The 72089-nt window shown below is 36.6% G+C and overlaps 1 protein-coding gene across 1 annotated transcript; it reads left to right on the top strand.

Moving 5' to 3' along the window:
* Nucleotides 1-13728: 13728 nt before the first annotated feature.
* Nucleotides 13729-50230, top strand: LYPLAL1 (lysophospholipase like 1). The gene is made up of 5 exons (XM_072814980.1): nucleotides 13729-13864; nucleotides 19617-19716; nucleotides 35952-36121; nucleotides 48967-49082; nucleotides 49878-50230. The coding sequence occupies exons 1-5, from the start codon at nucleotides 13771-13773 to the stop codon at nucleotides 50106-50108; spliced, it is 711 nt and encodes a 236-aa protein (XP_072671081.1). The 5' UTR covers nucleotides 13729-13770; the 3' UTR covers nucleotides 50109-50230.
* The last annotated feature ends 21859 nt before the right edge of the window (nucleotides 50231-72089 follow it).

Here is a 72089-nt window from a genome sequence, read left to right as displayed (position 1 = left end):
TTGAGAAAACCAAAAAGCATTACTAACATTTGGGAAACATACCATCTGAGTAGTCCAAATTGTATGCTTATTAGTAAATAATAGGATGAAGTGAGGGAATTCTGATCACAGCTTTTAAAATGTGTAATTATATGAAGAAGCCACTGAAAAGTGACCTTCAAATTCCCAAAAATATTTGAGTATATTTTATAGGATAAGTTGAGACTTACAATTACATGAGCTGAGTCATTTTACCATTTTTATGTTCCATAATTTAATAAAATGCATCACTGGTGTATTTCCCTCTCCAACAAATCCAAATTCTGCAAATGGCAGATGGCTTTCAAGAATGAATCTATTCTCCTGTCATTGCTACTACTGGGTTACCACTCAGTTTACAACTACATACATCAAAATGGTAAGAACAAGAAGGATTTTGGTGAATTGTAATAGGTTCTAACTATTAGGTAGATGGCTATAACATCTATCTGTTTTCTCATCATCCTGCTGCAATACACTCTGAGCCACACAAAGGAAAACAGAAGGTCTTTAAGAATACAGACTTGTCGATCTATCAGTGCTATTAACATTTTACCTAATTTGGCTAAGTTTAATAAAAAGTTTCTACTACCAATACTTGGGTAATAGTTACTAAAGTTTTGATATCTGGTTGAACTTTGAGGATGACTGCAATTGTGACGGTAGTTCACTATATCTCCACATCATATCTAGGACAGTAGCACTGATTTCTGATTTCATGCTAGAAGAGAGGATTATTACAGCTTTCTTCTTAAAGATTTGGTTGGACTCTTCAAATTTGGAAAGTGGTGAATATTGGACAACTTTACATTTACATGAGACGTCTGGATATGTGAGTAATCACCAATTTGGTATCACTTACAATGAGTTTTTTTCATCCACTTGAATTCTAATGATGGTCATCACAATACAACTTTCACAGGGCTAGACACAAAATACTCAAAAGGCTTAGGTGAGCTTAAAGTAAATCAACCACAAACAGCAGGGCCTGACAGAAACACTCTTATTAGAGAGGCAATACAGCACTTCTTCAAACAATGTGGGAGGTGGGCAAGAAACTTCAGCAGAAAAACTTGGAATGTAGAAGTGTGGAATGTGGTGACATCTTTCGAGGAAATGATTTAGTCAACCACAGGTCAAAAAAAGACAATAATTATAAACAATGACAACCTCTAAGAACAGCAGTCATAGCCACAAATTAAAGTTTTTTCTTCAAAGCGCTTCATTTTGAGCTTCAGATACCAAAATAATTTCTATAATTAGCATAACCTTTGAATGTAAAGAATGCTCTTTTCTTCTAATGTTATACGATCTAAAAGAAAAAAAAATTTGGTTCTTTACAGTATTCTGTGTTGTTTGGGGGGGGTTGTTATTTTTTGAGGGGGGAGGTCATATGAATCTTTTAAATGAAGTCCTCAGAGAAGTTTCTTGGATTGACTCTATTGGAAATATCTCAGAGATCTGCAGAACACATTTAAGAAGTTTCAATATCACATTCTGTATTTTCCTTCTCCTTCTTTTTTCCTTACTCAAAAATGAACAAGTCCCCTTTTCTTTTTTTTTAATTTAATTTTTCATGAGAGACACAGAGAGAGAGGCAGAGGCAGAGACATAGGCAGAGGGAGAAGCAGGCTGCACAGGGATCTCAAGGCGGGATTCGATCCTGGCACTGCGGGATTATACCCTGAGCCAAAGGCAGATGCTCAACCACTAAGCCACCCAGGCATCCCTCCCTTTTTCTTTAAAGATTTCAGGGGTGGAGGGTGGGGGGCAGCAGACTTTCCACTAAGCAGGGAACCTGATGTCCATGGGGCTCCAGCCCAGGACTGGATCCTGATCTGGGCAGAAGGCTGGTGCTTAACTGACTGAGCCACTGAGATGTCCCTGAACAAATCCCCTAAATAATTTTATAAGAGAAACACGGTGCTTTACACAGAGCACAACTCGATAAAAATGCATGGACCCTGTGTTTATGGCCAGGGCCATGGGTCAAATCAAAATCATGTCCTGCATGAACTGAAACAATCAAAAGATTTCATTTGCTGTACATTTTTATGTTTTCTGGAAGTTTGCTTTAAGATGAAGAACATATTTATTGATAGTTCTGTCTTCACGTTGATCAATTGAATGGCTTAAGACAATAATAAGATTAGAGTCTATGTATGTGAATCAAAGGAAACATGGGATTTGCCTTCTCTACTTCCATTCGGTATGCCTTCTCTGAATAAGCAACAAATTGGTGGTAGCTATTACCCAGAGTGGCTTCCAGATGTTAACCACGTGACTAAACAGACCTCCTCTCTGATGAGACTGGCAAGAGAGGGAAACTTAGTGTGTGCAATGATTTTACTAACTACAAAATGTACCTTTTTGTCTATCAGCTCCACCTGCACTATGTAAAAAACCTACATAAATAGGATATGTTTTTGTGGGGAAGAGGAAGATTTGAATCTGTATAGCATAAGTGAATCCATTCTTTTTTTAAAAAAAGAATAGCTAACTAAATAAAAGCTGATTATTTATTTTTTAATGCTTTACCTTTTTTTAGATTTTAAGTCTTACATCCACACTTTATAGAAAGAGATATACATGCTTACAGTCTATGTTAAGATATAGCAAGCACTTTTAATGTTTTACATAGTCTAGGTAAAAATTTGCTGTTAAATGGTTTTCAGCTAAAGTTGAACATTGATGCATTTTATATTTCTTTTGTGTGAAGAAAAATAAATAATTCACACTTTTGCAAGTGAAGTATGTACTTTTCCTGGCTTTCTTGAAATTATATTATTATTAGAAGCAAGTGCCAGCAGGCTTCATGGGTGGCATTTCTTACTGAGAAGCAAGACATGAATCAATATTTTTATTAGAGTCAACCCACTTGTCTTCATAAACAAAATATTATTAATGTTTCTCCATTTAGACTTCAATGCTAGTAAGAAGAACATACAAATCGTTGGAAGAGAGAAATAAACGACTCTGATAAACAGTTTTTCAAAGACTATCATTGGTGCAAATTGACACAAGAAGTTGAGATTGTCAGTTAAAAAGTTTCAAAAGCTGATGTTTAATGTGTTTTTTTCTAATGTATTGAGTAGACTGTTTATTCATCTCATACTTTTGCTACTGACACAGCTGTAGTTAATGAGACTTTTGAACATCCTTTGTCTATTATGCATTCTCTAATGACCATGTAAATATAAATTAGTGGAGAATATGGGGAAAAATTAAGTGAAAATTCTTTCTTTCACACACACACACAACCCCACACAGAGTGCCTTCAGTGAAGAATAATTGCAAAGGACATAGCCTAGTGGCAACATTAAATGAAAGCTCTTTTTGTTAATACTACTTTTTAGGGCCACAGTGTGGGAGTGGGAAGTGAAAAAGAAAGTAAATGGTCTGATGTGGACATGCTAGGTTGGAGGTGGCTGAGCTTATATAGGTGCAGCTATAGAGGGCATTTGGGCTCAATGAAGACTGATCCAAGGAAGAGAAGATAGACTTAAGTTTTGAAGGATGGGACAGGGGAAAGCTACTCCTGGACAATAGGTCAGAATGGGTAAAGGCACGGGGCAAGAGGCAGCACAGCATATCTGAAGAATTCTTAGAGTTCAACCTGATAAGAAAGTAGAACAGAACTAATGAACAATCAAAGAGACAAACAAAAAACCAGACTCTTAAATACAGAGGGTGATGGGTGAAGTAGAGGGGATTGAGAATGTACTTGTCCTGATAAGCACTGAAAAACATATGGAATTATTGAATTATTATATTGTATACCTGAAACTAATATAACATTGTACCTTTATTATACTTCAATAAAAAAGGACAACATCATATGTTTTCACTCATACATGCAATATAAGAAATAGTGAAAGGGATTATAAGGGAAAGGAGGGGAACTGAGTGGGAAAAAATAGAGAGGGAGACAAACCATGAGAGAGACTCCTAACTCTGGGAAACAAAGGGTTGTTGAAGGGGAGGTAGGGGGGATGGGGTGACTGAGTGATGGGCACTGAGGAGGGCACTTGATATGATGAGCATTGGGTATTATACCATATGCTGGCAAATGGAATTTAAATTTTAAAAAAATGAAAAAAGAAAAAAAGAAAAAAGTTTAAAACGCCAAGAAAAAAAAAAAAAGAATAGAATAGGAGATTGGCTGTCTTTGGAAATAAACAGGGAACTGAACAGTTTTTTGAAAACTGATTTTGTAAAATCAAACCTTATATTAGATATTTTACAAAACTTAAAAACCAATTTTGTGAAGAATCCTTTTATATAGTCTAGGTATTTAGAATATAAATATAAAAAAATCCAGTTTGCCTTCAAGAAGGTCAAAGAAATAGACACTCACTGAAATATAAATTATACTATATTTAACCTATCTTGTAAATTTAGACTTTGACATGCATATCATACTTTCTTAAAATGAGGCATTACTATAAAAATAACCCCATCTGCTAGTTGTTCCCACACATGGATTTTCAAGAATCATCTTAAAATTTGGCATTTTCTAGACAGGGTAACTTTACCTCACCAGTGTACAAGACAAGACAATCCTTTGGAATGTGGAAAGAAAATATTAAAACTTCTTGATATCTTATTTTATCCTATGTTTTAAATTTCTACTTTGGTTTATGTATTGTATATACATAATACATCACTCAATAGTGCCTTCATATGGGATCCCTGGGTGGCGCAGCGGTTTGGCGCCTGCCTTTGGCCCAGTGCGTGATCCTGGAGACCTGGGATTGAATCCCACGTCAGGCTCCCGGTGCATGGAGCCTGCTTCTCCCTCTGCCTATGTCTCTGCCTCTCTCTCTCTCTCTCTCTCTCTCTGTGTGACTATCATAAATAAAAAAAATTTAAAAAAAAATAGTGCCTTCATATAATTTATAAATAAATAAATATGCACATATAAGAAATGTGATAAAAATGTTTTACTAGTGAAACATATAATAGAAAAATTTTGGAGACAATCACTACAGAACTTAATTATTTTTCTCCTACCAAATAAACTGGATGACATACTAGCTAGACCAGGTAAATAGCATTGCTTTGGTTTAGTTAAGACTTTAAGGCAAAAGGACCGCTAAAAACCTTGTTTGTTAGGAGTTGGAATGAACTTGTGGCCAGTAATCCTATGTGTTGTTGCTTTCAAAAATATATAAGCATGAAATAGGGTCATGCCTAAGAACCAGACATTTCTAGGGAGTCCTTTGGTGGGTTCACAATACTTTTTTTTTTTTTAATTTTTATTTATTTATGATAGTCACAGAGAGAAAGAGAGAGGCAGAGACATAGGCAGAGGGAGAAGCAGGCTCCATGCACTGGGAGCCCGATGTGGGATTCGATCCCAGGTCTCCAGGATCGCGCCCTGGGCCAAAGGCAGGCGCCAAACCGCTGCGCCACCCAGGGATCCCCATGGGTTCACAATACTTTTAAAGTACATTCAAAATTGTGTGTGTGTGTTTGTGTGTGTGTGTGTGACTGTGTATTGGTGTCTGTTCCTTTCTTTTAAGATGGTCCGTAAGTGTAAGCTGAATCTTAAAGGACACCGTGAACATGCCTCACCACTCTCCCTACCGTCTAATTAAGAGACCTGCCACAGGACAACATTCTCTCTTCATAGGCTGGCTGACTTCAGTGCTCAAATCACATATGTCACATTTTAAACAAGTGGCCTTCCTGGATTATGGCTCTTTCTTTTCCTTGTCCTTTATGACCTAGTTCTTCTTTTCACTCAGCATCATGTCCTAATTTTGTCGGATTCCTACCACAAGATTTCTTGACAACGGGCTTTGTGTTTTTCAAAGAATTCTGCTTCCCAAGTTAAGGTGGAAACCAGTCCTAATATTGTGATCCTAACTCTGGCCTTGTCTGGTTTTCTCCAAGTCTTGGCCGGTCTACCTCTAGCTACTGCCAATATGACCAATGACAAGCAGGTGCCCGAATGAGTGTAGAGTTTCACTCTTCATTTTCTCTTTTTCTTCAAAATATAACTCAATCAAAATGTAACTTAATTCAAGAAAGTAATATTTATAATTCTGTTGTAGGTATTTCAAAAGAATACAAAGATAAATAAAATATTTCTGGCTCTTAAGAAAGTACAACTTACTAGATCACAAGGCTCACAGGATAAGTATTCACATTTAAGTTTCCTACCTCAAATCTACTGAACCTTTCACCACAGAACACTGACAATTTTGTCTATAATAAGTTTGGTATTGTTTGTGGGATTTCAGACTTTCAACACAGTTTAATAAAGATCTCTATTTTCACTTATTTTTTTAAAAGATTTTATTTATTTATTCACTAGAAACACACAGAGAGGCAGAGGGAGAAGCAGGCTCCTCGCAGGGAGCCAGAAGCAGGACTCAGTCCCTGGACCAGGATCATGCCCTGAGCCAAAGGCAGACGCTCAACCATGGAGTCACCCAGACATCTCTATTTTCACTTCTATTCTTTTACTTTGTTGACCTCTGTGAAAGCAAATGAAAATAATGTATACAAATAAAACTGTATAAGAAATGCTAAATTAACATCTGCCACTGCTTGAAACTCCTATTATTTTGTCACTTGCATCCATTTATCTACTGGGATAGAAGGCATATAACACAGAATTTACCATCTTAACCATTTGTAAGTGTACCATTCAGCAGTGTTAAGTACAGTCACATTGTTGTAAGACAGATGTCCAGAACATTTTCATCTTTCAAATATGAAATTCTATCTGAAACTGTACCCATTATGTAATTCTTTCCACTTCCTCTGGTAGTCATCCTTCTACTTTTCTCTTTCTATAATTTTGACTACTCTAGATACCTCATACAAGCAGAGTCATACAATATTTGTTCTTTTATAACTGGCTTATTTTGCTTGGCATAATGTTCTAAAGGTTCATTCATATTTAGCACGTGACAAAATTTACTTGCTGTTTAAAGCTGAATAATATTTCATTGTATATATGGATAGATGCTAACACTCATATCATTTTGGACATTTGGGTTGCTTCTATCACTTGGCTATTTATTATAAATAGCACCGCTATAAACATGGATGTGCAAATATCTCCAAGACCCTGCTTTCCCCTATGACCCAGCAATTGCACTGCTGGGGACTTACCCCAAAGATGCAGATGCAGTGAAACGCCGGGACACCTGCACCCCGATGTTTCTAGCAGCAATATCCACAATAGCCAAACTGTGGAAAGAGCCTCGGTGTCCATCGAAAGATGAATGGATAAAGAAGATGTGGTCTATGTATACAATGGAATATTACTCAGCCGTTAGAAACGACAAATACCCACCATTGCTTCAACATGGATGGAACTGGAGGGTATTATGCTGAGTGAAATGAGTCAATTGGAGAAGGACAAACATTATATGGTCTCATTCATTTGGGGAATATAAAAATAGTGAAAGGGAATAAAGGGGAAAGGAGAAAAAATGAGTGGGAAATATCAGAAAGGGAGACAGAACACGAGAGACTCCTAACTCTGGGAAATGAACTAGGGGTGGTGGAAGGGGAGGTGGGTGGAGGGTGGGGGTGACTGGGTGGCGGGCACTGAGGGGGGCACTTGATGGGATGAGCACTGGGTGTTATTCTATATGTTGGCAAATTGAACACCAATAAAAATGTATTTATAAAAAGAAAAGAAACCTAGATTACATGTAAAAATAAAAAGACCCTGCTTTCAATTATTTTGTATATATACACTTGCGTCCATTTTTAACCTATATAAATACATTTTGCTCTTAAAGACTGACATTTTGCCAGCATTTTATAAGAAACTAAATTCTCTGAAAGTATAATAATACAAAGGAACATTTGCCTTTACAATGTAAATTAAGGAGAATTTTACAGAGCTCCTTCATTTTAATACAGATAGGACAATAGAAAATCCATAGTCATTTTATATGAAGTCATACTTCATATAAAATATTTTCCATTGGTCAATGATACAGATAAATAGATAGATATACACACACATGCATACACATATATATCTCCTGAAAGTAGTCCACTTTGGAATAAATTGTGTTTATTTTTTAAACTGCAATGGCTGATTTTGTACTATGTGGTTATCTTTTCTTTTATAAAGATTTTATTTATTTATTCATGATAGATAGAGAGAGAGAGAGAGAGAGAGAGAGAAGCAGAGACACAGTGAGAGGGAGAAGCAGGCTCCATGCAGGGAGCCCGATGCGGGACTCGATCCCGGGACTCCAGGATCACGCCCTGGGCAAAAGGCAGGCACTAAACCGCCGAGCCACCCAGGGATCCCCCTATCTGGTTATCTTTTTTAAAAATTCTTTTAACTCTTTTATTAACCAACAGGAAAAAGGTAAGAAGAGAGAAGAAGGGCACTAAAGTCAGTCACAGCAGGAAGAAGGACAATCATTATTGCTGATTTTTCTGATACTACTAAGTAGGAGTTTGTGCAATACAATTAAGAGTACTGGGCCATAATTTTACAAGCAGAATTAAGTATCAGAGCTACATTTATAAAAATACCAAGTGTTCCATATTTAGACTTTCATGATACTAGAATCCTAGAACTTGTAAGCTTATCAAGCCCTACTCCCTTATTTCACAGTTGGAGAAATGCGCTCAAGAGACTAATGGCCTGGGGATCCCTGGGTGGCTCAGTGGTTTGGCACCTGCCTCCAGCCCAGGGTGTGATCCTGGAGTCCTGGGATCGAGTCTCACATTGGGCTCCCTGCATGGGGCCTGCTTCTCCCTCTGCCTGTGTCTCTGCCCCCCTCTCTCTCTCTCTCTCTGTGTCTCTCACGAATAAATAAATAAAATCTTTAAAAAAAGAGAGACTAATGGCCTGTCTAATATCAGCTTATAATTCTTGAAGCTGGAACAGGAACTCCTCAGTATGATTTCAAAATTCTTCTTACTCTATACTATTATGATTACATGTATATTTCATCTTCCTTTAACTGAATGTAGCAGGATATAGATGTTCAGATTGTATTGACAGGGAAATATCTCTTTTTGCTTTTCTTCCTTTTATTTATAATAGATGTACGGGATGCCACAAAGTCCCCTCAGCAAATAGGAGGGTTTGAAGATTTAACCTTCACTGCCCTTAAGGAAACACGATCTGGTTAGGAGTTGCTAATAGTTATTGCTCTGAATTTGAAGAGCTATCAAGGTCTGCTGTAGGAGAGCAAAGAATGGATTCTAGAATCCACAGGCTGTATGAAGATCAATGGAGGAACTCCAACACTACCAGGAGGACTTAGAGAAAGTAGAATAAGAGGTGTTTCCAGAAAGTAGCTTGGGAATATGAGAACTGGTCATGGGAGGCGCTCAAAAGGGAGACAATCCCTTTCCTAAAGAAGAGTCATGTGACAAGGCGAAGCACACGTACAGATGCCCAGGTATTTACATTGACCACTCAGTCTATGTTCAATGGAGGAACTTCCAGAGTCTTTACCCAAGGGCCTGCACACTGTTTTGGCGAGAATCACTTTGTGAACAGTGCAGCAGAGTGATAAATACCCATTCTCCCAAACTGTATTTGGCTTATATCTGAGAGACCCATGTGTCCACCTCCCCAGTGCTGCCTCAGCCTAGCTCACAATGCCCCAGGTGATCCTTCTGTTCTAAACAGACCCCATCAGAACCATGTATATCTAGTAGAAGTAGGGGGACTCCTCTCAGCTGTACCTAGAAGGGCTATGTCTAGCATAACAAATGCAAGTGTAAGCTCCCTAGAACTGAAGTAATGGCTATACTAAAGTTTAAAAACGTAGACAACTATTCCCTTGTAATGAGTTTAGTTTTAGTCTTTTATAAGAATTCAGGACCTTTAAAAAAAAAGAATTCAGGACCTTTAAGTTTTTTCTAGTTTTTCTTTCATAAATGGATAAAGGCTTGAAGATATAAAGGACCTCACTTTATTAATTTATAAAATTTTTAAAATTACCTAATTCTGAGACATTTTGTCTAATGTGTATGTATTATTTACATACATATGTTTCTCTTTCCTTTCAAATAATTTAACAGATATAAACTAAACAATGGAGAGGATGCAACTTGATGCTCGGGAAAACAAGATGCATAACTGCGTATTGTTTGTATGACTAACGTGACTTCACTTAACTGTAATCATTTAAAAGTACCAAACATACTACTCTGAATGACTAGTCCTTCAATCATTTTTTTACAGCCAACAAGTTGTCTTCAAGGGTTCTAAACACACAGCAAACTAGATTCTGACTTTGCCTTTATATCTTTAGATTTCCAGAAATATTAAAACCCTACAAAAAGGAAGATTTTTTTTTTTTGGCTTTTATTTTGTTTACTAGCTTTTCTTAGTTTAGACATCAAAATTACCAAAGCGGAGTACATCAGCAATGGGCTTATAGACTGTCTAAAAGCAAATGAGTCACAACAAAAAAATTAAGAGATATACAAAGAGTAAAAGAATGCATGAATAAAAATCCGCCAGGGAATATTTTCCCCCCAGTTCAATAGGGCAAAAGATCTACCATAAAAGAAGCAAACAACCATCCTGAAACTTAATTACATTTCAAAGTAATGTAGTTACATGAAAGGAACAAAACATTTTTGTTCAATAGTTTGCCTACCAGATGGCACTTCTAAATATAGTCATCTAAAACCTTCTGTTTGTTCTATAAATAAAGATGAAAGGAATAGCAATAATAGCTAAGCATTTAAATCACTGGAAATAAAAGAGCACTTTGATTAGGTTTGGAAAAATCTGGTTTATTCTAACAAGGATCTTAAATCTGGGAAGACACAAGTTTGAGGTGAAGCTCAGAATCTCAAGCTTCCGGGACTGCTCTTGTATCTGCTCAAAATGGTTTTCATTCAGGTAGAGGAACAAACCAGGAACTAATCCCAGGATACGTGGGGAAATCTGAAGTAACATAAGAACTCCTAATCAGTAAAGACTCCAAAGGGCTACAGTCCAAATCCCAGAAGTATTTGAGGGTTTGGGTTTTTTGTTTTGTTCTGTTTTTGAAATGAAATAGTTGGGACATGCCCTGTCTTATTTTTGTGAGCTAAAGTGCAAATGTGTAACAGTTAAGGACCGGGACTTTGGAGTCAGGCCCAATATGTGAGCCCAGGCTCTACAAATGGCTGGCAGTATGCTCTTGAGCCAAGTTCCTTACCGTTTTGAGCTCCACTGGCAAAACAGATAGCAATAGGACAGAGTTTTATGGGAATGTACTAATGACAGCGCTTGGCACCTACTAAGTCCCAATGAATTTCAGCTATGTAGTATCACTATTAGTATATATGATCTACATTACATCAGCATATTATTAGGCTTCTGATTTTCTGCTGTCTCAGAGCATGGCGTGATGTGCAGCCAGGTTCTCTGGCAATAATGGAGTTTTAACAGTAGAAGTCAAAGCCTTACCTGGCATTATCTCCAAGTGGTTTCTCCTAGTATAACACTGCCCTCTTCTCACCTGGCTCTTGAAAGTTATCGAGAGTTCGTATGTGGAGGGCAGACCTAAAGATAAAAGTACTTCTTAAGAATTGGTTGTCAGAGGTCAGTCCACCCCAGTCCGTCCATCCTCTAGAATGACTTCATTCTCAGTACTCTCAGCTGACGATCTATAGGCTTTAGTGAAATGACTCAGAGTTCCTTTCGGATCTGGTGAACTAATGGCATGTAGGACCATTCCCATAGACAGCATTGGTACAACACTGCGATTGCATAGAGCTTGTCTTGGCAACTGACCCATGATGTTAAGCAACCTAGTCACTTGGGAGTAGGGTGAGTACCATGTACAAATAAAAGATAAGTTGGAATTGCTTAAACATGATGCAAACTACAATGAATGGAAGACTAGAGTTTAACAGCACTTAAAGTTCTCCTGGGTTGTTTGATGAATTTTACATGAGGAAAGAGCCATTTGAGGGGTCTACAGCCCTCGGCATTAAAAGATGTCTATGGTTAGGTCTTTATCAACAAGGTAATCCTACTTGTTTTCAGTAGTTTAAAACTTGTGATAAAATGTACATAGAATCTACCATTTTAATCATTTTTAAGTGTAGAGTTCAGTAACATTAAATACATCTGCAACGTCGTAAAACCATCATCACTATTTCCAGAAATTTTTTCATCATCCCAAACAGAAACTCTATGCCCATTAAACAACAGCTCCTCACCGATCCTTCTTCCCCTTTGCTTTTGGTAATCACTGCCCTCCTTTCTGTCTTTAGGAATTTGCTTCTTCTAGGAATCTCACCTAAGTGGGATCATTCAATATTTATCCTTTCGTGTCTGGCTTATTTCACTTGGTATAGTGTTTCCAAGGGTCATGGAAATTGTAGCATGTATCAGAATTCCTTTCCTTTTTAGGGCTGAATAATACTCCATTGCACATGTTTACATTTTGTTTTCCATCCATCCATTGATGGCCAGTTGGGTTGCTTCCACCTTTTGGCTACTGTGAATAAGGAACACTGGTATGCCAACATCTCTTTTGAGCTCCTGCTTTCATTTCTTCACGACCCAAAGTAGATTGCTAGATCATACGGTAACCCTTTAACTTTTTGTGGAGCAACTGAACTGCTTCCATGGCTGCTGCACCATTTCACCTCTCCATCAGCAATGCATGCACAAGAGTTCCAATTTCTCCACATCACCACCGACATTTATTTTGTTCTTGTTTTTCTGATAATAACCACCTTGGTGGGTGTGACATGGTCCCTCCTTAGAACTGCTGTGCGAACCATTTCTTTAAAACTACAGAGCAAAAAAATAAAATAATAAAATAAAATAATAAAATAAAATAATAAAATAAATAAAATAAAACTACAGAGCTATTACAACACTTGTCTTAGCTTGAATATAAAAGCCACAAACGTCCTGTGCAAGGCCCAAAAGTGGAAGGTCAAATATGATTATATCTGCTCAATTCTGAGCAGAATAACACCAATTATATCTGCTAAATTTTGAGCAAAATAACACCAATATCTCTCCACATAAAATATAAGCCAATCTTGAGGATCCCTGGCTGGCTCAGTGGTTGAGGGGCTCCTTCAGCCCCGGGCGTGATCCTGGAGACCCGGGATCGAGTCCCACGTCGGGCTCGGCACGGAGCCTGCTTCTCCCTCTGCCTGTGTCTCTCTCTCTCATGAATAAATAAATAAAATCTTAAAAAAAAAAAAAGGCAATCCCGAATTCTGGGATTGCAGCTAAAAATCCTACAGTAAATAAACAGGCCGCTTAGGCTTACCGAAAAGCTGTCACCTGCACAAAACCACCCTCCGCATAACCAAAGCGTCAGGGCTGCAAGACCCGCCTCTGACTTGACCAGAGGGGCAGGACCGCAGCAGCTCCAGCGCGCATGCGCGGCGCGAGGAGCGCCCCCTGCGTCCCTACGTGCGCGGGCCCGCGCGGCGAAGGGGCGGGGCTACGGCGGAGGGCGGGGCTGCGGAGGGGCGGGGCCGCGGCGGAGGGGCGGGGTTGCGGCGAAGGAGCGGGGCAGCGGCGAAGGGGCGGGGCCGCAGAGAAGGGGCGGGGCCAAGAAGGGGCGGGGCTGCGGCGGAGGGGCGGGGTTGCGGTGAAGGAGCGGGGCTGCAGCGAAGGGGCGGGGCCGCGGCGGAGGGGCGGGGCTACGAAGGGGCGGGGTTGCGGCGAAGGGGCGGGGCCGCGGCGGAGGGGCGGGGCCGCGGCGGAGGGGCGGGGCCGCGGCGGAGGGGCGGGGCTACGAAGGGGCGGGGCTCCGCACTCCTGTGGCGGCAGCGATGGCGGCTGTGTCGGGTTCCGTCCGCTTGCAGCGCTGCGTGTCGTCGCCGGCCGGGAGGCACAGCGCCTCCCTGATCTTCCTGCACGGCTCAGGTGGATTACGCCCTAGTTTTCTCCTTGGGGAGCGTCCTGCCCTCGGGTCCCCCAGTGTTGCCGTCGTGGAAGAGTCGCCCCCCCCTCAGGGCTCCGTGGACTCGGAGAGGGCGACCCTCCCCGCTCGCTGGCCCCGCGCGGGGGGACCCGCCGCCTTCCCCGCCGCGGGTTCCCTCTGCCTGGCGGTGCTCGGCCCGTCGTCCTGCTGGTGGCCCTCGTGCCCCCCCCCGGGCCATCCCCCACCCACAACACTGTCTCCACTGCAGCCCTTGCTACCGTGCCCCCCTCCCCCCCCCCCCGGGTTCTCCCTCAAGTCTAAACAGAGCGAGTTAGTAAGGTAAGTTTTCTGCAAGAGACACATAAATTACTTAGTACTCTCAAGGGCCAGCTAGTAGGGATTGGGGTTTTCAGCCGCCTTGGATTCTGTGCCACTTCCTTCCTCCAGCCTCGTACTCCTGTAGACGGGGGAGATGCTGGAGTGGTTTATGGATTATGTCCTTTGTGCGAGGCCCTGTGCCAGGGTCGGAGCGCTTTCTCCCAGTCCTGTCGCCCCTGCTGCTCCTTCTGCCTGTTCCTCTTTCCCCCTCTTGTCCTTACTTAAACCCCCGAGATGGAGCACAAGGTCACCCCCATCTGTAATTGCTTAACGCCTGTCCTCCCCACTTCGCCTGTCCTTCCTCAAGAGTAAGGACCCTTGTGTGTGTGTGTGTGTGTTTTAAAGGACCCTTGTTTTAATCTTTGCATCCCTAGTGCCCGGCCCAGGGTGAGTTCTTGGGAAATATTTTTTTTTTTTTTTTTTTTTAAGAAATGAGATGCAGCCGGTGTCCTCAGGGCGCCTACCTAAAGTCAAAAAACAAAAACAATTCAATTAGTTTGAGTCAGCAGTGGATGGGAGATCACAAGATGGTGCGTGATTTACTGCCAAGAGGATCGTAAGGAGAAAACTGTGGTTAGGCCTATTAAGCATTTGGAAGATGAAGAGCTTGTCGGATTTGAGCGAGAACGTGGGCTCTCAAGCCGGGACTTCTCCTGTAGGCCTAAAGAGGATGGTGGTTGGTTAGTGCGAGGGGATTGGGAAGGTACAAAGGGGAGGCCTCCAATGGGCCAGTTGTGGGAAGTATTTTCATTTTAAAAACAAGTCCAGAGAAGTTGAACAGCTTGCCCAAGGCCACTTGATGTTTCTGTGAGTGTAGTAGGTTTAGGATCTGCACCCAGATCTCTCTGACCCCCCCCCCCCCCCCCCAGAAGGGGTAAGGCGGAAAAACTCTGAGCTAGGCTGTATCATTTTGGAAATAGGGAAGAAATGGGCCAAAGATGTTGAAAGGGAAAGACTTGGCTGATGAAATATATTTAGAAGATGAAGCCAGATGTCTTAAGAGGACATCGATGCTTTACAATTAAGAGACTTATTCCTGGTACTGTTTGGGGCTCCAGGGGTGTTCATTTATAAGCATCCAGAAATGCCCCGATGCTGTAGTCTTTGTAATAAATAAGCTGATTATCTCATAATATCTTTTTTTTTTTTTTAGATTTTATTTATTTATTCATAGAGACAGAGAGAGAGAGAGAGGCAGAGACACAGGCAGAGGGAGAAGCAGGCTCCATGCATGGAGCCCAACGTGGGACTCGATCCCAGGTCTCCAGGATCCCAGCCTGGGCTGCCCGGCACTAGACCGCTGAGCCATCCCGGCTGCCTCCTATCTCATAATATCTTTAGGAAATACTCCTAGACTTTTCTTTGGTCCATGGCCACTTTGCTTAAAGTACTATCCTTACTCTTTTCAATTTCAAATTACTGACCTTTTTTATAGGTTGTAAGCCCAGACTTGTACAATATAAAAAATATATATATTTTTTCCCTTTGTACTTTGGAACAAAGAATTTATCCAAAGAATTCGCCAATTATGCAAATGAAATGCAATTCCTATATAGTTAGAGCTCCATTGCAGTAAATTGAAACCCTTACTGGAAGTCCGATTTTAACGTTTGACTTTATGTGGTTATGTTGTAGATGCTTGGGTTCTGCTTAATCCAAATACGGGCAGACCAGTTTTAACAGTCTTAGCAAAGCTCCTAGAATAAAGTGCTGGTTTTTTAAAAAGTGCACCTTGTGAATGGATGACTGGAGGTTACTTTGTAGCATTAAGTTTTGCTTTTCAAGGTTGAAAAAGTGTATTTAGAGGCAGATTTTTTTTTTTTTTAATCTTAAAAGGCTGAAGTTCTCTGCTAGGATATGGCAGCCATAGAAAAACATATGGGAATGTAATATATAGCCAACTTAGTTTGAGCCTTTCCTACTCCTAAAATACCAAAGAAGTACTTTCTTTCAGGATGATAAAAACAATAGTTTAATTTAGCTTTGTTCAGCTTCCCAACTTAGATTAATTCATTCTATTGTATGCTACCTTAGAACACTATGGTTCTTCTTTTAATGGTATTTTCATGTGTAATTACCAAATTTAATGTCTATATTCCACACTACACCATAAGGTTAACACAGACCCGAACCATGGTATTTTGCTTTCTGCCCTTGTAGTCAGTCTCAGTGAACCAAGTTGACTGTCACTAAAGTTACTAGTAAACCTCTGTGTTGCTAAATGTGGTGAATGTTTTCCAGTCATCTTATTTGAACTGTCAGCAACATTCAGTGTTCTGGAAACACTTGATTCTTTCTACCTATTTATTTCTTTTGATTTATTTTGCAGACTCATCCTCTTCTTTCTGTCCATTAATGTTGGGGTTCCTCAGAATTTGGTCCTAGGACCTCTTTTTTCATTTTGCATTTTTCTCTCCAGGCTAATGTGCATATATACCTGAGGATTCTATTTTTTCCACCATACGATGACATAAATTTGTGTCTCTATTTTAGGTTTCCTTTGTGCTCTGGACATGTTTATCCACCTGCATAATAAGTGTTCATTCATTAATCTGTTCATTCAAGAAATATCTGTTATATGGCCAGCAGTGGCACTGTTCTAGGCTCTAGGCATGTATTGATGAATGAAACAAACAAAAATCCCTGTTCTTGTGGAACTTACATTCCAGTGGAGGAAGGAAATTTTATATAGTGGGTAGAGGTCCAATGGGGGGAAAAAAGTAGGACAAAGAGGATGGGAGGTGCCAGGGGTGATAGTTTTAGATAAGGTGGTCAGAGTAGGCCTCACTATGAGGGTGACACTTCAGCACCTAGACTTGAGTGAGGGAATCATGTGGATGTTGGGTTAGACTTATTGTGGACAAGGGAGAAGCCAGGACAAAGGCCCTGAAGTAGGTTCCCTAACATTCATGGAACAGCAGTCAGGCGTGTGTGTCTGGAGTGAGATGAGCAGGCCAGGATCTTCAAAAGGGTACTGGCACAGATGGTATGGGGCAGGGGTCAGTAAACTCTCCATAAAGGGTCAGATAGCAACTATTTTAGGTTTTGTGAGCCAGATAGGTTTCTTTGACATTTTTCTTTTCTGCTTACTTTCCCTTTTCAATCCTTGTTCTTTCTTTATTTATTTATTTATTTTAGCAACTCTTTAAAAATGTAAAAACCATTCATAGTTTATGACGTTTGTCTTCCACCTGGCTATACTTTGCTCAACTCCGGGTAGAAGACCCTGTAGGCAGTAGAGCAAGTATAGACCTACTGATTCATGTGTTTCCTGTCTCAATGTATAGTTCTATTGTTCATTCATTTGTCCTGGCCAGAAACCTCACGGTTATCCTTGTAACCTTCTACCACTGACCCATCATAATGAACCTATTACTAATCTCTATTAATTTTATCTTCTAAGTATCCTTGTACCTATTTCTGTACATTCCAGCAGCCCCGGTGGCTTAGTGGCGTAGCGCCACCTTCGGCCCGGGGCATGATCCTGGGGACCTGGGATGGAGTCCCACATCAGGCTCCCTGCATGGAGGCTGCTTCTCCCTCTGCCTGTGTCTCTGCCTCTCTCTGTGTGTGTCTCTCGCGAGTAAATAAAATCTTAAAAAATAAAGACTTAATTCTGTACATTCCATTGCTGGACCCCTAATATAAGCATCTGTCACCTGAACAGTAGGCTCCTAAATGAACTCCCCACACCCACTTTTGTCCCTCTCTCCTGTCCACACAGCTGCCAGAGTGACCCTTAGAAGATGGCACCTTTCTGCCAAAAAGTAGCTCCACACTCTTAGGAATTGTCACATCCCCACAGTTTCTCTTGCCTCATCTTGCACTCCCTGCTCTTTCTCATTCTTTAGTGTCCTCCTCCCCCTTCCTATAAAGAATCTTAGCACTTGCCATATTCTGTCCAAGATACTCTTACCTTGTGCACTTCACTTTTCACCATCCTGTAGATCTGAAAACTGTGTCAGTTTGTGTCATTTGTGATCTAAGCATTAAATGAATAAAACTCAGTGGGTAAAATACAAAATGAACTTTGCTTCCCAGAGCTTTTATTCTAGTAATTGTATCCCCGAACTCCTTAGCTGGGTCAGTTCTGAATATAATAAACCCTGGCAGCACCAAGTGTCTCATCTTCGCAGTGGTTACATTTGTCTCTCATATTTATGTATGATTATTTAACTCATGTCTGTTTCTCATAATAAACTGTATCCTCAGTGAGATTAGGGACTCTTTCTTCCTCATCTTGCCATCATTGCCTCTCTAGTAGTGAGCACAGCACCTGACACATTATAATAGGTATTCAGTAGATATATTTTTAGTTGATGTCTTAATGAACTGATTTAAAAAATTAAAAGTTGTTACCTTTAAAATTTTCTCTTCAAGACCACATAACATGGACCTGTATTACCTTCCCTTTTTTTTTTTTTATGGAAATATCCATACATTAATTCTTACATGGATTTTGGTTATTTTTCAGCCTTGGGATGTATAATCAATATTTTACATGATGTAAACCTATTATCAAAATAAATTTAGATTTCTTCAAGTGAGGGGTGCCTGAGTGGCTCTGTGGTTGAGCATTGGCCTTTGGCTCAGGTCCTGATCCCGGGGTCTTGGAATCGAGTCCCTGTGGGGAGCCTGCTTCTCCCTCTGCCTATGTCTCTGCCTCTCTCTGTATGTCTCTCATGAATAAATAAATAAGTATTTTTTTAAATAAAAAAGAAAGATTTCTTCAAGTTAAAGTAAGCTGAATACCCCTTTTGAAAAATTTTGTTATTTTTACCAAAAAAATTGCTTTAGGTTGTTTAACTACAAAAGTTTATATGCACCTCAGAAATTTACTGTTTTTATGAATAAGATGAGAAATGACAGTATTTAAAATCAGATACAGAAATAATTTTTTTTTAGAAAAAAATAATTTACTTCATGTATTTGTGCCTGTTATACCCTTTAAACAAACAAGGAACTGAAAATTCAAACAAGGTCTTTATTTATTTATTTATTTATTTATTTATTTATTTATCTATCTATTTATTTATTTTTTAAGATTTTATTTCTTTATCCATGAGAGACACAGAGAGAGAGAGGCCAAGACACAGGTAGAGGAGAAGCAGGCTCATGCAGGGAGCCTGACGCGGGACTTGATCTCGGATCTCCTGGACCATGCTCTGGGCTGAAGGCAGTTGCTAAACCGCTGCGCCACCCAGGGATCCCTCAAAACAAGGTCTTTAAGGTGATTGTGGTGTAATTATTTTTACATATGGAGATTTTTTTTGTATTCCTTGTTCCAGCCTCTGCGTGTTATGAAATTTACATAGACTGCTTTTAAATATGCTGTGTTATCAAAATGATTTCTCTTTATATTTTGTGATCCATCAGGTGATTCTGGACAAGGATTGAGAACATGGATCAAGCAGGTTTTAAATCAAGAGTTAACATTCCAACACATAAAAATTATTTATCCAACAGCTCCTCCCAGGTATGCAATAATTTATCTCACTGCTTAGTATAACTGTGGCATAAAATGTATATAAGTAGATGTACCAGCTAAATGTTCTTTAAACGTAATTCTGTATTTAAAATATTTTGAATTGGGGTACCTTTTGCCCAGAACTTTTTTTTTTCCAATTCCACAATTGGGCCAAGTTTTACGAGACGAAAAATTTCTTCACTCTTTGTAAAGCATTCCCTGAAGCTCTTAACTTAGACTTTGTCCTAAGCACAGCCTATAGAACTCTGCTTCCTTTGTCCCTAAGATTGCTCATCTTTCAAATTCTCTTTTCCCTTTGTTTACTCCTAAAAGAAACTGCTCTTAACAAATATAAGCTTTCTAATAATTTAGTTATGCCAGAGTCCATAATTTCTGGCAAAGGGTTTCATGGCATTCTTTCTATACTTAAAAAGATTTAGAAACAATGTTAAGCTTTTTGAATCAGTAAACCAGAATAGGAATGTGATATTGACTACTTAATAAAATATTTAGATTATATAGTCAGTAGATGTGTTTAATAAAAATACACGGTCAGGAGATTGGTATAGTTTTAAAGTCATACTGTTTTTTATAATTATTAGCATCTGCATAGGCTTTTTATCCTGAGCACATATTTTAAACTGGGGTTTGCAAATACTTTTTTTGGGTAAGCAAACTAATGTGCTGAGCTGTGCATCCCTATCTGATTTCCCATTATCTGTTCCTGATTTGTTCTTATTAATTATGCTGTGTGCTTATGCAAATCCATTTTGGTTTTTTGATTGTTGTGTGTTTTTTTTTTTTTTTTCCTAAGTTGTATTGAGAATCAGAACCAGAACTTCAAGGACCTTCTTATGTGCAATTAAGATTTTACTTATCTCAATTGATAGACTCGAAAGAGGTAGAACAATAAAATAATTTTGTTGTAAAATTTAAGATTCAAAAAGTTATTTCAATATAATCTTAAACTGGTTTAGTAGTTTGGTAGTGCAAATAAAAGACTAATAACCAAGGGGTTATTTTTGTATTTTAACTCAGATGTTTTTGAAATGTCAAAAGAGCTTGTCATTTGCTATTGGTTTTCAGAGTAAGTGAAGTTTAGAAGGAGAAAGACTGTGATATTTCCTATGGAGATGGGAAAGATAAGTTCATTTCATCCTAAATGTAAATATAATTGATAAAATTGAATGGAAGATCATTAGAAACAGATTCTAGAATTAATACTTTCAGCTTATGAATTTTATATCATTACCAGCTTTGATAGGTGTTCCAGGCCAGTGTACCTCAAAATGTAGGCCAGAAATATTTCTGAGAATCCAAAAATCTTCATGTGCACTCAGTATTATTTGTGGATGCTGTTGTGTTTAAGTAAAATATAAAATCACTCAACTCTTTCACTGAATTCATGGTAACATTTTGATATTATATATTTTCATTGTCACCTGTTTGAACAGGCTGTCAAACATTTTGAACCATGCTGACCAATGAAATGTAATACGTGAATTTAAATTTTCTTGGCACCACATTAAAAAAAGGAAAAACAAGTAAATTGATTTTAATAATATATTTTACTTAACTTACTATATCCAAATTATTATCATATCAACATATAATCAATATAAAATTATTAAAGTAACAATTTACATTCTTTTATTCATTCTAAATCTTTGAAATCTGGTATATATATCTTACATGCGCAGTACATCTCAATTTGGATGCTGATCAATTAAATTTCTATTAAATAATTATTTACTCAAAACAAAAACACTAATTTGAAAAGAAATATGCCCACCCGTGGGTTTATTATTGCAGCATTATTTACAGTAATGAAGATATGGAAGCAGCCCAAGTGCCACCGAAAAATGAATGGATAAAGATTTGGCGTGTGTGTGTGTGTGCGTGTGTGTGTGTGTGTGACACTGGAGTATTACTCAGCCATAAAAATGAGTGAGATCTTGCCACTTGCAGCAAGATGGATGGACCTAAAGGGTATTATGCTAAGTGAAATAAGTCAGACAAATACCATATGATCTCATTTTCATGTGGAACATTAAAAAACAAATAGAAACAAAAAAACAGACTTAAATGCAGAGAACAAACTGATAGTTGCCAGAGAGGAGGTGAGTGGGGGGATCAGTGAAGCAGACAAAGGGGATTAAGAGGTAGAAATTTCCATTTATAAAGTAAATAAATCACATCATCTTCACAGAGATGAAGAGTACAGCATAGAGAATATAGTCAATAATGTAATAACATTTGGTGACAGATGGTGACTGCACTCATCATGGTGAACACCGAGCAATGTATAGAATTGTTGAATCACGTTGTATATCTGAAACTAATATAACACTGTATGTTACTTATACTTCAATTAAAAAATTACCTTAAATAAAAGTGAAAGTTCAGTGGCTGGTTAAATTACGTGCATTTTTAAATGCTATATAGCTCTATGTGGCTAGAAATTACCATTTGGGACAGTATAATTTGAGACTTTAAAGAGGAGGTCCCATATATTATAGTACATTAAAGATGACTATCCTAGATCAAATCATCATTTTTACTTAAATTTCTCATGGATTATAGTGCTTGGAGTTGTTAGATTTCTTTTGTTGAAATGATGAAGTGATTTAAATTGTTAGTTCTCAAGCACAGATGGTTCTCCCTCAGAGAACATTTGCAATGTTGGGAGACATTTTTGGTTCTCAGAACTGGCCGGAGAGGCAGCATAAGAGGCTACTGGCATCTTGGTTAGAAACCTGGGATGCTGCTAAACGTCCTACACAGCAAGAGACAGCCCCCACAACAGAGAATAATCCAGCCCCAAATCTCAGTAGTGCCCAGCCTGAGAAACCCTGCTTTAAATTACACCTTTCTCCCACACATACTAGATGATTAGTATCTTGATTCTCTGTTAGAGGGAAAAAAAAAAATGTTGCAGTGTGGTCAGCTGTTTATATTTTAGAAAAACAAATATATGAGGTAATTAAAATATGAATGGTATCATTGTCTTTGAATCAATACAAAAAGAAGTTGAGATTGCACCTAAGAACAGTTCTTTATGTACTAGGCTTTCTTTATTTTTAGATTTAATTACTCTAGGTCAGAAACGTTAAATACAAAATTCAACTTTCCTTCAAAATTTACTCTTGAGAGCATGGGATTGTGAAGCTTTGCTTCCTTGTTTTCACTGGTTATAAGATTCCTAAAAGGGAGAAATTAAAACCTCACAATTGAGTAAACTTTGCAGTTTTCCATTCAGAAACTTGAGAGCTTTTCAAAAATTTTCAGAAAGAGTGTGTTTATATGTTTTTAGTCCAAATAAGATCTACATTGTGGGTTATTACATCTCAGACCCCTATCCTTGGTTAGAGGCATCATATATGACAGTGAAATGAAACACATTATAATTGAGGATAGTAATGCCAGTTAATTTGCTATCAATATACAAATCAAGTAAGTTTGTAAAATGTTTGTTGCTTTCAAACATAAATACCAGAACCCTCAACTGACCTAGAAAAGTTATTTTGTGTCAGATATTCAGCAAGTTGTACATTCTGTAGCTCTGCTGTATTTCATTGGTCCTTTCCCACATTGGAAATCAAATGTCACTGATCAAGGATTACCAATGGCTCCAGACATTTCAACTTTATGATCTTCTAAATGTTGGAAGGGATCTTATAACGAGCCAGTATAACAAGCAAGAACTGGTTCAATGTTTTATTATATTAGAAAATCTATTTCAACATTGTGAAATAGTGTGAAATCATTTTTCTTTTGTTCTGTGAACAGTGAAGAAATCAGCAAATCTTCCAAATGTCTCAGACTCTCAGAGCAATTAGAAACTTTATTTAATATGTAATTTAAAGTTACAAGATCTGAACTATTTCACTTTCAAAAATGAACCACATCCTTATTGATTGAGGATTTTGCAGTCTTAGTTCATCTTACATCTCATTGAAGTTTTGGTACATGCTATTTCCTTTCTGTTTTAATGTGTTTCAAGATTATTTTGACTTAAGTACATGGGCCCAGAATCGAAGTAGTTAGGACACTAGATACTAGTGTTTAAATACTTCATTCTCTTGTCCTTTTTGAAATTGGTAACGATGCTTTCTTTAGTTTCATAGTGAATTAAGTGTAATACATTTTAAGCATTTTCGTATTTTTAGACCTAATTCTCTGTCTCACAAATAATCGTTTCTTATTTTTTTTCCCATTAAATCGTGTTTGGTAGTTATGTAGTATGACTCCTGTTCACAATCTGACCTCTTTTCCCTATGCTTTTTCCAGACTGTTCAATCAGTCCGGCTCTAGTGCCCTTAGATTTTAGCACTATTAGTGGTGATTTTATATAAATATAGTTAATAAAAATTTGTCCTAGAGGAACAATATTTTGGAGCCTTTTTACATTTTCCTAACTAAAAATAAAAACTTGAGTAAACCACAAGTATCGTAAAAAGTAAATGGCCACTATTAAGACTATCATCCTATCTTTAATATCTTTAATGTCTTAAGTGTTTATTTAGTTGTGCAAATGTGAGTTCATACTAAACATATGATTATAAATTCTGCCTTTTTTCACTTAAAACTGTATTTAATGATTTCTTCCTATAATGATTTCAATTCCTTTTGTTTAGGGAGTTAACTTTTCTAAATTGTTTTTCAAGAATGGACAGTTTACAGTATTACTAACAGTAATATTTAGCATTAATTTATTTTAAAAAACATTTTCTCATTTTATTACTGAAGCTCTCTGAGGTTTATCAGTTATCATATAAACAGTGCTTTCTATATCACTAATTCAACTTAGCAGTTTACTGAACTAATGTGTTTAGGTAAAAATATAGATAAGTGATTTTTTTTCCTTGTACACTCAAAATTCTTTAAATATTTTTTCTTGGTCACAAAATTGTTGCCTTTACAATGATATCTACCTTATAATTTAACAGCATCTGACACATAACAGACTGAGAATTAAAATACATAAAAATATCAAAACAGGAACAGAGTACTAATTTGTTGATTAATTCTAAGCTTAGTTAATGGATAAAAGCTTTGCAAATATGTGTAGTTATATTTACGTTTTATTCATTTTTGTGCCATTTATATTTAAGTTTATTATATATTAGTAAAAGTAAAAGTTATGTGGTACATATTCAGAGTAACAAATAATAGTAATATATAAGCAATAAATTCACTTGTTATTCTTCTGATTACTTTGAATCAGCAATCTGATATGTGCTGTACAATGTAGAACCTTTGAGAAACCAATACTTCAGTTAAGAAGGAAAAATGAAGACATTTAGAGATAGGTCATCTAATTCTCATTTAAAATAAAATTGTGAAGGCTATTAATGCAGAATTTATCAGTTTTAGGTCTTAAAATTTGCATGTCTAAAATGAACAGATTGGCCTGGATCTCCAAAATCCTTTACAGTCATTGACTTTTTGAATTTTAGGTCTCTTAAGATTTTATGCAGTATAAGAAAGAACCAGTAATGTAATACTCTTCTTTTGTGCCACAGTGTTAGACCAATAGGTCAGGGAAATATCCAAGATATACTATTGTTCAGCAGGCTATTGAAGATAGAATTATTGTAGTACAGTAGTTAAGAATATGATCTTTTGATTAGCCTGCCTGGGTCTGAATCAAGATTTTTCTACATAGGCTTTAAGATCTTGAGCAAGGTATTTCACCTCTCTAATGGTGTCACAACTTCCTGAAATGCAAAATAGAGGTGGTAATTGTATTTACCTCAAAGGGTTATCATGAGAATATATGATGTTATTGAGTATATATGTAAATTCTCCAACATGATGTCTGACATAAATAAAACAAGCACTCAATAAATGTTAGTTATTAGTAGTAATCTATGGTATCCCTGTGAGCAGGATGTAGAAATATTATCCAAAGGATTAATCGCTGATAATTCTTGAAGAAATTTTCCAGACCTATGTGTGTGGGTTGTATTGTCAAGGACTATTTGGGTTAGCAGTTTTATTTTCACATACATGAGTTTTATCTTCATACTGTTCAAATTCCCAGATGACATAAAGCTGAGAAAAATAATGAATATATTGAATAATAAAATGGAAATCTGAAATGATCTGATAGTCTAGAATAGGATGAGCATACTATAGCCTGTGGGTTTAATATGGCCAAACACCTATTTTTGTAAATAAAGTTTTATTGGAATACAACCACACTCTCTCACTTACATATTATCTATGGTTGCTTTTGTGCTATAAAATGGAGATCAGTAGTTGTCAAAGAGACTATATGGTCCACAGAGCCTAAAAGTATTTACTCTGTGGCTTTTACAGAAAAGGTTTGCTGACCCCTGGCCTAATGCAGTAGCTTTCAGAATTTTTAAACTCCAGCTCACAATGGGTTATATATTTTACTTGCTGATCCTGTACATACATTTCAGTGATTAAAGTATTATAAATACTAGGGCATAGGGTTGCCAGCTCTATTTAGCAATGAAGAAACAATATTTGAGACATATTTATACTAAAATAGTATTTATTGTTTATCTGAAATTAAAATTTAACTGGTGTCCTGTATTTTATCTGCAACTCCATCTGGTTGTTACCCCCAGAGAGTTTGATTTAATTGGTTTGGGATGTGGCCAAGGCAGAAAGATTTTTAAAAGCTTCATTTCTTATTCTTATATGCAGCCAAAGGTGAGATCCACTGGTCTAGCAATCATAAAAGTTTGAACTAGGTCACTGTGGTGGAAATGCAATATAAGCAGTCAATTCAGTAGAGATTCACACAGCAGAAACTGGGAAAAATTGAAAATTAGGGGAAAGGAGAAGGTGGTGATGTTAATTTAGGGAATCTATGAGAAGATTATACATTCAATGACTTAATATGCAATGTGTTTTGTATGGGGCATTTTAAATTTAGCATTTGGCCTGATATTCATGAGGTAGCACCCATGGAATTTTTTTTTTTTTTTTTTTTTTTTTTTTTACTCTACAGTTTATTGAAAAATTGGAGTTTTAAACTGGAAGACAAATGTTTTTAAAATATACTGTTCCCAGTAAGAATCATCTGGGAAATTATTCAGTCTCTCAAATTCTGATTGAGAATAGGTATGAGACAGAGCTCATAATTTGCGTCTTAAAGAGCACCACTTCTGATGTAGGTAGATTCAAAGGGTCTGTCAACCATTTGTACTCAAGTATACCAGCATGTTTATAAAAAAAAAAAAATTACAGAATCTTTCTTCCCACTTCTGAAAACTGAAATAGATTTTGAGAGTGATCTGGCTCCCTGTGTCGTTTTTCTGCATCAAAATTTGAGAGCTCTTACTTTGGAAAATATAGGTTAAATTGAAATAGAGTTTCAAAAACATTTTTGCAGGAGATAACTTTTTAAAATATCTCTATTACTTCTGTGCTTGAGATTGTTTGAGATATTTTAAGTTTGGAAAAAGATACTAATGAAAACAAAGTAAAAGAAGGGGAAAAGATATGTTATATAAACAGTAAACATAGGGAAGTTGACATACTATATTATTATTAAATAAAGTATACTACAAGGTGGTATTACCAGAGATAAAAATGAACATTTATAAGCTAAAAGTAGATGTTAAAGAGGAAGACCATGGGCAAGTCCTTAATAATATTGCTTATATGCACGTGCATAGAAAAAGGATAGAACTAAAGAGAGAAGCAGACTAATCTTTAATCATTGTTGAAGATTTTAATCCTCATTCTTCAGGATCTAATAAGATAGATCTAATAGACTAGAATAATAGAACAATTTAGGAAAAGAATGTGGCTAAGCAGATACAAAATTTGATTAGTACTATAACTATTTTGAACATTGACATTTATAGAACTCTATATAAAAAAAGCTTGTAGGACAGTCACCAAGAAATGACATAGAAAAAAGATCATAAGGATGGATGAGTATCAAAAGACGGAAATTGCACAGAATATTTTCTGTGATAAGAATGGGATGAAATTAGAAGTCAACAGCAATAGGATATTTAGAATACTTCCAAATATTTGGAAATTAACAACATTTCTAAATGTGAAAATAAATAAAGGATATCAACACAAATCCTAAAGGGAATAAAGGGAACTATCATGAACAGCTTTATACTAATAAATTTGAACAGTTACAAAAAAAGATAAAAATTCAATGAGAAATACAAATAACAAAAATAAAGTAAAAATCAAAATACCCTCATTATTATGAAAGAAATTAAATTTATTATCAGCACCTTCACACAAGAAACCTTCTGGTCCAAATAATTACACTAGTAAATATTATTGAACATTGAAGTAAGAAACAAACTCAGGAAACAGGAGCATTTCCTAAAACATCTTAAGAGACCAGTATAAACCTGATAACAAAACTTAACAGACATTCAAGAAAAGGAAACTACAAATCAATATCTCTCATGAACAAATATGTAAAATTCCTTAAAAAATACTAGCAAATCAAATTCAGCTACATATAAAATGGATAATACATTGTGACCAGATGGAGTTTATCCCAGGATTGAAGAGTTAGCTTTACATTTGAAAAGCCATCAATGTAATCACTGTGTTAATAAAATGAAAGATCAAAAATCATGTTTATTTCAAAGGATACAGAAAAGCATTTAACCAATTCATAAAGAAAACTCTGAGCTAATAAGGTAAAGAATGAAATTTCCTCAACATAATAAAAGGTGCATAGGAAAAAACTTGTAACTAACACCATATTTAATGATGAAGTACTGAATGCTTCCCCTCAAAGATTACGTAGGAGGAGTCCTTTAATTCTGTTCAACAATGTATGGAAGTTCAAACATAAGGCAAGACAATGAAATAAAAAGAAGAGAAAGTAACGGTGCCTTTATTCCCAGATAATATAACTGTTTACACAAAGATCATAAGGAATCTACTAAATAACTAGAAATAAGTGAATTTAGGAAGACATCAGGTTGCAAGAGTAAGATACTAAAATTAAATCCATTTTTATGTATTCACAACAAATAATAGTATGTCTTTTTTCATCTTTTTACTTTTAGCCAGTGTATCATTATATTTAAAGTGGGTTTCTTACAGACCTATATTTTTGAGCTTTGTTTTTTGTCTTTAACCAATGTGATAGCTTCTTTTAAGTGATTTGTTTAGACCATTTACATTTAATATAATTATTGATAATGTTTGGTTTAAGTCTACAGCTTTTTGTTCCTCTTTCTCCCTCTGCCATCTTCTTTATGGATAATTTGGATATTTTTAATACTCCATTTCACTTATCTATTTTAATTTTTTCCCAATTGCTCTAGGGATTACAAGAAATATAAACTTTTCACATAGTTAGATTTTTACCACTTTACATGAAATGTGGGAAGCATACAACCATATCGTTTCCTTTATCTCCTCCCTTGTTGTGCTTGTCATGTGTATTTCATTTATGTATGTTGAAAACTCTATCAAAACGCAGTTATAAATTTTGTTTTCAATAGTCATACATATTTTAAAGAGCTGAAGGGGAGAACAATAGTCTATTATATTTATCAAGTTGTAGTCTATTACAGCATGTCAGTATGTTTTGATTAAATTGTAAATTGCCATTATGACTATAAGGTATTCCTTTTCCTCAACCCTATTTAATAGATGTTTTTAATCAGCTAAGTTAGGGGAACGTTAAGTAAAAGTCAGCAATTAACTTGCCATGTTGATTTAAATGGAAAATATTGCTTCACTTTTTTCATTATTAATTTGGACTTCATTTAATTGAAGTGCTCAATAAAGATTTTTGTTTCTCTAACATACTTTAGTTGTATTTGTAATTAGAGGTTTTCTTGTTTTGGGCTTACTATTAGAATTTCCATTTTAAAAATAATAGCAATTTTTTAACAAGCCAATTAATAACTTATATGATGATATAAATTGCTCTGTGTTTTGAAAAATTCTAAAAGTAGTAAGATTTGCATAGTGCCTCTACCGTTTGATTACTATTTTTCCAGTGAAGTGAATATTTTTTATTAAATGTATTCCAAAATAGGGTTAGATACTTTTGATTTAGGTATAGATAACAATGGATTCATTTTTGTTCTCTCACTTGGGATTCAGTTCCTATCTGATGCTCAATATTAGGAGATTGCTGTCCTGATACCAATAAACCTGTACTTCCAAGTACACTTCACTGATAAGGAACCTACTAAAAACAGCTATTTTGAAGAAGTAATTTTGAAGAAATAATTTTACTTCTTTGGTAATTATTTTAAATAGCACACTTAAATACTCATAAGTAAAAACTTTTCTTAGAAACATGTGTATAGGGCAGCCCTGGTGGCTCAGCGGTTTGGCACCATCTTCAGCCCAGGGTGGGATCCTGGATACATGGGATCAAGTCCCATGTCGGGCTCCCTGCATGGAGCCTGCTTCTCCCTCTGCCTGTGTCGCTGCCTCTCTCTCTCTCTCTCTCTCTCTCTCTGTGTCTCTCATGCATAGATAAATAGAATCTTAAAAAAAAAAAAAAAAAGAAAGAAACGTGTATGTTTGGGTTTTTTTAAACAACAAAAGAAAAATTTGACCTTTTCTTAGAAATTGCAGAATGGATTTTACAGAAATTAAAGTCAAAGGATATTCAGAGCAAAATAGGCCAATATTAGATACTCTCTTATTTCTTGCTGACCGAAATTATTCCCAGTGACATAAATGATTATTGATATTCATCATTTGACAAATACTTGTTCTTGGCACTGAGGGTATTGCTGTGGAAAAGAAATGGAAAATAAAAGAGCAACTAAATATATTCATTTCAAATAATGATAAATTCTATGAAGACAGTTAAATAGGGTAATGGAATAGAGTGTGTGTGTGTGTGTGTGTGTGTGTGTGTGTGTGTTTTAGGGTGGAGGAGAGGTACACTTTAAATCATAGGGTCAAAGAAGGCTTTCCTAAGGAAGAGACATTTGATCTGAGCCCTAAGTGATCCGTGGAAGCCCACCATGTGGAAGTGTGGTGCAGAGCATTCCAGGTAGAGAGAATATCAGATGCAAAGTCACTGGATCAATAATGAGGCAGTCCTGTTTGAAGAAAAACAAGAGGGAAATGGACCTGGACCTGGTAATTGCTGGGGAAGTTCTATGAAATGACACAGAGGAAGACTGGAGCCACATGATGTTATCTTAAAGGTTGTGAATGACCTTTTGATTTTATGACTTTTAGAAAATACAGATCAAAACAGAACTTGGTATCAAGCTGAATGTTCACTCTTGTTTTTCAGCCTTGGACATTTTATTCCAGCTTAATATTTTACCAGTATGTTTGATTGATTGATTGATTTAGGAGCCACACAGATGTTCTTTTGCCAAGCATATTTATTTATTGTGGTAATGTCTGAGCTATTTTATACTAGCTAATAAAGTGATTTATTTGAGGGAAAAGGTGAATGAGTATAACATATGTGCCAGTTTGTTTAGCTGTTTTGAGAATCAGTCTTATTTTTATGCTTTCTTTAAAGATTATTCTAACATATTAAGAGAATTATGCATTCTTGATTATGTTTTCTTAACAAAAAAGTTCTAAATTATTCTTTGCCTCATTAAATTTTCCCAATTATCTCCTTTGAACAAATTCTAATTCTGTTAGAGAATTGAGGGAACAAAAAACTACTATGTTCGTGAAATTTACATTGGGATTCCACCTCCGTGGAGTATCTATGACTGATTAAGGCACTGTCAAAGACAAAAAGTTAAGTGAGTGTCATTTTTTTCTGTTAATGGCTGAGTTCCCAGAATGATTCAGATTTTAGCCTATGATATCATCCTTATTTAAGTGTTTAGACAGACAAATAAATACTTAGAGAAATAGCAGAATAAAATGAGGGAAGTAGAAATCTAAAAGAGTAACAGTCTGATTCAAGTTTTTAAGTGAATGCTGTATATTCCGTTTTCATTCAGAACATTGTGATTTCGATGACAAATTGAATGCAGTTTGGGATTTCATTTTGTCTGACACTGACATTAATACTAGTGGAAAGCACCTGCTTTCATTTTCAGAGTACTTTAAGAAAGTTAATCCTGAGAAAGGGATTCTGGGAGATGGGAGGCTTGAATGCTTTCTGTGTTCTCTCCCCTTCTGATTCCAATTTATTTACCTCTCTTGAGCCAAGCAGCTTCTGAGGTCAGAAGGCCTGCGGGAATGAGGGAGAAAGCAGGTTCTGTGGAGTCCTAGTAAAAATCTGATGCAGAATTTTATCTTCTATGGACCCCTTGAAAGCCTGGAGAACAATGTAAGAGAATCCCCATATGAGTGTGGCAGATCGTAGGAAGAGCTCAATCTGCAAAAATATTCCCTCCTCTCACTTTTTTGTCATTAAATGTTAATTCACAGACAATAATGCAGTATTAATTAAAATTCCACAAGGACTGTCAAGGAGAATTATTTGAAATTATTTTTAAATTACTAAATATGTGATTAATTGCTTAAATAGAAACTGATGGATGCCTGAGAATAAACAGGACAAGTCTGAAAAAGAGACTGGTTTTGATGATGATAGGGAGAGAGTAACTAATATTACTCAACTTTAGAACACACTCTAAAGCCACTTCAGTACAATCAGTATGATCCTAACAGAAGGATAAATACTTCTTAGAACAAAATAGAACCTTTCTCAACTAGAGTTCTTCACCTGAATCACAGAGCTCAGGAAATGATTTATTATTGTTTTCTTGATTTCCTCATGAATAATATAGAGCTAGTATCATTCTAGATGCATTGGAGAGAAGTCCATTTATTATATATAGTGTATGTGTTAGACATCAGGACTTCATTCTTCCACAGAATCTAGGTTGAGAGAGACTAGATAACTCAGAACTATAAAATTAAATATGTAGTGAGGATGGAATTTCACCTTTGTGAAAGATTTTTTTTTCTTTTGGTAATAGTACAGACACAATTAACTATCCATATGGGAGAAAATGAACCCTTATGGCACTTCCATGTATGAAATAAAATTCCAGGAACTCTCGAGACTTAAATCTAAAAAAACAAAAATCTTAGAAGAAAATTTTGAATTCCATGTGTAAAAAAGTATGGATTAGGAAGAGTCTCTAAGATCAGGAGATCTAGAAATTTCAATCTTTTTCAAAGATTTTATTTATTTATTCATGAGAAACATAGAGAGAGAGAAGCAGAGACCAGGCAGAGGGCAAAGCAGGCTCCATGCAGGGAGCCTGACATGGGACTCAATCCTGGGTCTCCAGGGCCATGCCCTGGACTGAACGCGATGCTAAAAACCACTGAGCCACCAAGGCTGCCCTATTGTCTTTTTTTTTTTTTTAAGGACAAATTATATCAAATGCAATGGCTTTATCTGAATTTTTAAGAAGGCATTATAAATATGTAATGTCAATATGTAAAAAATAGATGTTAAAAATACTTGAAATATAAATGATTACTATTTAAGTGTCAATTATAAACCAAGTCTTCTTCTAAACTAGTAAGAGAGTTCTTCTTCTAAACTAGTAAGTAAGAGAGTTCTTCTTCTAAACTAGTAAGAGAGTTATGTAGAGTTCTAGAACAGTAAACAGTAATCTATAGTAATAAAAACCACACCATGGTTACCTGGGAAGTGAGTGGAAATTGCTGGCAAAGCGGCATAATGGAATTTTCTAAGAGGATATTCTGTGTCGTTGTGGAGATGATTACATTGGCAGGTCTTGGACCTGTGTACTTAAATGTGTACTTTAATGTATGTAAGTTATACTTCAGGAAAGTTGATTTAAAATATAATTGATACCCTTAAATGCTAATATTTTTAATGATCTGAACACCTGTTGTTAGGGCTGTGGACAAAAGAATTTTCTCTTTTCTTGCACAAAACTGAATTTTTATAGCCTAAATGGTAGCAACTTTGAAATATCTAAGAAGATAAAAATATATTTCAACCCAGCAGTCCTGTTTCTTGGACTTTTCCATGGGAATAAAAGTCTCCGTACATAAAAACACGTACACAAATATGTTCAATGCAGCACCGTTCTTAGTGCTAAAACCTGTGTAACCTGATGCATGTAAGAAAAGCAAATAGACCATTGCATTTTTGAAAAGCAAATAGTGCTCTGAAAAAAAATATCCTATAAAGATGCATGTTTTAATGTATGTGCACAAAACAAAGCAAAAACATTCAAGGATATATTCTAGATCCTAAACATGGTTTGCCTAGCATAAAGGTTGGGGTGTAAGAGGGGTGGAAGGATAAAGCAGCAGTGAAGAAGAGGAGTGGTACACTGAAGAAGATTTGTACAAAAAACACCAAAACAGCACAAAGAATTTCTCATCTTTGCAAAATACCATGTATCTCATAAGCTAGAAGAAAATTTAGGTTTTTGTTCTATCTTAACAGGGATATTTAAAATAGATGTTCAGAGTTTAGAAAGATGTTGCAAAATGTTTATGACATTCTTCTAATTTAGTAAATTAACAAGATCCTCTGTAGGTGAGGTGTTTTCAGACTGCTTTCAGTTTCCCTGAGAAACTTTCCAAATACAATCCTCTTGATTTCCAGGCACCGAAAGTGGACGTCCATTTATTCTGGAGTCGTATGATCTATACAGAAAAAGGAGTTCTCCTGTTGGTCCCAAGGGCAGATCTGCACAGATTGGAGAGTCCTTTTGATACAGTGGATGAAAGAATGAGAATTGACTATTCCTAGCCCTTTAGATTTGTGGAGATTCTACTTGGTTTTTCACTAGAGAACATATGGGGAAGCACTGTCAGGTCTCTGTTGGTATCTTTCAGCCCTTCCCCCCCAACACCTGTACATATTTCATACTTTTATTTCACTGACTTTGGAGGGCGAGAGTCTATAACTAACTCTGACATGGGCAAGGTAGTAAATGTAGGAGGAATTCTACATCTGTGGTCATCACTGGTTTAGATTTCTTTGAAGTTATGATGGGTACTTTTAGCACTGGTTGTGTTTTCTAGGGCCTTCTTACATTAGACATAAATCCTATTTTCACTGTCATGGAAGGGAAAAGCACAGATTGCCATGTGGAAAAGTTTCCTTGTACCGTACTATCCTTCATCTTTGGAAAACTTTCATTTTCCATGTTTATCTTCTATATCCTGCTATACCTCTGTGTTTGCTTACAAGAACGTCTAAGATTGTTTTCCTTCCCCTTCATTTATTTACCTTTACCAACATAGGACCTGAACACAAGAACCCTTAACCCCATTGTAATTGTTGAAAACAGTACATTTAGAATACCTTGTCATACGCACACACTCACTCACTTTAGCAGAGAATTCCAGAGTAGAAATATACATTGAATAAGATTTACTAATACTATAACCATCCCACCTCATATGTAAATATAGAGCATCTTGTAAGATGAGTTTTGTTCAACAGAGCACAGCACCAAGTTCAGAGCATCTTATCACATAAAACATAAGTTCAAGGAGGCACCTGATTTGAGACCCAAATGATGCAAACAGTATGGAATATCTTTAAGATGAGGATTTCCAAAGATTATTTGTACCCCATTAAATTCTCATTTCGAGGTTCCAGAGGAGACCAAAAAAATAGAAGTTCCAACTCTTGATTAAAAAGAAAAATCAAGCCCGCATTCTAAGGATGATCTGGGTGTGTTTTAGAAAGCTCTTAAATCATTAACTCATCTTTCATACTTAAGTGCTACAAACTAGCCACCTTTTAAAAGCATTTTGGCGAATCATTTTTTTCCACTCTTGAGATATTAAACTTTTTGCAGGGACAAACATTATTCACGTGGCTCTGAATACTAAAATATTGATCCTACATTAAAGGGAGGGAAGGGACTAAAGTAAATCAAAACAAATTGAAATAAAAAATGGTAGACTTGATCAAGTAGTCATTTAAATTGAACAGAAAAAAATACACATATGCACATTATGTATAAATCACACATGTATAAATACATATATATACATATATATATATTTCTCTTTCTCATGGGGATTCTCTGGAGCATTTATGAATCTGAGAAGATAGAATAAAGAAAAGATGATGAGTTGGCCTTAGGAAATGTTGATGGGATCAGTGTAAGTATAGGCAAGTTAATGCAATATGCATGAGGCTGCTTTTAATATGAACTCTTTAACTTATAAAACTTAGAGGAAATTGAAATTATTCAACACACTAGTGTTTGAATTTGAAATTGAAAGATCCATTTAATAACATTCCCTTTTCCTTTATTTTCTTCTTTTTTTGTTTTGTTTTGTTTTGGTTTGGTTTTAAACAGGCCATATACTCCTATGAAAGGAGGAATCTCCAATGTATGGTTTGACAGACTTAAAATATCTAATGACTGTCCAGAACACCTTGAATCAATCAATGTAATGTGTCAAGTGCTTACAGATTTGATTGATGATGAAGTAAAAAGTGGCATCAAGAAGAATAGGATATTAGTAGGTAAGACCTTTAAATATTGGTGATTTAAATTTCTTTCACTCTTGTATATTTCTGTACATTGAAATTTACTTGAAATATTATTTAGAAACGCTCGTATATCACTTGACCTGTTCATAGTTTCAAACCAAGTTTACATATTAAGGGTTTTAAAAATGGTAAACAACAGCTCATGAAACTTTAATTTATTTTCTTTTTAATGATAACATAATTTGAGAATTCCATGCTTAATTTTCAATTAAGAGATAATTCATTTCAGTTTTTAAAATATTTTATTTAAATGAGCTTAAGTTTTATAAACATGTTTAAACTACTATGGCCATGATTGAGGTAGCATATACAGTCAAAATATAATATAAAATTCATGAAAAGTAAACTTCAGAGTTAGTAATAGGAATAGGGCATTTATAAACTCCTGTTAAATATATCTTCAGCAATTTCTGTTTCCAGGGGGATACAGTGTGCCTTTATATAAGCTGTTTATTCTACTTAATGCCCTTTTCTTTTTCTGTAATCATTAAATACATAAACTATAAAATCTCTATTTCTATAATGCATAAGAAAATGAGATTGGCTGGGTAGAATGGATGTTGCAGGACATATTTTGGTGAAGGAGTTTTATTTTCAAATATAACTTCAATTTATAATGAGTTGTATTTAATGATGAAATTATAAAGCAGATTGGCTATCTCTGTCATATTCTAAATAACATTAAAATACACATTGGAAAAAAAATAATAAAATACACATTGGGATCCAATATAGAAAAGATTTGGGTACATCAATAAACTTCCTTTGTGTTTATTGAAGTACTGAACAAGTCATTGAGTTGAGAGGCAGTATAATATAATCCGTAAAATCCATTCTCTTCTGCCTTGCCTTCAGCTTCCACTTTTGTTAGTTAAAAGCAGTGTGTATGGGATCCCTGGGTGGCGTAGCGGTTTAGCGCCTGCCTTTGGCCCAGGGCGCGATCCTGGAGACCCGGGATCGAATCCCACGTCGGGCTCCTGGTGCATGGAGCCTGCTTCTCCCTCTGCCTGTGTCTCTGCCTCTCTCTCTCTCACTGTGTGCCTATCATAAGTAAATAAAAATTAAAAAAAAAAAAAAGCAGTGTGCCATCCAGCCCAGCAACATCCCTTTTCTGGTCTTCTGTTTCAGCATCGAAATAGATAACAAAATGAGAGTGCTGGAGAGACCACGAGGAAGGGCACCCAGCTCAGTCTGGGGGTACATTATAAAACACTTAACAAGATAGAATTCAGAATGTGAGAATGTACAGCAGGGTTCGTCATTCATCATTTAGCAAATATTTTCTAAGTTCCTGTTGCGTGCCAAGCGATGTTAAATGCCCAAAGGGACACACAGATAAATAGAAAAGGATCTGTGTCACAACTGCTAACAACCTGGAAGAGCCCATGAGGTACTTAAGCGAAACTGTAATGCCAGCAAGCCTGTTGTGAGTGCCCTAAAGCAGTGTAACTGACATTCAAAGAGAATGATCACATATATTTATTATTATTTCCCAGGATGCATTGCAATTCCTGGCATAGAGCAGATGCTTAGGAAGTTTATATGAATGCCATGACCTGATCAGTAACTTGATTTAATTAAGTACCACAGGAATTCAGACGAAACAGAGATCGTACCTATTTGAGGCTATTCAATAATTGTTTAATAGTTGTTTAGTAGGAAGCTAGCAATGACATTTGAGATTCGAGATGTATGCATAAATAAAAGTTTAACTACCGTGGAGGTCTAGGCATAGAGAATAAGATGAAGTAAAAAAAAAAAAAAAAAAAGTAGTACTTGAAAACGTCTGGACATTAGATGGCTTTAGGGGAAAGTTCGTTGTCTGACCAAAATGCCTTGTTGACTCTGATAGCTGGGCTAAGAGACTACAGAGCATAATGGTAATAGTGACAAACGTGGGTTCGAACTTGACATCTGCCCTGTTACCACTACATTTCCTACACTGCTTTTCTGCTGCCTTGCCTGGAAAGTAGGAATACCAGCACAACATCTGTTTTACTGGGTGGTGATATTTGTCAAATACTTGGCTCATTCTAGGTTTCTCAAACTCTTTTTGGGTCCCCTTCTGTCCTTTCTTCTGTGGATGATGGGTGAGGGATGATTAAAGAAGGCCTTTGAGTCCTACAGCTCCTTAGAACTGTGCATCAGGAAAATTAATCTGGCAGAAAGGTTAAGTGAAGAGATGCAAAGTTGAGTGTGGGGAAATCCAGTCACTGAATTGATCATTGTAAGGTAAGGAGATCCTGAAGTAATGTGATAACAGTGGGAAAAGAAAAGAACAGTTTAAGGGATTATTTTCAAATAAAATTATAAAATATTCATACATAAAAAAAAGTAAAAAATAGGGATGCTTGGGTGGCTCAGTGGTTGAGCGTCTGTCTTTGGCTCAGGGCGTGATCCCGGGATTCTGAGATCGAGTCCTGCATTGGGCTCCCTGTGAAGAACCTGCTTCTCCTTCTGCCTGTGTCTCTGTCTCTCTTTCTGTCTCTCATGAATATATAAATAAAATCTTAAAAAAAAAAGTAAAAAATACTCTAATGGATTGAGGACTGTCACATTGATCTATAACTGTCATTCCCCAGATCCATCAGCTGCTTCATCTTATTCATCTTCAAAAAGAGACTGTGGGGACTGTTGTAAGATCAGACACTTAATAAGAATTTTGAATCAAGGTTTACTTCTCCTGTTGAGTTTAACTGAACATTTTTAAGACTTCTAATACATGTTGTCACATTCCTTTCACAAAAGAATTATACCTATTGATATTTCTACCACCCCTGTTAGAATGTCCATCTGACTACATCCTCACTGAATAATATTGCTGTAAAAAATGTTGCTGAAAATAAGGTCATTAATTTTACTTAATTTGTTATTTTCCTTCTAATGCTGTTTGTTATATTTTAACACAGGATAACTGTTCTTAATTGTCTGTTAGTCTTCCCTTTTATGATTTTTCTTTTCCAAGTAAGGTCTCAGTTTAAGACTCTCTAGAACTTGTGTAAATATTCAAATAGATTCTCTACTGGTTTTCTGTAATGCAATTTATTTTTTTTTCTACACATAATTCTATGATTCATCTGGAATTTATTCTGCTTTTTTTTTTTTTTTTTACCATGTCTTGGGGGTTTTAATTATTTTCTGAAGTACCAAGAGAACCTAGTTAAAGGATAGTCTTATTTATAAAGTAATCAGTAATATAGTGAGTATTTCATCAAAATTCCCTGAATTTATAACAACATTTCATTTTGGAAGCTTTGTAGGTTACTACATTATAAAATGGTAACATCTGAAATTTATGACAAAGGCATATTAAAACATTAAAATATTTATATATTATATTATTTTACAAATATAAAATATAGCTGGGAAAGAAAAAAAAAAGTGGGTTTTTTTTGTTTTTTTGTTTTTTTTTTTTTTTAGAATTTGTGAGATGAACTGATTAATTTTTTTTTTTTAATTTTTATTTATTTATGAGAGAGAGAGAGAGAGAGGCAAAGACACAGGCAGAGGGAGAAGCAGGCTCCATGCAGGGAGCCCGACGTGGGACTCGATCCCGGGTCTCCAGGATCGCGCCCTGGGCCAAAGGCAGGCACCGAACCGCTGCGCCACCCAGGGATCCCTGAACTGATTAATTTCTATCCAAATGCCTCCTTCCTAGTTTGAGATATGAAAGGGACCACAAAGTGCAGATGCAAGATGTTCTTGTTACTTGAATTGTTAGTTATTTAGCTAGTCAATGAACATAGATCTTCAGGAAGGATTCTTCAGCACTAAACATGTACCCCAAAATACACATGATCCTTGACCTCTTATGCTATGACCAAAAAATTTAGTTATATTACCTCCTTTTTGTGTGCTGGATTCTTTACATGGGTTAGTTCTTAATGCAGAGAAGAAATAGCATTCTATCCTGCAAGAAATTTTTTGTTGTGGTTGTTATTTGCTTGTCTTACTGCCCACTGAACCACTGATTTATTTTAAAACATGGCACAAGAAGCAGTATCATTGCTGTGTTTGAATATTAGTACATGCATTCCCTGAGTTACGAATATCATAATTACAGATGCACTGATGCATCCGATGGCAGTATAAAACAAGTAAGAACTTGGGCTCTGGCCTCAGCCTACAGATTTCCAACCTGGATTCACTACTCTGTGGTGATCTCCTTAACCTCTGTGCTTGGATGATAATAACAGTACTTGTCATACAGAGTTGTGGTAATTGAATTAGTCAATTCATATGAAATACTTGGAAATGTGTCTGGCATGCAATGTTGAGACCATTTTCTTGCTGTTATATAGTCTTTCTACCACTTATGCCACAGCCTCTCCAAACAGAAAGGCCCTGCCAACTAGGCTAGGCTTGCCACTGGGACACTCATAGGGTAGCTCACTACTTCTTCCCTACTAGCTGTCTTATTTTTGCTTAGTGTTAGGTATACATGCTGTGTTTCCCTCTTTCTTTTTCATAGGTTAAATATTTAAATATTAATATTAAATAATCTTATTTTTAATTTAATATTTAATAATTTGATTTTATATTTTTCTACTGGTTTTTATGCTTTTGTAGTGTCTGTTACAGAACATTTTAAGAGAAGTAAGTTTTAAGTGCTACTCATAACATTTTAATAAAGAAGAGATTCAATGGGAAGTCAAAGAAAAATGCACTTAAGATTCTGAGCAGTTTTTATTACACACATACACACATGCACCACAGCGAGGATGGGCTATTTTAAAAACTTGTAAAAGGGAAAACTAGAGAATTTTAAGATTGGAAAAGAAAAACATAGAGCTAATAGGTACAAAAATTGTTATCCTTATTGACTTAATATGTAGTAAAATTTCTGATATAATATCATACAGTATGTGCTCATGGAACCCTCATCTCAGATTATAACTGCAACCAGTATAACTTTGTAAAACAATACCTTTCTCTGTATTTGGGTAGGTGGGAGTCTGTTCGTTGTCTGGTTTTATTTTGATTAGTGATATTTTATTATATTAAACCTAGTTTTATAAAAACAATTGTTTTTGGGCAGCCCCAGTGGCGCAGCGGTTTAGCGCAGCCTGCAGCCCAGGGCGTGATCCTGGGGACCCTGGATCGAGTCCCACATCACGCTCTCTGTATGATGCCTGCTTCTCCCTCTGCCTGTGTCTCTGCCTCTCTCTCTCTGTCTCTATGAATAAATAAATAAAATCTTTAAAAAAATAAAAAAATAAAAACAATTGTTTTTATAATATATGTTTTCCAAACTGTTTTTGGATAGTCTACTTAGTTTGTTCAGGTCAAAGATGGTACTTCTCATACCAAATTTGATCTCCAAATTGTTCATAAAAGTGTTTAGTCTTGCAGTATCAAGAAAACTATCAAAAATTCTACAGCCTAATGAGGGAGATACAGAAGTAAGGTATTCTGATACAATGTATTATAAAAGTGTGTACAGGGTACAATGTGAGCAGTGAAGAAAGACAAGTAAATTCTGGGGGAGTTAGGGACTGCTTCTTAGAAGAGAGGACTCTCCAAGCAAGTTTTAAAGAATGAGTAAAAATATGACTGGTAAACAAAGAGGGGAACACATTTATAGAAGGAAGCAAGGAGCACATCAGAATCTCTCAGGATATACTAGTTGAGTATGCACTCAACCCCCGATAATTATCAAATTAGAAATAGAGAATGACTTGATCAAATGTGCATTTCAGAAAGCTTATGCTGTTAACTCTATGGAAGACAGGCCAGTCTGAAGGTCAAGAGAATAGCAAGGTGGCTAATGCAATAGATCCAAGAGAATGATGGCAACTGACACAGACACTGTTTTCAGATTTAAGGAACACAAAGATAAATAAGGTTATACTGAAGGACATGATACTCAGCTGCAAGCATTAGCTGTGTGAGAACAAACTCTTGGGTTTTTAGTCATAAGTGGAAATATATTGCTTTCTTAATGGAAAAAAATAAATTAACTTTGGTTAGATAGGAAGAACTAGACAAAAAGTTTACTACCTGTCCCAGTGTTTGAGTTGGATACAGAGGAGATGGTCAAGAAACACCAGTGTGTTCCTTGGAGAAATTTGTGACTCCTCACTCTGTATATTAAGAATAGACATAAGAGGGACACCTGGGTGGCTCAGCGGTTGAGCATCTGCCTTTGGCTCAGGGCATTATCCCACAGTCCTGGGATCACGCCCAACATTGGGCTTCCTGGATGGAACCTGCTTCTTCCTCTGCCTGTGTCTCTGCCTCTCTCTCTCTCTCTCTCTCTTTCTATCTCTCATGAATAAATAAATCTTAAAAAAAAAAATAGACATAAGAAAGCTTGTTTGATTTTATGTATTTATACCACACATGATTCTACAGAGGGTAAGATAAAAAGGGAGAAACATGGACAATAAAATAGTGACTTTAAATCACTTTCTGATTGCTGACAGTATAGTTACTAATAAACTGTTGGTTCAAATCTTGTAACCTGCGAAGATTGTTAATAATGCTAGATTATCTTGTCTTCTTGTTTTATTAACATATGGGGAGTGTCCATTGTGCAGAATGCAAGCAAATTCATAGTACTATATTAATGTCAGTCTTGAAACTCATTTCCTTTTAGTATGTTTCCATGTAATGTGAGAAATCAAAATGGAGAAAGGTATATAATTTTTCCCATGTGTACCGTTCTGCTTTAAAAGTATATATAGTAGTAGTACTATGAAAATAGGTGGCATTTGTATTACACTTGACAGTTTTTAAATTTTCATTATTATACATTATGTTTTCAGATAGCATCAAATTATAAGGTTGTTTTCATGTACAAAGTCTATTTTGAGCTTTGTGATAGTGAAAACAGGATATTTAAAAAAAAGAAAACTAAGATTCAAAGAGATTACTAGCTAACATAAAATGAGGGGGACTAGAACCCAGATCCTTGGACTTGGTCACCTTTGTACCAGGATGAGATTCCGTTTTTGGCCACTAGGTGGTGACAATTTGCTAAGACAAAACTGATAAAATTTAGGGTTTAACTTTGATCTAGGACGTATAGAACATGACAAGTGATACAACCAGATAATAAGAATTTTGATAATATGAGCATACTGTCAGAATTTTGAAGCAGGGAAAATCAAGTTCTCCTGGAATTACACCTGACTAATTTACATGGATGTTCTAAATACCCATCGTGAGAAATGGTTAAGGGAATTACTGTCTATTAATACAATTGAATATTATGTAACAGATACTGTATGTACACATAGAAGTAACTTTATGAATATGTGTTCAATGAATAAAATTATGGATTTCGTAATTCTTTTGAAAGACTTAAGTCAGTATGATTTGAAAGAAAAAGGTACAAAAATTACACATGTAGAGTGTCTAATAATTAAAATGAACTTCTGAAAACATGTCAGAATTACGTATGAATAGTTGAAACTTTGGATGGTCATTTTATTTCTGCCTATATGGTGAAAACGCTTTATATGTTAGATATATATCAATGTTTTTTATAATATTTAAAAATGAAGGGATAGTTAGAATGACCAAGATGAATTAGCACCAAAATTTCCAGGCTTCCTTTGTCCTGACCTTATACGAATTTCTTCTGAAGCTCTCTTGAGCTAAAACTTGAGAATGATAGCAAATTTCTACTTTATTTTAACATATATTTGCCTTCATTAAGCAACTTGTGTTTTTTCAACAATAATTAGAACTTTAAAAGCTTGGAACTCCTGTTCAAACAGCTTTTTCTGGAAGATGGATAAGTATTTTGTTTACCCTGTAAATTTTGTATCAGAGAACATAGACAAATAAATATATATTCCCAAACTTTTTGAGACTTTATCACGGTTCAGTCTGAATCATTATGATACATAAGTTAAATGAAATAATTGTTGAAATTTGAAGGAGGGTAGATTTTATTACATTCTAAAAATCCTATGCAATTGATGGTAAACTTGAGTTTTTAAGTATTTTTTTCCTCTGGATTTTGTTTTCAGATAGATTAGTTTTCCCAGTGTAGTTTTTTATACATTGTTTCTGTTTTATTTTATTTAAAGAGCTCATAAAAGTTAGGTTTATTATTTTTTTAACATGTTTTATTCAGCTTGTTAATCTTAAATGTATGTTGAAATGTTAACTCTTGACGTTTTAATACTTTGCCAGCAACTATAAATATATGTTATAACCATTACCTACAATGAGTTTACTATTTGGTATTTACTTATTGAACAGTATATTTTATATTGCATTTTAGATATTTTGATGGAAATTGGATTCAGATAACCAGTCTTTTGTGTTAAATTTCCTTCTATTAGAAAAAAATACACAAAGTCCCTTTTCATAGTAAGTTGTGATGCTAAAGGTAATTATATTATCAAAGATGACTGGTCAAAAATTGCAGATTACCTCACAAGATTATAATTAGGTAAGGGACTTAGATTAAATCTCTAATAAGATTTCAATGAGTACATTTATTTTCACTGTAAATTATGAGTACTGAACATGAGGTTAAAAGTCTGTAGGATGCATTTATGTTTGTTCATAATGACATCTCAGATGTGGAAAATGTTTTCTTTCTTACTTTTGGTTTTGTTCTTCATAGGCTGGTTTCGGCCAGGGGGCTCTGAAACCACAGAAAGTGATTAGGTTACCCTAGTCAATAAAAGGAAATGTTGGAGGGGGAAATTTGATCTGTAAAATTTTCTCAATATGTATGGTTTTAAAGTAATTTTTTAAGTTGTTTTTGCTTACTTATCTGTTTTGTTCATATTTTAAATCCTGTGATTCTTAAATCTCAATCATATTAAAAGATCACATTTAATGATCCTAGCCTCAGCATCTTTTTATTAAATGTTTTCTTTTTGCTCCATTTTATGAATTTTGAAGCTTTTTTCAATTATTGGTGCAGCTTAGATTACCTAGAACTTTATTGTCCAATATGATAGTCCTTAGCCACATGTGACTATTTAAACTTAAATTTAAACTAGCTAAAATTAAATAAAATTAAACATTTAGTTCCTTAGTCACATTGGTCACATTTGATACATTCCGTAGGTACGTTTGGCAAAAATATAATTCAAGCTCTTGAATTTCTCCAAAAAATAAAAACTTTGTTGCTACAGGCTTGGTATCTATAACATATGGATTTCTTTTAAATCATGACCATATTTTCACTTTCTGTTCTTACCCATAATACCTAATCCTGAATTGTCTGCCTTGCAGCCATTGATATTTTTCTAAGACTATGATTCTCATACATTTGATTTATAGGTAGAAGAGCTTTTAAAAATTAGACATATACTTTGAGATTGTGTTAGAGGGCCTGGGGCTGAGTCTAAGAATCTTTATTATTGAGCCAGATTTAGAAATTGTTAGCCTGGGGCACACTAACCATTCCCTCCTGCTTTTTCTAAGCTTCACTTTTACATCCAGTCAGATCACCAAAGAGCCACATTTCCTGAAGATATCAATTTGTCCCCTTATAGAAATACTCTTATAGAATCACAACTGATATTTATTCGATAAGATACTTATTAAATGCCTACTATGTGCCAGGCGCTGTTCTAAGCATAGGGAGGGAACATCAAATAAAACAGACAAAAATCCCTGTTCACGTAAACCTTACAGACTATTGAATGTTCGGTCTTTATGTCCTCGACTTATATAAAAGAGTCAAGAGCAGAAGAGGCTGTATGTAAAATGTCTTGTTTTGAGTTTTATGTTTAATAAAGAACTACTTGATGAATTCCACCCAGGAATTCAATGTTAGGAGAAGTTTCTGGTATGATTCGGCACATGATTCCTTCTGTTGGAGAATGTTGTCTTGCTACAGGGAAGCAATTGGAAGTCCAGTTGAACTCCTGATTGCTGCTGCCTCCCCGTATTGTGGTCTTGTGTCTCTCTCCTTCGTTCTTGATCTCTCGTTCTTCCAGCAACCCCATCTCTCCCTCCCTCACATTTTCCCCTCATCTTAGAGATGTAGTTTTGTTGTTAACAGTGTTTGGTTATAAGCAATGTAGAATTGATTTTGTAAGTAAATTTGAAAAAGGGGAAATCTAAAGCGATGAAGGAAGTAATAAGCATTTGCTAGGATTGGTTTTGTGAACTTTAAGGAGGGCTGAAATTGTATTCTGGGAGATACAGATTCTTATTCTTAAACTGAAAGGTTTCTGTATTTACAGTAACTGTAAACTTTGAAAGTCCTTGCTGTTTTGACTTTTACAAATGATTATTAAGCATTTGTATATATACTTGGTAGAAATCCTGGAGTGCCTGGGTGGCTTAGTTAAAAATCTGCCTTTGGGTCAGGTCATGATCCCAGGATCCCGGGATGGAGCCCCACATCGAGCTTCTTGCTCAGTAGGAAGTCTGCTTCTCCCTCTGCCTCTCCCTCCCCCCTGCTTCTGTGCTTGCTCTCTCTCTCTCTCTCTCTCTCTCTGTCTCTCTGTCAAATAAATAAATAAAATCTTAAAAAAAAAAAAAAAGAACTTGGTGGAAACCCTTAAGATCATCTAGTCCAACTATCTAATATTTTTTTTTCCAGCTATCTAATCTTAACTGGGACTGAGATCTTAGGTTTTAGATAATTTACTCCAAGACACGCAGTTAGAGTGTCACTAGCAGGATTAGAATTCAGTTTCTCTTTATTTCAGTATGTCCTCTTTCCACCAGACTTTAAATTAGAAAATGTTTCATGTGCCTTAAGTATGATAAATTTAAGAGATGTTTTACTACTTTCATCCTATAATATATGGTTTCTAAGACTAAACAGACTTATATTGCATTGTCGCTGTGTACCAGCAAGCATACTCCCCACTGGGCATGGACAATAAGGAAGCCAGTTCTTCTTCACATGGGCACCAGAGAGTGAGGACACTTTGCTGAGCTCCTCCTAAGCCTGCAACCAGTCTGATGGTGGAAGAAAGAACTGTTTCTTACCCTCAAGGATTTCAAAATCTAGAGAACTTAGTTACTGAATTAAAGCTTGACAAGAATTATACTTCAAGATGTTTGCTTTATAACCCACACACTATATTACATAGAAAACTTGAGGAAAAAAGAGAAGCCTGTAACTAGAACTGCAGCAAAACCCAGTAAGTTTCAAATTTTCTGCGCTTACTTACAATGAATGTTTACCAAAAACACTATCTTGTCTGCGGTAAACTCTGCATATCCAAATGGGGCATGTCATGCTTATCAGTGTACACATTCATAGGTAATGTAGTCCAGTAGTTTTTAACCTTTTTGAGAATCCGATGCACATACGCAACTCATATTCAATTTTAAGATGTGTATGATGCCTCCTCCGCTGCCAGTCCATTCATGATCTCTCTTCAGACGTTTCTGCTTCTGTGACTGGAGTGGGGGTTATTTTGAAAGAGCCTTTCAAGTAGTTCTCATCTACAGTGAACTTCTGCTACTGATGAGACCCTATTATTTCTTTCTGGTATGTTGAAAACCACAGATGTAATATTTATCATACACTGTAATTATTTACATATTATGTACTTCTTGAAAAGCTAAACTTCACAAGCCTAGTAATCTTCACTCATACATTTGTATCCTGCCAAATATTGGCAGGCCAATAATATTATTAAGCATTATTAAATAAATAAGTAAAATATAAAAATAAAGAAATTAAAAGTTCTATTTTAATAAATGCCAGAGGGTAGTAGAGTATATTAAAGTCCGTGGCAAGCAATCTGGACTCTGAAAGTCCTAGCTTTATAGCTAAAATTAAGGGTGCATCCTTAAGCAGATCACCTAATCTAGTGCCTTGGTTCACTTCATCTGTAAAAGGAGATTATAGTAAATTCAAATTTATATTCTACAAGGACTCAACTTTGCACTTTGTTAAGTGAAATAAAGCAGGAGACTAGAAATGAGATCTGGACTCTGTACCAATGTATATTTTTATATTTCCACAAATGTGTGGCTGTGTGATTTACTTTCTATATTTATTTCTCACAAAATGTAAATAAGACACCTTTTAACTCTCACTCAAGCTCAAGAACAGCATTTCAGGTCTCTAGCCTGCAGTTGGGCTACTGCATCACATACCCATCTTGTATTCTGTGATGTCTCATGAAGGGCCCATGTATAGGATACGTGCTGCTGAAGGGAGCATGGGGACCATGTATTTTAGTCTGCATATCTCCGGTGGCTAGCACAGTGTTTGGCACATACAAGACAATAAAAATTTGCTAAATGAGTAAATTATTTTTTAACTCTCTTGAAAAAGTTCATATAGGTACATACATTTTAATTATACCATTATAAGTCAGTTTCCAAAACAATATTATAATTCAGGATGTTTTAACTAGCTCACCAAAGTTTTGATCATCCTCCCTAGAAGATTACTGAACATCCATTATATGGCAGGCCCTAGAAATTTAACTCCTCGTGGGGCTTGGAGCTTGGCAAAGACGACAAAATGATGTGTGTTACTAATTCTGGTGGCAGTGTGAGGACTCCTATGCTACAAGTATAAGCAAAAGTTTAATTAGCACTTTTACTATGACTCATTTTGAATTATGATAACATGATAGTATATTTTTACTCAGAATAATTTCTTTAATTCCAGCTCTTTTTATAACAAATCTCTTTACCAGTGATGACATGGATAAACCAGTGTTATTTACTCAATTGCAAGTATTTTTTTAATGAGATTGAAAGTAGACTAAATTTATTTTTAGCACTATCTCTCTCAAAAGGTCTCCAAATATTTTAAAACATGCGTGGAGGCCTGACACAGATGTATCTTGTTCTAAATTATTGTCACAAATATTCTGCCTTTTTTTTTTTCTTTTTGGTAAGTGAATTTTTGCTTCTTTTAGGAGGATTTTCTATGGGAGGGTGCATGGCAATGCATTTAGCATATAGAAATCATCAAGATGTGGCAGGAGTATTTGCTCTTTCAAGTTTTCTGAACAAAACATCTGCTGTTTACCAGGTAAGTTCCAGATTTTAAAAACAAAACAAAAGAAACAAGCATGAAATTTCACACATTGGAACAAACAAAATCAAGCAGGAACAGTCAATGCATACAGCACTGCTGGGAATCCATCCCCAATTAGTTATATTAAATATTAATTCCAGCTGATATTAATGTCCAGGAAATCCCATAGAAAGAATATTGTTAAGCACAGTGTCAAAGGGGAAAGGATAAAAATAACCTATGTATGATACATATGTATCCCTTATACATATTAAAAATATGAATGATTATAGCAAGGTTTTTATTATGTCATGAATATCATCAAAACAAAGAATCCCTTACATTCCTGATACCTGTTTCATAGCAGCATGCTAATAATATGAATATAGAACGTTATAGCGTTGTAACTTCATACCAAAAATGGAAACAGCAGATACAGAAATGAAAGCTAGAATGTAGTTTTTCCGTTGATAGTGCCTTTCTCCATCCTTCCACTCTACATGAAGAGGTTTGTCTGATGGAGTCACGTTTTCTCCAGGAAATACTTTGACCATGTTCAAGGCAGTCCTCTATGGAGTCAGTGCTGGTCACATACAACTAACTGTAGCTCATGTGATGCCAGCAACAGGCTGAGCCCCCCCGCCAATAAAACAGTGTATGCCTTAGACTGTACCGCCACTGTACCACTCTTTTTTCCCTTGGAATATTGAAGCTTTGGTAACATTGCAGTTTTTCTGCCCTGTCTGATTTCCAAGTGATGTTCTTAAACGAATTTCTTAAGCATTTCCATTTTTATATCCTGTTCTCTAGGCTCTTCAGGAAAGTGATGGTGTACTCCCTGAATTATTTCAGTGCCATGGTACTGCAGATGAGTTAGTTCTTCATTCTTGGGGTGAAGAGACAAACTCGATGTTAAAATCTCTGGGAGTGAGCACGAAGTTTCATAGTTTCCCAGGTGTTTACCATGAGCTAAGCAAAGCTGAGCTAGAAAAACTGAAGTCATGGATTCTTGCAAAACTTCCAGGAGAAATGGACAGTTAAAGTTGAATGAATCAAGATTGATTTGGTAATCTACATGTAATGTCTTTGTGAAAAGTGTTTTTTACTGCCAAATTACAATTGATAAATGATAATTAAATATTAATAAATATCAAGTTTACTGATTTTTCTACTAGTTATTGAAATGCTTAGCACCACAGAGAGTAGCATCATCTTATTTAGACAAACATTTGTATATTATTTTTCAGATACATTTGTAAATATTTGGAGGCCTTTTGAATAAATATTTAAGTTTTAAAAATAACGTAAAGTTAGTTTAAGTATGGGCAATGGGAAAACATGAAAAGGCTTAACATGGCATTTTATTTCAAAGTGCCCTATTTTGTTTCCAAATATTTGGGAATATTTGATATGTTTGTTTAATGATTTCTAATTTAAATCCATTGTGGTCAGAGAGCATACTCTGTGTTACTATTTTGTCTATATTCATGAAGGCTATTGGTCTGTAGGTTTTGGGGGTTTTTTGTTTGTTGTTTGTTTTTTGGGTTTTTTTTTTTTTTTTTTTGGTTAATTTGTTTTGTACTATTTTTGTTCTGGTTTTGATATCAGGGGAAGACTGACCTCATAAAATATATTGGGACATGTTTTGTCTTCTTCTATTTCCTGGAAGAAATTGTGTAAAGTTGGTATTAATTTTTCTTTAATATTTGTAGGAATTCTCTAGTGAAACCATGTGGGCCTGAAGACTTCCATATATTATACCCTTTTAACTCGTCATGTTCTACCTTCAAGTTCATTATGCTACCTCACACTTGGTGTAAGGACCTTCTCTTTTTTCATTCTTGGTCTTCATACTATTTTTGCTATTTATATATATTCTATAAAGAGCATGTACCATACATCTCACAACCTATTACCACTATCTTATTTTAAGTCAGTTTTCCTTTAAATTATTTCCTTAAATAATGAGGAAAACATATATCTATCTACCTGTGTAGTTACCACCTCGGTGCTCTTCAGTTATTTTTGTGCTGCTGTGTGTTTGTGGTATCCTTTTCATTCTGCCTGAGGGGATGTCCTTTAAATAATTCCACTGTAAATCTGCTGTTAGTGAATTCTTTCAGCTTATATGTCTGAGGAAGTCTGTTTTTTACATTTATTTTGAAAAGACACTTTCACTGGGTATGATATTCTAGATTAACATTTTTTTTATTCAGTATTTTAAACATGGCATTCCACTCTCTTCTTGTTGACTTTATTTCACAGAGTAAATCTGTTATTATTATTATGTTTGTGCTTCTGTGTCTGATGTCGTTTTTACTCTTGATGTTTTTAAGAGTTTATCACCGATTTTGAGCATTTTGATTGCAATACATATTGGTCTGGGGTTTCATGGTTCTTATCCTGTGGTTCCCTCTAATCTTTTTGGGTGATTCTTTTCTCTGGTTTCAGATAGTCTACCCACACAAGTGTTGCATCAGTACTCCAGTACTCTGCTGAATAATCCAGGTAGACTGTGTCTAGGTCTCTGGAGTTCTCTTTCTTTCTTTTTTTTTTTTTTTTTTTTTTTAAGAGCATGTGCAAGAGAGAGAGCAGGGGCAGAGGGAGAGGGAGAAGCAGACTCCTCACTGAGCAGGAAGCCCACTGTGGGGCTCAATCCTAGGACCCTGAGATCATAATCTGAGCCAGAGACAGATGCTTAACTGACTGAGCACCCAGGTACTCCTGGAGTTCTCTTTCTGTGCAGCTTGCTCTTCCCTGCTATGCCATCCTACAAAGTCTAGCCACCCCAATCTACTCAGATTCTTAGTGCTGTTTCTCAACACAGGAAGCCTCCAAACTCTGCATGAAGTGCTTCTCTCAGTGGGAGAGAGAAAGAGACTGATAAAATTTAATAAAATCCAAAATCCTTTTACAGAAGACTGTGCAGGGTTTTAATTATCCCAAGCCTTTAATGACCTTCAACTCCTTGAACTTTTAAATACTTTGGCTTGAATATACTTGGTATTACTCGTATATAAAACCCTTCTGGCTGCAATTTGCCTTAAGAGTACCACCTATACATGGCATAAAGAAGGGTGTACAACCCAAATATAGTGCAAGGAAAGGAATCCAGATTTTTTTTTAGAATGCTTGTCCTCTCAACTTAATAATCACATATTCTAGCATAAATCTCAGCCTCTGCCATAGTATACTTTTCTGTGAAATTGTTGTGTAAAGATCAAACTATATAGCATATGTAAAAGTCTTTAATAAAAATGTAAGTCAAACAAATTTAAGCTACTTCTAGTATTGGTTAGTATGGTTATAAATCCATCTCAAGTAGATCCATGCATGGAGGATATATCTAAAATTCCATGTGGATAACCTTCAATCCAATTCTGGTCCCCTCTTCTGTGGGCTAGTAGGCTACTCATTGTGTTATGACGAGCAGTATGTTCTGAGGAGAGTCTCCAGCTTCCAGTTCTCCTCTCTAATCTTGAGATGCCTATTGTCCACATGTATGTGGTCTCTTAAAGCCGAAGTTTTGAGCCTGAAAAAATATGCTAAGGCTGGGAACATCAGGGTTTAAGGGATCCTCCTAAAGAAACCACTCAGTCATTCCTTTTTTGTCCCATCCCAAACCTTTCTGTTGCTTTACCAACAGAAACATTTCTGAAGGCAAGGAAATTGAAATAGCTGTGAAACTTTCTTATGTAGAAGAAGAAAAATGGCAAGAAGAAAATGTAAATAAGTATCACAGTAAATTACATATGTTTATGTTGGGAAGACTGGAATTTTGCAAAGGAAGAGAAAGAAAGCTAGGATATAAGTGAAGAGAGACTTGGACTTTTTACTCTATTTCTTCTGTTTGAATTTTTAGAGTGCACTTTAGTACATTTATGATCCGTAAGTGAAGCAAAATGTTTATTGATAGTATTTTGTCTCAACTGAAATCTGAATAAGAAAGAGCATTGTCAGTGGTAAGGAGCTTAAATATATTCTGTATAGGAAGTTGAATATTTCAACCGAAGCATAACAAAGTGAACTGAGAACAAAATCTAAAGCAGACTGACGGTTTGGCTATTGATAATTTGTGGCACTTTCATGTAAAAGAAAATGCCCTGATACCATTTAGCCAGAATGCATTTAAGCAAAAAGTCTTTATCATATAAAGGGGATTTCTTGATATAAGAGGACAGAATTACCAAAGCCAGACAAACATATCAATACCAAAAGCAAGCAGCTATTTCAAGAAAATTCATAAAGTCAGTTGGTTCATAAGACTTTGGCTCAGAGTAATTTTAACATGTGAAGAATTAGAATTGTATTTCCAAAGAAGAAATGTGCTGTTATATAAATTTTAATTTTACTTCCCAGTTTGCCCTTTAAAAATATGTTTCTGGGATCTCTGGGTGGCGCAGCGGTTTGGCGCCTGTCTTTGGCCCAGGGTGCGATCCTGGAGACCCGGGATCGAATCCCACGTTGGGCTCCCAGTGCATGGAGCCTGCTTCTCCCTCTGCCTGTGTATCTGCCTCTCTCTCTCTCTGTGTGCGACTATCATAAATAAATAAAAATTTTTTAAAAAAATAAAAAAATAAAAATATGTTTCTGTGGGCATACACATGTAAACTCCTCTGAAGAAGCCTTAGCATATCCCTATACTGAGGGTAAGATGCGTGTGATAGCTCTGTCATATTTGTTAAATTCTGCCATTTAGCTGTAACCACATCAAGCTTAATTTGTTCCATACAACATTGAATTAAGACTACCATGAACAGGACTTTACAAACCAGAATTAAGTCACCTTGTAGCACTGATCTCAGCTGTACCCACAAGGTTCTGGTCCCATCTAGCTGAACAGATCCCGTGGACCATTATGGGTTTACTTTGGAGGCCAGCTGTCCTTCTCCATAAATTTCTATATTGACCCCCCCCCACTTGGTCATTAGCATTAATCGAGGCATCATAGGATCTGTGAGCAATTACATGGACTCTGTCTTGGCCTACAAGGCTGTCACCTAGGACAGTGTGTCCTCCACAACACCATAGCCGTGATTTGAACTGCCGCTGAATGTTTCCAGAAACAAGAGGAGTAATCATTTATCATTTTAAATACCAGCACAAATTTCTTACCAAACCAACTTTTTAAACTGGATGATTCCCATTGTAGCAATCAGAGCCCTTAGGCCATACATAAATAACAAATTGGTTATCCTCTCTAGAAAACTTTCACAAATCCCAAAGGTAACTTCACTTTGGAGTGATCTCTATAGTCATGTGAGATCTATTTGAGATAGTCGTGTTATTTCCAGAGATAAGTTAACACCTACTTTACAATTGTTAGGCCCCTTAAAATGGAATCTACATCAGTCAAGGGCACAGGTGACAGTGTATCCAAAGTGAACTCCTGTCTAGCTGGTAAGCCTGATAGTTCTAAGTTCTGTTGAATAATTGAGTCTAGTCCTTGTTTTTGCAGAGAATGCCCAGGGGCAGTCACCATGTGCTGTTTATGCACATCATCAGCTTGGTAGCATTTGTCCATGCCACAGAATGAGTAAGTGACAGCTATGGGGATGGATCTGAAAGATGTATGGATAGGTGTGTTTTGTTTTTGTAAGGGAAGGGTTTGGAACCGGGGCCAACCTTCTATGGGCCCATAGACTTACTGTAACATTAGAAAAAATGGCAATCACATTTTGAGTCCTCTGTTGTGGGATGGTAGGCCCAGCAGTCATTTACATTTAAGATGTTTGTAACAGTTTGGGAAAACCATACCAGGGTATTCTCCATCCTGAGGAAAACTCCAGGGGTGGTTCTGAAACACAGTGAAGCTTCTGGGGTCTAAGATATTCTCAGTTTCCAGAATTACTGTTTTCCCTCCACTTAAATGTAACTGTGTCCTATCTAGTAGCTGTATGGCCACCACTTGCCAGTTATTCCCTCCTCATACCCAGACCTTTCATCTGGAAGAGTTGCATACAAGAGGGACAAGGGCATTTTTATAAAACTTACAGAGACCCATTATGCACCCCCCAACTTTGGCCCACATGGGTCATGGTAGGGAGGCTTGGCAAGTACTTATACTCAAAGTGTTACTGATTATCTTTTTGATCTAAGGCCATATTAGTGCAACAGATAAATCTGTATCTGTGAACCAGAATAAGTTTGAATCCCCTGCCTCGTTTTGGCTAAGCAGCCTCCCAGAAGGTGTACCAACCAAGGCAGCCTGGGATGGTCATTAGGAGAAAGAAGACTCATACTCAAGAATAAACAGGAGGAATCCTGAATTTCTTTCTTTTTTTTTTTTTTTTTTTTTTTTTTGGTTAAGATTTTATTTATTTATTCATGAGAGACACACAGAGAGAGGAAGAGAGGCAGAGACATAGGCAGAGGGAGAAGCAGGCTCCATGCAGGGAGCCTGACATGGAACTTGATCTTGGGTCTCCAGGATCATGCCCTGTACCAAAGGCAGCACTAAACCACTGAGCCACAATCTCCCAACACTTTCATTCTGACTCTAACAGAAAACAGCTGAGAAGAGATGATCCCTTTCTGAAGACATTTGCATTCATTGAACAAACTGCCTTACTAAGATGTATGGAAGCAGAGGAAAGTGAGAGAAGTAGAGCCAGACATTTTTGAGTCAGTTCTTGAGGAGAATGGCCCAATGCTCAGTATTACTAGATTCCAGTGAATTGCGGGGAGCATGAAAAGCCCATTAAATAACTATCAGCCCATTGTTGAATTGTTTTGTGATACAAGGCAAACCATTGTCAGGCTGGAAGTGATCCAGAAATATAAACCAAAAATATTACACAGATTACTTTCACAAGCCACAATAGTGTGGCCAGTATAAGCTTATCAGGCTGGAACAGCAACGCAACCTGAAAAAGTGTTAATAGCAACGAGGCACCACTTACAACCCCAAGAAGAGGTCCAAGATCAGATGTAATTAATGTGTTCGGAGCATGCTGTGTGGTTCCCTGCACTGCGAGCCAATTGGGTCAAGTTTTGTTAGGACTCAAAGTTTAGCATGGGATGGTAGCCTATGCTTCTCAAACAGGATCTTTTACTCTGTACCCAGTGTGATGGTTGGTGTGTTACCATGTCTGGTAGGATGATGGTTCAAATAAGCAACAGTGGCATCTGGGTAGTGCAGACTCAACCAGAAGCTTGAGTCCAGTCCGTTTCAACTGAAAATAGCTCCATCTACATGAGTGACCCAGAAGGTTCAATCAGCAGTCACTACTTGTTTCCTTAGTTAGCAGTGCCAAAGGGGGGTGTCTTTAGTCTTCCAGTCTGTAGTTTTCCAAGTGACGGTCCAAATAGACCATGGCAACAAATCCGGAGTCAGTAAAAATATAATGAGGTTTACCAAGGATAGTATTTGTCAGAGCTATAAGAGCAGGCTTGCGTTCTGCCCACCAAACAGACTGACCATGTCCATCTTCACTTCTGAATGGTTGGCTTTGAGGCCAAGTTGCAGCTGCCCAGTGGACACCATCAGATTTCAGTTTAGCCAAACCATCAGTGAAGCGAGCCCCAGCATTGTGGGGAAACTCTGTGAACCCAGGGCCCCACTGAGCCAGCAACTTAACCTGCAGGTGGTGGAGTGGAAGAGCTGCCATTTTTTTCATGTAGAGCCAGGATGCCTCTGAGGCCAGGCCAGCTGCATTCTTGAATGTACCGTTTCCATTACTGGAGCCTTTTCACTTTGTTAATCATTGAGTCTGAGTCCACCCACCCCAAAATAGAAACATCAGGTTATAGTCACAGTTCCCCCAGGGGTCAGGCACTCAGCTTCAACAGGAGCCCTAGTAAACTAATAGCTGCTTCTCAAAAGAGGTAAAACCAATAGCTATGCTGAGGAGGTAAGGAGTCCAAAACCCCAAGGGGCATCTCCTTTTGCCAGAAGCTCCAATTGGCAACATAGTCACCGAGACTTGCAGCTCAAAGGGATCGTTGAAGATGGAAGGCCCCAAGAATATGAGTACTCTCTATATCTGGCCCTTCCGAGTCAGGAGAAGCCCTCTTGGTACTTACGCATATTTGTGTCTAAGCATGTACAACACCAATACCAATTCTACATTCAGCACTGGGACCCAAAACAGCAACATATTCACATGGAGGACTCCACCCCCACGTTCATGTTAATTTCCTTCCCCACTGTGAACTCTGCCCCAACCCTATCGGTTGAATTGGGGTATAATCACCACAGGGGACCCAGTAAAATGGCAATTCAGTCCACAGTTTGAACCCCTGTCCTTCCCAATATTCCTCAACATACTAGATAGATAGTGGCCTTTTGGAAATAGGGAGATATCACCCTAGCCCTAACTTCTTTTCTCCTTAAACCAGCTGAGGTCAGTCAAAGGAGGAGGGATGGGTCACAGGGGTTCAGAGAGGGAGAGGACTCCACACAGTAAATGAATCACGTCTCAGTTTTGAGAGGCATGGCAGTTGGTTGCAAAAATTTATTTCAATTTTAGCGTCTCACTCTGTGGAATCAACCTCATCAGCATTGTAAGCCAAATCCAGGACAATAAGAGCTTTAATACCAGTCAATGCCCTCTCTGTGGGTTCCCATGGGAAATTATTTCAGGGAAATTTTCTGGGAGGCCCAAAGCTTCCTTAAAACAGGTAGGGCCCACTGCAGAAAAACAAAACAAAGTTCCGAGGCCTTTTATCACCATCTTCAAATAAATCTAGGATGGCATGATAGACTGCAGGAGAGGCTGAGCCATAGGTGGCCCAGTTGTTCCATTTCTCCTTAACAACCAACCTGCAGGATGCCCTGCATCTTCCAGGTGAACCAGTTAGATCTAATAATTTGCCTGGTCTCTGTCTCTGCTTGTAGGGATTGGGAATTTCCCTGCTTTCACACTCAATGTAGGTATGTGTCTCTGTAACTGTTTCTGAAAGAGGACAGAACCTTCTGCCCATTCAGAACAAATGTTAGCACTAGTTATTCCGAGGGAGTAGACCAAGGCTGCCCTCCCACTTGGAGGGGAATTAGCAACAAAGGCGGCACCATTTGGGTAGTTGTTCTGGCCCCTCTCCTCAGTCTATAATCACTTCCCTCAATTTTCCTCATTAAGAGGAAGTAAGATGGAAGAACAATGATTGCTCGACTGACCATACAATTTGGTCAACATGTTTGCAACTGTTTCCCATGGACTTCCTTCAAGTTCTGTTTAACCATCCTGCAGAGCCTTCATGCCTTTCTAGTACGCCAGTATTTCAGAGAATGAGTGAAGTTTCACTTGAAATAGAGGGGACTTTAACAAAAATGTTTAAGTATTATTTTAAAGTATATTTTCTTTGTGCTGTCCTCATGTTATTATGTGCATGACTTTTGTGACTTTATGTCAGACTTTCTTTTGGATTGGTTGTGAAAGCCACATAAGATTTTTATCTTGAGAATAGAAATAATGGTTCTATGACAGATAGTGCACATCTTAAAGAAATCATATTTTGGGCAGACTGTCCATAGAGACTTATGTATTTGCCGATAATTTAATTCCTTCCTTCTTTCCTTCCCTCCTTTCCTTCTCTTTCTTTCTTAAAAAGTGATGAGCAAATTTGATACCTTTGCATTTTATTTTAAATCCATTTTAGGGGTGATTTTAAGGTAGCTTGCTACTTCAGTGTTTGTTATTGTAACTAATTAATAATTGGGGTTTTGGTTTGGTTTGATTTGGTTTTTCACTACCTACTGTTACAGGCATATTAGTTAAAAATCACTCTGTTTTCATTTTCTATTTCCCTCTTTCTTCCCACCCCAATTTTTTCTAGTCAGTTGGCTTATCCAATTGTAACCAGAGATACACTTGACATATTAGTTACTTGACATATTAATTTTGGCCACTTCTGGTATGCTTTCTTTTGCCAATGAAATTATTGAAATTGAAAAATTGGGTGGGGGTGTCTATGAGAGACGGAAGTCTTTCCCCTGGGCATTAAGTATTAAGCCAGTTTCTCTATCACGTAACAAGAGAGAAGTGTTAAAACCAAAGTTCACGGCATGCAACTGGCAGAAGCAAATAAATGGTTCCCTTTAAAAATTTCACTTCAACGGCAATAAATCTCTAGTTAAGTCTAAAAACAGGATTTTAAAATGGCAAATGAAAAATATATCGATTTCAAGTAGTAGCTGAAATGCATTTCTTTTTTAGGTTTCTTAATTATCCTGTGAAATGTCAAGTGTGCTTCAGGGCAGCTGGTTAACATTGTCTTAGTTCTGCCATAGAATCAAAGGGTTTTTATTGCTGGAGGGAATTCAGAGATTATCATTTTACACATATGGAAACTGAGATCCAGAGAAGTGAAGAGACGGACTTATAGTCCTGAATAAGCAAGGCTAAAAAGTGATTCCTCTTTCTGATGGTCTTTCCACTCTGCTGCAATGCAATAGTGGTGGTGTTCTGAAGGTATAGCTACAAATTCACATACATTTCAAATGTTTTAGATTCAGAGCCATTTCCTTTCCTTTGCAGCTATTTTATATGCATGCTGCTTTTGGTTCCATTTTTCCCTGTTTTGCTAAAGAATGTAGTGGTCTCTCCCTCTGCCTCCATGTAATAGCTAGCCCAACCTAATCTTTAAGTCATGGTATAGACTTAAGGGTTAAGATTATCAATCTTTTTTTTTTTTTTTCAGAGTTCTAATTTCTGAATCCTGTAGCCTGATTCAGTCCTTATCTTATTGGATATTTTCATAGGATTTGACACTCTAATTAACCCTGATTCTGGAAACTCAAACCTTCCAGTCTGGTTTTTCAGGTGTCTGAGGATTATTTCTGCTTCCCCTTCAGTGGCTCCTTTACTATTAGTCCCTTAACATGGAGGCTAATTTTGGTTCTGTTCTTCCTTTTATTCTCTCCCCGGGTGATCTTCCTCCTCTACAGCTTCAGGCTGCTAGCTCCATAACTACACCTGTATACCTTTACGTCCTCCACACCGATGTTTTGAACATCCTCCTGGAGCTCTCCAGCTCCCCCTTTGTTGTCAGGCAGCCACTCTACCGTTTAATATCTTCAAAAACAATGCAAAATGTTCACATTTATCAAATGTGTGATTTGGGTTAAAAAAGAAACCTATTCTCTCGAAGTTTCTATTCTCTCACCTATAAAGTGGGTTAAAATGAAATTTAAATGCCAAGAACCCAGCACAGCAATTGAGAAGTTTTGCTTTGTTGTCCATTCTGGAATTTCTTCTCCTATTGTGATCGGTTTTAAAGGACTTTAATATCTTTGGGTTTCCTGCCTTGTTAATTTTCCCCATCCTCACTGGTGTGAGGTGGTATCTCATTGTGGTTTTGATTTGTATTTCCCTGATGGCAAGTGATGCAGAGCATTTTTTCATGTGCATGTTGGCCATGTCTATGTCTTCCTCTGTGAGATTTCTCTTCATGTCTTTTGCCCATTTCATGATTGGATTGTTTGTTTCTTTGGTATTGAGTTTAATAAGTTCTTTATAGATCTTGGAAACTAGCCCTTTATCTGATACGTCATTTGCAAATATCTTCTCCCATTCTGTAGGTTGTCTTTTAGTTTTGTTGACTGTATCCTTTGCTGTGCAAAAGCTTCTTATCTTGATGAAGTCCCAATAGTTCATTTTTGCTTTTGTTTCTTTTGCCTTCGTGGATGTATCTTGCAAGAAGTTACTGTGGCTGAGTTCAAAAAGGGTGTTGCCTGTGTTCTCCTCTAGGATTTTGATGGAATCTTGTCTCACATTTAGATCTTTCATCCATTTTGAGTTTATCTTTGTGTATGGTGAAAGAGAGTGGTCTAGTTTCATTCTTCTGCATGTGGATGTCCTATTTTCCCAGCACCATTTATTGAAGAGACTGTCTTTCTTCCAATGGATAGTCTTTCCTCCTTTATCGAATATTAGTTGACCATAAAGTTCAGAGTCCACTTCTGGGTTTTCTATTCTGTTCCATTGTTCTATGTGTCTGTTTTTGTGCCAGTACCACACTGTCTTGATGACCACAGCTTTGTAGTACAACCTGAAATCTGGCATTGTGATGCCCCCAGATATGGTTTTCTTTTTTAAAATTCCCCTGGCTATTCGGGGTCTTTTCTTGATGCGGAGAAAAGGGAACCCTCTTACACTGTTGGTGGGAATGTGAAATGGTGCAGCCACTCTGGAAAACTGTGTGGAGGTTCCTCAAAGAGTTAAAAATAGACCTGCCCTACGACCCAGCAATTGCACGGTTGGGGATTTACCCCAAAGATTTAGATGCAATGAAACACCGGGACACCTGCACCCCGATGTTTATAGCAGCAATGTCCACAATAGCCAAACTGTGGAAAGAGCCTCGGTGTCCATCAAAAGGTGAATGGATAAAGAAGATGTGGTCTATGTATACAATGGAATACTCCTCAGCCATTAGAAACGACAAATACCCACCATTTGCTTCGACCTGGATGGAACTGGAGGGCATTATGCTGAGTGAAGTAAGTCAATTGGAGAAGGACAAACATTGTATGTTCTCATTCATTTGGGGAATATAAATAATAGTGAAAGGGAATATAAGGGAAGGGAGAAGAAATGTGTGGGAAATACCAGAAAGAGAGACAGAACATAAAGACTCCTAACTCTGGGAAACAAACTAGGGGTGGTGGAAGGGGAGGGGGGAGGGGGGTGGGGGTGAATGGGTGCCAGGCACTGAGGGGGGCACTTGACGGGATGAGCACTGGGTGTTATTCTGTATGTTGGTAAATTGAACACCAATAAAAAATAAATTTATTATTAAAAAAAATATCTTTGGGTTATACTCTACTCTTCCCCACCTCTCATCTTTGCATCATGTCAGTTCACAAATCCGTTGATGTTCTGTCAAAGAAGCATCTTTCCATTTTGGCCTTCACCCATCCTCAAAGTCTCTATCTTAGTTCTGATCTCATCATGCCTTGGATGGGTCTACTTTCCTCTAGTTTCTTCTATCTATTCATTCTTCAGCATGGTATCAGAGGTATTGGCCTGCCCCACCACCTAACAACATCCTGCTGGCTTCCCAGTGTCTTCAGAATAAAATTATAATTATTATAATTTTCTAGCTAAGCAGTAAATCCCTTCATGATCTGGTACCTACCTACGATTTCAGCTTTATCTTTTGCCCCTCTTTTCTCTCATGCCACAGTGCACATGAATGGACACACACACACACACACACATGCACACATGCACACACAGACTCCCAATGCGTCTGCCACACCCAAATTCCCTTGATATGCCACTTTATCAAGACTACCTTCAGTATATTATTCCCTCCATTTGTAAGGCTCTCTACTCCAACTGACAAACGCCTAACATTTAAGACACAGGTTTTAAGCACCCATCTATCTTTGGCAGAAGAATTTGTGCTCTTTCCATATTTCTGTATGGACTCTACCCTTTCCAAATTTTGATCTCCAAGGCAAGGGCTATATATTAGTTTTCCTACTTGATACCTACTACTGTGATGGCCACACAATAGACATGTAATAAATAGACAACATAATTATCATTTCCTACTTACTTCTTAACGAAGGTTTCTTTGGATGTTATTTGGAATTTATTTTATAAAAATCCAGGACTGTGATCTGTCTTCCATGTTAGCTTTGAGATTAGATTTAATTTTTAGGAAGACAACATTTTGAGTCAAAATGTCGGGAATAAAACAAACAACAACAACAAAATCCCACCAGTACGCATTTTGCTCCCCACCCAACCTCAAGCAGATATGGATCATTAAGCAAGACATTCTTCCCTGAGAAGGCAGGTAGATTCTTTTTTCTCCACACAGCACTCCAAGAGCCACTATCAACTGAATGAAGTTGGCAGCTGATGTGGAACCTGCTTGGGATAACAAGTCATTAGAAAACACAGTGTGGATATCAGATGACCTGAAATTCTGGTCCAGCTTTGTTGCTGACAGCTCTAAGATGCATGTGAGATGGCATTTTATGTGATGTCTTCCATTACATAAATATTCAGCAGTTAATTGTCTATTAGTGAATGATGATTACTGAGCTATTTTTGCCTCATTTTCTCTACCCAAGCAATAGGGGAGGTAATTTCCAAGACATTTTTGATGGTTGGCATAAGAATAAATGTAACAAGGAATGTGAATTAACTAGGAGAAAGTTTAAAATCATATAGAAAAAATTGTTTCATTGAGTTAAAATATTATGTACATTGAAGTAGTTAACTTACAGCTGTGTTGTAACAACTAGAAAGGCAAAATATACTAATGTATATTTTCAAATGTATATAAAAAAACACTTGTAAGTATAGTACAAAGAACTTTTTTTCTGAACTAAAAAAATTACCAACAAAATGCGTCATCGTCCTGTAATACTTTGGTGTGTATTTCCTACAAACAAGAACATTCTAGTTCCATAGTACAACCATAATAAATCAAGAAATTCAAAATAATGCGTTACTGCTATCTCATCCTCATTAGATTAGATCCCCATTCAACTTTCACCAAATGTTCGATTATATCCTTTGTGGCAAAAGAGTCCACACTAGATCATACAATGTATTAAATTGTTATGTCTCTTCAGTTGCCTTTGGTCTGGAGGAATTCTACAGTGTTTCTTCAACTTGTATTACCTTGATGCTCAAAGCTTTTAGGCCAGTTATTTTTGTAAACTGGACTTATCTGATGTTTCCTTATGATTATATTTGAGTTAATTTCTCTCATGCAGAAATATAGAAGTGCTGGTATATAGTTTTCATTGTATCCTATCAAATGAGTCATGGTTTCAATTTATCTCATTACTAAAAATACTCATTTTGATCATTTTATCAGTATGGTGACCTCAGGATTATTCACTATAAAGTTATCCTTTTCCTTTTTGCAATTAATAAGTATTTTATGATGAGTTTCATTGAGACTATGACAGTATCTAATTCTTCATGAACATTTTAATTTGCTTATTTACTTATATCAGAATCAACTCGTGGTTTCCTCTTTTGTTTGGTGGATTGCAATATGTCACTGTAATATGTTGTAATTTTTTTTGGGGGGGGGGAGGATACTGATATTATCCCCAAAATTGGCAATTTGGAGCCTCTTTGAGTTGGCTTTGGTATCATTTTATGCATATCTCATTTTTTGAAAATTGCATTATTTCACAGCTCAAAAAAAATGTGTCAGGCTTATCTTGTACTTTTGTTGCCCAAACACTGAATCAATCATTTCTCCAAGGACTTCTGGTTCCAATTAATAAGCACTAAGTAGACTTACTCTCTGGGGGTATTGTTGTTCCCAGGCTCTCAGTGGAAAACACTGGCCTTGAATGTATGAATATTCATACATACGCATTTACAGCTATATTTATGTATATTTATATATACTTTATATTGTGTATATATACTTATAAATATTAGCCCTGTATAGTCTATATTACATCCATATATTTATATTTTATGAATCCATACGTATATAAAATTTGTAATATACATGATATATAGAGAGAATATACACATACATATATATGTGTAATGAATTTGTACATATACCTCCAATTCTTTTTTTTTTTTAATTTTATGTATTTATTCATGAGAGATACAGAGAGAGAGGCAGAGAGAGAGAAGCAGGCTCCATGTAGGGAGCCCGATGTGGGACTTGATCCTGGGTCTCCAGGATCATGCCCTGGTCCAAAGGCAGGCGCCAAACCGCTGAGCCACCCAGGCGTCCCTGTACCTCCAATTCTAACAATAGTGATTGTTCTACTCCTGACGTGTTTTACAGCCAGCTTTTATTGACTTCCAATTACAGCATTTTCAGAAATTTTGCAAATTGGTTGTTAAACCACTGGTAGCTTGAAAATGGCCATTTTGGTAATCTTCACACCACAGAAATTGACAAAGACTCCCATCTTTGGGTGGGTCTGATTCATGTATTTACAGCTGAGACACTCAATCTTGTTTTTGAATACCAGACCAAATTTTCCAGTGACTTGCTAGATATCTTCTCACTGATATTGTTAATATCATTCCATGAGCACCAACTCTAGGATAGATAACCTGATCATCATTTCCCCTAATTCTGCTTCTCTTCCTAATGTTCATCTTATTATAGCTAAGAGGGCACCTTTCCTCCTAGTCTCACAAACAAGGAATAATAGAATCATTTTTTATTTCCCCTTCACCTTAATCTTCCTAAATTTAGCCCCCAGGTTCTGTTGAGTGCATCTCTGACCTGTTTCTTATGACCCTGTTATTCATCAGCACAGGCTTATTTTAGGCTTTTGCTTTTTTTTTCTTGCCTGGTCAGTTGAATGTTTATCTTTCCTAAATATCTTACCTTGACTGAGAGATAGATACAATAATGGAATGCTTTCTCACTTGTCTGAAACATATTCTAAGTGCAAGTTGTCAGTACAGGATGATGTGGTTCCAGAAAACCCGATCAACTATGACTTAAATGGTATAAAATAGTTGCTAAGTTCACAGAAGGCAGTTGGAGGAGAAGTGGTCTCAGGTTTGGTAGAGCTGTCCAATACCATCATTAAAGCCTTTTTTTTATCTGTTCACTCTGCCATCCCCAGTATATTGGCCTCTTTTCTGACACTTGTCATTCTATGGTCACAAAATGGCTGCCAGAGCACCAAACAGTGTATCCTCACACCACAGAGAAGGCATATCACAAGAAAGTATCCTCATTCATCTTTCTTTTTTTCAAGCAACATAGTCTTTCACAGGGGCCCAATTCTACCAAGATTACAAAACATGTATTTATTAATTCAATGAGCATTCATTGAATATTATTTTAAATTTTAGGGTAGGGTGGTTGACAACACAGACAGAAATCCCTGCCCTGAAGGAGCTTATATTCTAATGGTACATCTGTTCTCCATTAGAGGTAATCTAAATCTGAATCAGAGGAGGCCAGAAGACTTTCCAGAATTACCTTAACTTACTTCCTGCCACTCTCCTTTTTCAAAAACAGGAGCTGGGTGTTGATTCTGGTGTGTTTTGATTCTGACCTAAATTATATTTTTCCTGGCTAATATTTCTTAGTTTGTGAAATGAACTTGGGCTTTTTCCTATTTTTAAGTACTAACATTTGCAATACTATTTTTGCATTTTTTGGTTCATTTTGGTTGATTATAGTGTTGAGACTTTTGTAGCCTTGCACTTTGAACAGCCACTCTTCCTTAAATTTAGTGTGTCCCATTTGAAAAGAAACTTATACTTTAAATGGAAACTTTTGCTGTACAACATGGCTTTGGAAAAGTGCCACAGGAATGTTTTTAGATTGTATAGGACTTGGCAATGAAAATAATTGGTTGAAGAATGACATTAAAAAATAATCTTTGGATTTTGACACCTTATAGAAGAAAAGAAAAAAAATGTTATTGTATCACTCTTTCTCCATGATATGGTTTTCTTAAAGGAGAACAGTGTATGTTTAACTAAATAATAACTTACTCCTTAATGTCTATTTTAAAAGGACATTTTATCAGTTTGGATGCTTTGGAACAGCATGTAATAGAAAACACAGACTCTGTCTTAGTCCATTAGGACTGTAATAACAAAATACCACAGACTGGGTGGCTTATAAACAACAGAAATTTATTTCTCATAGTCCTGGAGACTGGAAGTTCAAGATCAATGTGCCAACATGGTCAGGTTCTGGTGAAAATCCTCTTCCGGGTTGCAGACTGATGACTTCTTGCTGTGTCCTCACATGTGGGAGGGACGAAGGAATCTCTCTAGAGTTTCTTTTGGAAGAGCGCTAATCCCATTCATGAAGGTTCCTTCCTCATGACCTAATCACCTCCCATAGGTCCCATCTCCGAATACTATCACATTGGGCATTAGAATTTCCATATATGAATTTGACTGGGGAAGGGGCACAAATATTTAGCCAAAGCAGACCCAAAGTGCATTAAGAAATAAATGTATTACTTCACATAACAATAAATCCGCAGGTTGGGCAGGCCCTAAGCAAAGTGTTCTCCATAGTGTAGGCAGGCTGTTAGGGACCCAAGTCCCTTCCATCCCTTGGCACTGCCATCCCAAGACCTGGCTGTGGTGTCAGTCCTCATGGCCTCTCATGGCCTTGGTAGTTCCAGGCATTCTATTCAGATACAACATTGTCAAGGAAAAAAACATCTGTTTTTCTGGCTCTTTCTTATGAGTGCAAAACCTTCCTTAAAGGCTCCTAGGAGACCTCCCTTTCATGTGCTATTGGCCAGACTTGGTCACATGCCCATTGCTAAACCAGAGAAAAGAAGTGAGGTTATCATGATTTGCTCTGTCAAATAGGAGCCTACTCCCGAGAGCTGGAGATAAGATTACCTTCTCGTGATGCACATGGTTTTAAGGAGAGCAGATAACTGAATGAAACTGGGTTCTGCCAAGAAGAAAGAAGTTGGAAAAAAAGTGGATACCCAGGAGGCAAAAAAAGTTCTGGGACACCTGCAACAGTAGAAAACTTTCTTCTTAAAGAGTATGGTTACATTTCATCATCTAAGATGCATAGAATTGCTTTCCCCACATGATGTAATTTAATTTCTTATTTTGTTTACTAAAATTACATGAGTGTTCCCCAAGCTTCAAGAATAGGACACATACATCAGTGTATCTCTGTGATAAGTAGTTACCTGGCAGTGTTTTTTTTTTTTTTTTCCAACTACATTTCTAAGCATTTTTACTCTTTTAATCTTCGCAGCAATCTTTTAAGGTAAGTTCCATTTTTATCCTCATTTTATATGTGAGTAAACTAAGGCACAAACTGAATAAATAGTTTGTCCACAGTGACCCAGCTAGTAAATGTATCTTTAACTATTTGGAATTCGGGCAGCAGAGGCATCTAGATATTGGTCAGATCCTTTGCCCTGAAACCAATATTATCAAAGTCTCCTAACTAGACAAACCGAGATTTTTGAAGAGTGCACAATTCCCTTTTGAAGGTTGGAAACATTTTTAAAAGGTGCAATTTAAATTTATTCTTAGGATGGTCTTATTATTAAGATACCCTAATGGCTTTTTAGCTATGAAAATAAAATGTGAAAGATTTTTCTCTGAAATAGAACTTTTCAGATAATTTAGCATCAAGGAGTTACAGTATTAAGTAACCATTGCATTCCATGCTGTAAATATTTGTCAAGTGAGTCCTCCGGGCCAGGGGCCACACCAGGTGTTAAGTATACAGAGCTAAACAACCAAGATGTGGTTCTTGCCCTTGTAGTGCTTACAGCCTAGTGGGAGAGAGAGAAAATAAACTAGTCAGGAAATGTTACAATATCTTAGATGAGACTTTCCTACTATCTAGGTATTTTGCCGGAAGTTCTAAGCCTGAGAAATCACACATTCTATAGAAAGGTGCTAATTTATTGTTCAGACAGGAGAAACAGGGGTTTAATTTAGTGGTGAGTACATATAATGCAAAACAATAAATCAAATAAGGTAATTATTAACTCCAGAGATACAAGTTATGTAAGAAAAGAAATGTGATCATAGAATATTACATGTCTTGGCTCTGTATAGAGTTTACATAATTAGAATACTATAAGCAGTAATCACTGAGAAAATACAAATGTTACTCAAAATACACACAAAAATAGAAAGACAGAACAAAACAGATGAGGAGAGGAAGGGAAGGAGATCAATAGATGGACGAAAGGCAGCCAGAGAGGTGAAAATAGGAGGATGAAAAGGGGAATTATAGTATCGTGGGGACAGCTACAGGGCAGAGCACATGTAAAAGAAAAGGAAAAATCCACTCTTCCCTACCGGGAAGATGATAAAATCTAAAACTGAAAATTTTTTTTTAAAAAATGGTTAAAAACATGCTATTTAGAGATGAGTAGGCAAATACCAAAATAATCAAAATAACTAAGCAGGGACCACTCTATGTAACAAGTCTTATAACCTAATTTAAACTAAATAAACATGAACTTAAAGCCAACAATATGTGACCGTATTTTATAGCTGCTAAGACATTTGAATCACATCAGGATTTTAAATCATTAGAATATTGGGGAGAAGTCATGTTTCATCATCAAAGAGAATCCTCTGTTGTTTTTCGTCTTGGCTAATATCTGAATCTGTGTTATAACCAAGTGTTCCAAGTTTGCTCTTATGAACTATCATGAACCACTGTGTAGGGAGGCCACTTTGAAAACAAGAATAGAAGACCTGAATTACTTAGTAATTCAGTCACTTAGTAACTGTGAAGTAGCTTTCTGCTGCTAGATGAATGGTTTAGCAATGTCAGTACATTGGTCAAAAGAAAATTAGGTTAGCTAGAATTGTATTGTTTTGACCATATATTTTCAACAGTGTCTAACAGCAAAACTTAAAGTAAATATATATGAAGCGAATTTCATGTCATCAAAAATCTGAAGTGTAATTGTGATTAAAGTTTAGCACATGACCTCCAACCCTCAACTGCAATAATCTGTCTCTGTGTCTCCTTTAACTTCATTCAATTACCTCAGTTGGCTTTTGTTGCCTGAAATGTTATCTAAGTGCTCAGCAGGGATCCACATTTGTTCAGTTTCAGTTCCCATGGATTGGTGCAAAGAAACTTTAGGGTGGTGGTGGGAAGTTGTTTTCACGAAGGGCTATTCTAGATGAAGAGCTGAATTCTGCAGGAGGATCATGCCAGGGCGAGTTTCAATCCAATACTTGTGCCATCCATACTCACAGAATCCCACTTGGCCACCCACCCAAGTGGACACTGTTTTGATTCAGAAGTCATTTTAGAGGCCCTTTTAAGAAATTACTTGTCAAAATGTAGTTATATAAATCCTTGAAAATAGCTAATAAAACCACTAACAATGACAGCTAACTTGTATAAGGCATTTCTGAAGAAATATAATTCTACTTTTAAATTAGTCCCTCTTGCCAGTATATTGAAATGCTTGGAATTTTAAGTAAATCATCCTTAGGATCCCTTAACAATTTTGTGCAGATGGAGGGCCACGTGGGTGAATATCTTGCATGCATGGGGATGAGATCCAGATGGTGAGAATGTAGAAAGGGTTGTTTGAAACATGTTAGAAGAGAGTCCTGAAACATCAAACACTGTGATTGTAAGCAATGGAAATAACTGTCCTAAACTCTAAAACAATGCAAAAATATGAGGATGTCAAAAACCCATGGTATCTTCATTTAGGTTTTCTGGATTGAAAATATTAGTATTTTCTATCAAGAAGAGACTGGCTTGAATATATAAATATATTCATAAAAACATGCATATTAAAAACATATGCATGTAATATATTACATGTACACTATATGTTACACCTTTATGTTATTAAAATAAATATTACATATATTACATTATATATGTGCATATGTAGATTTGTGTGTATATTTATATGCAAATAGGTTTTTTGGAAGACAGATGTCACTATAAATTATAGAAAATGTTCATTATTAAAACTTTATTTCCTGATTCTTTTAATGCCACTACCAAAGCTACAAAATATAAAAATAAAAAGGATCATTATTTTTTAAACAGATGCAAAAAATATTCTCTGGGGAAATACAACCAGACTGATGTTTTGTCTGCACCAATTTTTTCGCAAACTCTCTGGCATTGCTTGACAAGCTTGGCTTGCTTCCCTTACATGTTCAACATCAATACCTATGGGCAACTACATATGTGTTCACATAAGGCTAAAGGCTATGTCAAACATCTGCAAATATGGATGTGTAATTATTTCTATGTGGCATATACCAGCTGCCTTATTTTCCCAAAATACGAAGTTCTTTCAGAAATAGAGATTTTTCTTATGTTCCCCATGATACACACATAGAAAATAGTACAGAATTTTCATGGTACTGTTTCATGACATTATATATATGTACATAAAACTGGACATTAGTTTTCAGGAGATGAGCTTTCTCTTGAGATTTTACATTTTAATTTCTTAGCTGTCATCATGCATTTGTTGCAGAAACAACTTTCCTCTTAAATAAACAAGTATTAGCTATGTCATCTTAGGTCTGTGAGGTTTTAGGAAGATATTTACTATGTAGATTTGGAATAAGGTGGTGTCCTTTATGTCAGATGACTTAGCACTTCTGTAACTCAACGGTAATACCCACTATTTAGACATAAGTTCATTTAGACATACTGTTAAGAAAAAGAGTGTAGCATGAAGTTGGACACTGTTGTTACATCATGGACAAAATGGAGCAAAGACTTAAACATAATAGCCAAACTATAAAATTCTAGAAGAAAATATAGGAGAAATATTCATGACACTTCTTTTTTTTTTAATTTATTTATGAGAGACACAGAGAGACAGAGACATAAGCAGAGGGAGAAACAGGCTCCCTGTGGGGAGCCCCATGCGGGATTCAATCCCAGGACCCCAGGATCACAGCCTGAGCCGAAGGCAGATGCTCAACCACTGAGCCACTCAGGCATCCTTCTTCATGACATTTTATTTAGCAGTGGATTCTTGCACATCCAAAGAATAGGCAACAAAGCCAAATATAGATAAATTGGACTATATCAAAATGTAAAACTTCTGTACATCAAAGGACACAACAAAGTGAAAAGACAACATATGGAATAGGAGAAAATATCTGCAAATATATCTCAGAAGCAATTAATATCTACAACATATAAAGACCTATAACTCAACAACAAGAACAATAAAAATTGGAAAAAGAGCTTAAAGTAGACATTTCTCAGAGAAGATCTACAAATGGTCAACAAACACATGAAAAGTTATATAACATCACTAGTCATTCAGGATATAAATCAAAACAGTGACCAATCACTATATACCCATCAAGATGGCTCCTATCAGAAGGAAAGCTTGTGTTGTCAAAGATGTGAAGAAATTGGACCCTATGTGCATTGTTGGTGTAAATGTAAAATGGTGCAGCTGCTGTGGAAAACAGCATGACAGTTCCTCAGAAAACTAAAATAGAGTTACTCTGTGACCCAGTGATTCTCCTTCTGCATCAAGAGCAGGGTCTCAGATATTTGTACATCCCCATTCCTAGTGGCATTGTTTACAGTAGTCAACAGGTGAGGCAACTCAAATATCTCTTGATGGACGAATAGATA

Source organism: Canis lupus, chromosome 38 (genome assembly GCF_048164855.1).
Source record: "Canis lupus baileyi chromosome 38, mCanLup2.hap1, whole genome shotgun sequence".
Classification (NCBI taxonomy): domain Eukaryota; kingdom Metazoa; phylum Chordata; class Mammalia; order Carnivora; family Canidae; genus Canis; species Canis lupus.
The sequence above is the reverse complement of the archived record's forward strand: the minus strand, read 5'-3'. Positions and strand labels throughout refer to the sequence as shown.

What these genes read in the sequence shown, in the direction of transcription:
- LYPLAL1 (XM_072814980.1), top strand. Translation starts at nt 13,771, where the DNA reads ATGGCGGCTGTGTCGGGTTCCGTCCGCTTGCAGCGCTGCGTGTCGTCG. An exon ending in GATCTTCCTGCACGGCTCAG is followed by an intron (nt 13,865 to 19,616) that starts GTGGATTACGCC and finishes GTGATCCATCAG; the next exon opens with GTGATTCTGGACAAGGATTG. An exon ending in TATCCAACAGCTCCTCCCAG is followed by an intron (nt 19,717 to 35,951) that starts GTATGCAATAAT and finishes GGTTTTAAACAG; the next exon opens with GCCATATACTCCTATGAAAG.